The sequence below is a fragment of the Arachis hypogaea genome, chromosome 16 (assembly GCF_003086295.3).
Source record: "Arachis hypogaea cultivar Tifrunner chromosome 16, arahy.Tifrunner.gnm2.J5K5, whole genome shotgun sequence".
NCBI classification, from domain to species: Eukaryota; Viridiplantae; Streptophyta; class Magnoliopsida; order Fabales; family Fabaceae; genus Arachis; species Arachis hypogaea.
The window spans coordinates 20,749,649-20,821,737 of NC_092051.1; the positions used below are offsets into that span (position 1 = coordinate 20,749,649).

Here is a 72,089-nt window from a genome sequence, read left to right on the forward strand (position 1 = left end):
GCGGGTTGGGAGCTTCCCATGGTTCTACTCCCATGTGGCCTCAAATTCAGGTTGGTGGCTTGAAACTTTTGTTCATGAAGTTTGGCCAGCGCCACAGCTTCGACATACGTGCGAGGTTTAGCCAGCATGAGTTCACACTTCAATGCCTCAGGTAACCCAGCAACAAATAATGAGGTAAGCCATTCTTCACTCAACCCCGTTACTTGATTCGAGAGCTCTTCAAACTGGTGCTGGTAAACTACCACGGTTGTGACTTGTTTGAGCTCCTTCAAGGCTGCTTTGGGGTCATGAAAGATGCTGCGGCCAAACCGAACACAGAGCGCGTCCAAGAAACTCTCCCAAGTGTGATTAATGGAATTGTTCACGCATCAACGATACCATGTATAAGCGGGACCGGTCATGTGGAATGAGAGCATTCGTACCCTCCACGCCTCTGGCACGGCATATACTTCGAAATATTCTCGAGCCCGAAACGTCCAGTCTTCCACCCCCTCTCCGTCAAACATGGGTAGCTCTGTTTTCACCCCTTTTGGCCAGCGAGGTTGCTGCCAATCTCCCACAACAGCGGAAAAGTCGCTGGGTGTTCCATACTCCGGAATGGGTAGTTTCAGCTTCAGCGAATCACGCAACATCTTCTCGATGTTCTTGACAGAGGTCTCAACGGAACCGAGCCGCTCTTGGGTACCCCTATTTGAGCGATCGTCTCAATCTGGCCGCGTTGCAATGCAGCGATCTCGGAGCGATTTTGCTTGCAAACATCCTCGAGCCGTGAAATAGGAGTTCCTGATTCCATTGAATCCTCTCAACGAAAGCACCAAATTGTTATGATTGGAATTCACAACACAAAATTCAGATTTAGTGTAGCAAAGCTTAGAAAAATAAAAGAAGGTATGAGATAGAAAATTGATTATTATGAATGCAAATTACAGCAGTAGCACTCCCTTCCTTCGAGTCCAGGGAACAGACTCCACCTCTAACAAACTGATTCTCTCCTTCCTCTATTCCCCCCTTCTCCTATATCCTATTGTGTCGTAACTAACTCTTTTTCTCCATTCCTAATGTACCCCTAGTGTACTCTAGTGTACTCTCACCCTCATTTTCCCATATGGTAGTCTTTAGCCCAAACAGGGGTCTTCCTCTCCCTTCCACTTTTAATTGGGTCTTTTTCTATTACTCCTTCATTTGAGATTTCAGAATCTTCACTTAGACTGGGTTATTGAATTGGGTCTGGATCCGGATCAGTGCTTGCAACAAATTGAGCATGTTATGGGGGTTTATAGATTTAAGAGTTTACCTTGCATGGAAAAAGTAATACAGAACAAAATAAATCATTATTATAAAATATCATCTATGTGGCTATGTAATGATATCCTTAAATGAACTTTACAAGCTACATAATAATTCAAATAACATTGCTGATTAATTAAATATTTTAACCATATATATTGACATCTTCTAAAGTCAACCAACAAATTTTGTTTACTAATCTTAGGGAGTAAATGGAATATCATACTAACACTATAAAATATAAATTCCGATGATACGACTAAAAACTAAGAAAATATTATTCTCACTGTCAAAATAACAATTCATTGCGTTTGCAATTGAATAGTACATTTCAACATAAGTATCTGAACTTTATCTTATATATTAGCAATTTGAACTTTATTTATCATTTAATTTTTGTGATAAGATTCTACACAAGGCCTATGGCATCTCAACTTACTCAAAACCACTATCCAAATAACCAAACCCACCACAACTTATGTAGAATCTCTCACAAGACCTAAATTTTGTGTAAGATTTAGACAATAAAGTTATTTAATTTTTGCTAAAGCTGTTTGTTGCAGTCTCTAATAATTGAAAATAAAAAATAACAACTAAACTCTTTTTATCTGTCATCCTTGAGTAATTAAGTTTAGCATTGATAGGGTTTAAGGTTTTCCGCTTTTTAGTCTCTACACACTCAACAAATAAATAAAAAAAACGAATCAGAGATCTAACCAAAGCCAAAATTATAATAAAAAGTTTGTCTATAAGTATCCAAATCCATTATGTAATGGTTTCAATTTCTAGCTACACCACCCCCCTTCTTTAAAGGCAACAAGAATACAAAATTTGGGATTTTTTTTTTCTTTTCTACTTAATCCAACCGCGAGAGAAATTAAAATGTTTAAAAGAATATATAGACATAGAAAATCACATGAACTACAACCTGATACTTGTTACACATATATCATAAAATCGTCAACAATATTTGATTACTTGAAATTGATTGATGTTGCCATACTAACAAATTTGAAGAATAGACAAAAGATCTTCCATGTTTTTAACCACCAATCTGGCATCAATGTCTTAATATTCAACTTTTATATCCAAATACATCCTTGTCATTTAGATTGTTCAGAAATAAGAACAATAATCATCATACACTTTAGTTCATACTATGCATTGTATTTGTCTTTCTTAACTCAAACGATGCAAAATTATTTGTAATTAACCATTTCATCTTATGATGTATTCGCTATAGTTATTTCGTATTCCTTCTTTTTTCACAACAATGATATAATAATTAAAATCATAGAAATCATAGAAAGGGAGTTATAGGAAGGGAGAGGCTGGCGACGGTGATAAAGAATGAGAAAGACGATGACACTCTCTGAAACCAGGAAGACGGCGATGTTCTTTGGAACAAGGAAGACGGCAACGCTCTCTGACGCGTCGATGTTCTCCTCGGCTGGTCAGGCGCACGCGAATGCTGTGGTGACCTTGGCAGGGCTGTGAAGGAAGCTTCTTCGTCTTCTTTAGCGGAGATCAGAAGAGACAAGTGTGAAGAGGAGGGAAATACTAACGACAGCGACAGAAAAGAGATATGAAGGTTTGGTGAGAATCCAGCAAAACAAAAAATAACCTGATATTTTTTTTAGTATTTTTAGATTTGTTTATTTTTTTGTATATATGAATGATTGATTAGGGTTCATAGAGAATATCAATAAGATTGAAATAATTTCTTTTAGTATAGATAAATAATTAAATGTGTTTTTGTTTTTGTTTTTTAAATTATTTAATTTTTGAAATATAAAATTAAACAATTTGATTAATTTAAAAGAATAATTTTTGTCTAACAAAAAAAAAGATATTTCAGTCTTTTAAAAAATTAAATAAAAAAATATTTTTATTTTTATTAAATTATAAAGATATTTTAATAAAAATAGTGATATAATATATATTTTTTAAAAAAAAATTAAATGCTAATGTAAAAAATAAATTTCACACCTATCATGTTATTATTTATCCATATTTTTATGTATCAATGTATATAAATTTATTATGCTACCGAAACAATCACCTTTTGATTATTGTACCTTTGATTATTGTCTCGCATTTCATTTATGTTTGATGCTCTTATTTCTTTTCCTTTAAATATCCTCCTATAGAGTATTCCATCCAAAACCAATATTATCAAATCAGAAAAAAAAAAAGGTCTTCTAAAATTGAAGAATTTATAAAATAATAAAATAAAAAATAATCATCATTAAATTTATAACTTCTAATATATATAAATCTCACTTTCTTCTGCAGAAAAGGTTCACATAGGATTGTAACTCCAGGGAGCAAGCAGGATGCTTTGAACTATTCTCTATTTTTCTTTTTGGATATCTCAATACACTAATCAGTATTTTTGTGGGTAATTATATTAAGAAATGAGAAATGTTCAAAAATTAGTAAAAAATTTATTAGTTTTTGTTATTATTTTTGTTCATCAGTCTAATTTTTTTATTTTAATAATTTAATAACATACTTTTAATTTAAATAATTTTTAAATACTATTGACAAAAATAATAAAATTCTATTGATTCTCTAACATTTCTCATAAAAAATTATCTATTTATTTATTGTTTGTTTTTTTAAAATAAATATATATCAACTATTTAATATTCATTATGAAATAAAACGACTTAATTATTTTATATGATAACTTGTTTAATTTGGTTCTATTAAAAGTAATAACAAACTACATAATCGCAATTTCAATGTGTTTACATTTTTTTAAATATATTTAACGCATTCCTTTAGATTAGATTATTATTCATATTAATAAATAATAACAAAGTGATCTTTCAAATTAGTTCCTAATCTTTTAGAATATTAGACAAATAACTATCTAACAAAATAAATGAGAAATTAGTTCCAAACATTTTTTTAAAAAATGCAAAAAAAAAATAGTAACTTTTAATTTTTGCTAAAACAGGATTTAACTGTCTATAAAGTTTAAAGGAATAAGTGATTAATTTATCTATTTATTTTGTTGAAAACTAATTTATCTAATATTTTTAAACAATTAGAGGTTTATTTGACAACATTTTTTGTTAAGTTTATTTATCTGATATAAACCAATTTAGAATTTTACTCTATATTTAAGGATCGAATTTTTAAAACAACAATAACATCAAAGTCTTATACCATCATTAGCACTTTAGCAGGAATCGTTATACGGATAAAGTTTTGGACAAAAAATTAAATTAAATAAAAGACTAATTTTATTTAAATAAGACTTCTACCATAATTGAGAGTTCTAATTTATCATCTTATTATTTTCTTAATATTTAAATAAATAAAAATTTAAATATATATAAATTAGTTTTTGAAAACATAAAAAAATTAAAACTTTATTTATTTTAAAATTAAAAAATAATTAAAAAATAAGTTAGAATCCCTAATTAATTTTCAGGTCAAAATCCTTTTTTCATTGATGATGTTTAATTTTGTGGTGGGTTCATATGGAAAACAGGAAAAGTACAAATGTTGTTGACAAAAAAGTAAGATTTAATTTTGATATATCATAGTTTATATAATTATTAATTATATATATATATTTTAATAATAAATTTAAAAGTTAATTATTTTACTTAGCTAATAATACGACGAATCCGAACGTTTGGTTATGCATAATGCATGACGCCTTAACACCACAAGAAAATCATCATCCATGACGCTTGTATAAACAAAAAATAATAATTTGCATACTAAAAACTAATTATTATGTGTTTGTATATAAATATATATATTATACCGTTAATTAGTTTAATAATTATTAAAAATTCATCAAAAAATTATTTTTGATAATTGCTTATTTATTAATTCAATTTTTTTAATCTAATAGTCTAACAATATATTTTATCTCATATTTTTAAACATTAATAATTTATTAATAATAAAAAATAATAAATTCTGATTTTTTTAATATTTTTTTTATTTTTTATATACACCTAATACAATTTTTTCTCAAATATATATGATAACGTCGTGTGTTATAGGTAGGACTTAGGCGGCTTTCAACTGGTTCAATACATTTTACTTGAAAAGTAATAAACTAAAGAATAATATGATAGAAAATGTCTTATACCCTGACGAGTGACGACAATGCAGAATAGTTATACTAAGTTACTAACTACCAAGTAGTGTTATTCAAACTATAAAATTGATATAATGTATAAGCTCTCTATATAAATGCGACACTTATCCATATACGTACATTTGAGAAACACATAAAGAGAATTTAATCAAAAAAGCATAATATAAGCATACATAGTTGAGCATTCTAATCACAAAAACCATGGCCGCTGCATCAGCAATACCAACTCACATGAAAGCTTGGGCCTATTCTGACCATGGCAAATCAAACGTTGTTCTGAAATTTCACCCTAGTTTCCCTGTTCCTGAACTCAAAGCAGATCAGGTACTAATCAGGGTCGTTGCTGCAGCCATAAATCCCATAGATTATTATAAGATTGCAGGGAGTTACAACGATTCGGACGCCCTTTTTCCGGTAAGATCAAACTTCCCTCCTCCTCCTACCTGCTTTAATTTTACCTATAAAACACCGACATTTTGCTTTAATTCTACAACTTCTGCTAACTCTTGTTTATGATTGTATTTAATAGGAGTGTCTCTGTGGATATATCTAATAAAAATATTTTTTTTATGGTTTTATCTAATAGAAATGTCTTTATAAATGTATTTTTTGTATGTTTCTTTTTATACATGTGCTTAAAATATAATAATTAATTATTATTAACAGATAGTATATTGATATCCTATACTTTTTCTTAATAAAAATAAATTTTTTTTCCAAATTCATTTAGACACACCTAAATATTATAATGTGTCAACATATTTAATTTTATTCCTAAAATATATTTTTAAAATAAATTTAAAAATAATACATATTATTTTTTATTAAAAAATATTTTAAATATTTTATATAATTAAAATAAAATAATTAAAATAATTAAAAAATTAATTTATGTTTTAATATCAATAAAATATCATTATAATTTATCTAAAAAAATATTTTATATTTTATATATATGTATTACCGTATTTTATAAAATTTTTAAATTTATGTGTGTGCATGTCAATAAGAATTTTAAACTTTTGACATTCAATAAATGTTGGTTTTGGTGATGAGTGAAGATTGTTCCTGGCTATGATGTTGCGGGGTGGGTGATAAAAGTAGGAAGTGAAGCAAAGAAGTTTAAAGAAGGAGATGAAGTGTATGGTATCGTTGAGGCAAAAGATGTTGGGTCTTTGGCTGAATATACAACAGTACAAGAGAATGGTTTGGATCACAAGCCTCCTAATTTGACCTTTGCTGAAGCTGCTAGCCTTCCTTTGGCGATTGAAACTGCTTATGGTGCCCTTCAGAAACTTGACCTTTCTGCCGGTCAATCTATCCTTGTTCTCGGAGGCGGCGGTGGTGTCGGAACCCTTGCTGTTCAGGTATGTTGCCTTGGTGGAGAAAATGGATCAAAAAAAAGATGCACAAGCATTCCGCCTTAATATAGGATTCAGAAAAATGTCACATCCAAAAGAATAATTTACGTGACCTAACTTGATAATTACACTATTTCCGCAAGAGGAGTGCTAGGGGACAACAACTTTTATGTTTTGTAACTATCAATTGGCCATCAATAGTGTTTTTAATGATATGAGATTACATCTAATAGTGAGAGATCACTCACTTTTCTTTTGATGGTTAAGTGCTGGCCACAAAACACAAAAGTTGCTTGCCTCCTAGACTTTCTCTTTCCACAATTTAAATATGTGAATTCGAAATTGTACAGAAATAACTTAACCGTTTCTCTAAGACTCTCCTTCTTAATTATTTATTATTTTACAGAACAGAATCTTGACAATTTAGGATTTTTTGACTTAATATTGGAACTAATTAGTGTACAAATATTCCGGGCATGCAGATTGCCAAACATGTTTTTGGCGCTTCAAAGGTAGCAGCTACAGTCAGCACTGGAAAACTAGAATTGATGAGGAAGCTAGGAGTTGATTTGCCAATTGATTATACAAAGGAAAACTTTGAAGACTTGCCAGAAAAATTTGATGCTGTGTATGATGCAGTAGGTAAGATTTTGAACATAATTTTACCGAAAAGATGCTCTAGGTCTAACCACCTCTCTTTGGTTTTGTAATTTAGGAATGCAAATTGTAACTTCACCAATTCTTGAATACTTTGTAATATTTGATCAAAGATGCTGACATCTAAATTTTGTTTCCTTTTTCATTTGATAAAAGATTATTAAAATATTTTGGCCCGTTGAAAAATCCTTTATGAGGTATTGTTATAACTCATTAGACAATGTCTTCAATGAACTTCTTCAAGAAATATTTCATCTAATAAAGATGTTTTAAAAATTTAACATATTATCATTTTGCATCAGTATTAGTTATTATTTAAAATTTGAATATTGAAAGTTAAATATTTAACTCATGAACAATTGAAGTTAAAATTGATTAATTTAAGGTATTTCTTTTTGTTGAAAAAACAAATACAGGGGAGACTAACAAGGCATTTAAAGCCCTGAAAGAAGGTGGGAAAGTGGTGACAATAGTGCCTCCTGGGGTTTCATCAGCTATGTTGTTCATACTCAGCAGCCCTGATGGGTCTATGTTGCAGAAACTAAGGCCCTACTTGGAGAGTGGCAAGGTGGTGCCAGTACTCGACCCCAAAAGCCCATTTCCATTTTCACATACTATTGAAGCATTCTCCTACCTTCAAACACGTAGACCAGCTGGAAAGATAGTCATCTATCCCATATCCCAACATCTTTAAGTTGTTTAGTTTACATCAAAATCTATGCTATTTTTCCTCACCATGAATTAGGTTTGTTGAATTTCATGAATTTCATTCCACCACAAGCATGGTTGTAGTGATTTGTAGTAGAAGAGTAATAGTTCCATTTAGTGACGTTTTAGGAGTCGAGACAAAAATATCTATACTAAAATAAATGTCATTGAGCATGGTTAATTATACTAAAAATATAATGGAGATATAAAAATTAAAAAAATTAATGAATACTCTCATTCTTAAAATATTATTCATTATATATAATTTATAAGAAAATATTTTTTTTTAATTTTTATAATTCGAACTCAAAACATCTTAATTAAATTATAAATAACTTGTCATTCCAACTAATTTTACTTTTATTTATTTCTATACATATTTAATAAAAAAAAGAGTGAATTAGTTGGCACGTTAACGCTTATATACAGTAGTATTTATAATTTGAAACTAGAATTATATATAAATATCCAAAAAAAGCTAAACATGTATATAAAAAGTATTTTTATATAAAATAATAGAAACTTAATTTATACTTATTTTTATCTCTTTCTTTTTAAAATAATTAAAATTTTTAATATTTTTTAATTTAATTTTGATACACTATCGAATTAAAAATTTTATGCATCTATTTAATTATGTATTATAATTAAAATAACTTTTTACATTCATCAGGTAAATAGTTATCTAAAAGAATAAATGTAATTAAATGACTATGTAAAAAAAATATGCATATTTAAATATATCAAAATTAATTTCTATACCTTTAAACAATTATTTAACTACTCATTATAATTTTCAAATATTAATTATCACCTATTCAATTAGAAAATTTATTTGTTATAATATTTATGATATAAAATACTTTTTAATCTAAAATAGTTATTACAAGCAAGATTATTTAAGAAATAAAATTAAAAAATATTATATAATTTTAAAATAAAGAATATTAATTAATAAATAGATACTATTTTTTCTTATCTCAACTAATTTTTAAAAACAAAAAAGATATTAATAATTTTATTTATATTTAAAAAATTGAGATTTAATTTAATAATTAACTAATTAATTAATTTTAAAAAGTATATTAATACTATTCATTAATTTTTTATTGAGTTGATATATTTACTTAATTTTTAATTTTTATATTAAATCAGATTTAATAAAATAAATATTATTACATATTAAATTAAATAAAAAATTATTTTTAACATAAATTTTAAGATAATATTTTGTAAATTTTTGTGGGAACAAAAATATAATTATATTGAAGACAAATATATATATATATATATATATATATATATATTACTTTTTTTTTAATTTAGTGGGAGCAAGTGCCCCCTTTTTATGCCCTTGGCTCCGTATCTGGTTCTATTTAATACAAAAGTAATGTAAAATAATAAAAAAAATTTAAAAACAGCACTTTTATTAAAATTTAATTAATATTTAATTAATAAAAAAATTAAATAATTTCACACTACTAAATATAATCTCAATAATAATTAATTGATGGTTATAAATTATAAAATCTGCTTTACTCCTCAATAATAAATACCAGGCGGCCAAACACTGAAAACAAAAGTCCACACATGTCCCTCTCTCTCTCAATTTTTTATAAACGGTTTTTTCTTCGTTTCGTCATAAACGGCTTGTTCTTCTTTCTCCTTTGAATTTTTCGTTGTATTCTGTTCGTTACATTCTGTTCAGATTATTCTACTTACTACATCTTGTATCAGAATTTTTTAATCTACAATACTGTGTTTGTGAATTGGATTTGAGTTTTCGTGAAATAAGTAAGTCTTCGGATAATGGATCATTATAGTTCAAATCAAGTAAATTAGGGCGTACTGGTTCCTTCTTCTCAAAAAAATATTTTTGTGCTATACCTTCATAGATTTTTATACCTTTCTTCATGACTCTCAGTAATTATGATGTTAGTTTCCCTTGTTTGAGTTGTGTTATATTCCAATATTTCAATGCTATGTTTACGGATTTCTATGTTATGCGCAAAATTTTACGAGCTAATGTTTAAATATTTCTGTGCTATAATGTATCTTTCTCCATGATTTTAATTAATTAGGTGGTGTTTGGTTTGAGTGTTTTCATTTTTTTTAACTCAAAATGAAAACTAGAGATAAAAACATATTAGTTTGATTTTAATAAAAACTGTTTCTATGAAAATATTTCTAGAATACGGTGAAATAAGGGAATGCTGATTCTCTTTTTTCATCATTTTTATTTGAAAACTTTAAAAACACGGTCACACATGTAATTATGGAGTGTCTTTTTCGATTCTCATCACAGCCAACAATAAAAAGAACGTATTTTTTCTATCTAAACCTATTTCTCTTTATTCATTTTTTTGTGCCGCCTCCATACTCTCGTTGATATGATAATACTTATGCTCCTTATGTCCAATTATATTAAGTTAAAATATTGTCATTTTATTTATATTAATTTATTTTATTTCATAAAGTTTATTTGTTTTTTGTATTTATACTTGTCAGAAAGGAAGGAACTACATGAAGTTTAAGAAGAATGAATTTATGCATGACTATGATATATATTTTGGAAAAAATATTTAATTCTAGCTAAATTAAGTCATGCATCTACTCAAGAGCTTCCAAATTCTGATAAAGAGAAACAAATGGAGAATGACTTTCTTTTAAAAGATGTGCATGTTTCTGATATCATTGATGTTGATAAAGATAATGCCGATAATGTTAGCAACAAAAGAAAACAAAAAGGGTCTTCAAGTGAGAGTAGACGTAAAGAAGCAAAGAATTCAAGATTAGTAATACTTGAAAATGCATTGAGTCAACTGAGTGAATCAATGAGTGCAAAGACAGAGTCATCCAAAGCAAAAACAGATTTGTTAAAAGCTAAGGCTAGACTACTAGCCTACTATATGACCCTTACTCCATAGACGCATGCATGGAATTGTTAGACTATATGAAAGACATTTCAAATAAAGTCTACAATAAAACACTCAAAAAGTTTAAAGATGAGAATTGGAGACGCATCTTTATTAAGATGCCTTCGTTTAGGAGGAAGGATGGGCTAGCATCACTTGAATAGTTTTAAGATAATATTTGACTATTGTTATTTTTAACTCTTGTAACAGCTTGCTTAAATTTTAAGAATTAGATTGTTAATATGTGATATCTTGACTGTTTTTATTTTTAACTCTTGTAATGACTTGCTTAAATTTTTAAGTATTGGATTGTTAATGTATGCTATCTTTTATATGATAACTCATCATTGTGTAATATATTTGAATACCTTTTACTATGAGCCTAATTGACTTTATTAATATTTTGAGTAGGCTTATTATGTCAGAGTATGTATCTTCAATTAGTTCAAGTAGTGACAATAGCTGATTTAGACAAAGATATGAGTGATCTAATTATAGTTTCTTTGATTAAGGAATAATATGAACAAAGTTTTATAAGTAAGATACCATGTAAGACTTTAGCATTGACTAGAAAAATGTATACACTTGAGTTTTTGGCCGGTCATGAAGCTAGATGCTATCAAAGTTTTAGAATGGAAAAAAGATGTGTTTAAGAAATTTTGTGATACTTTAAAGGGAATTTGGATCCTCTAAATTTTGAATTCTCACTTTAGAGGGTAAAGTGTGATCTCTCACCATTTATTTTATAGGTGGGACCAAGAGTAAATATGAGAGAGAAACTATTTAAGGGTAAAAGATCATACTTTACCTTCTAAAGTGAAATTCAAAATTTAGAGAATCCAAATCCCTTTAAAGGACACTGAAATTTTGAAAAACGACAAGAAGGTAAGTGTAGAAGAAGGAGTTGCTATGTTTTTAATAATAATAGGTCATAATTTACGACAGTGAGTCGTTGTAGCACACTTTCGTCTTGAAAATTGTTTGTAAATTGGGTAGTAAAATTATTCGACCAACAAATCAGACAACAACTCATCTGAACATCATGGGAAATTCAAGATTCTTTTCTTATTTTAAGGTAAAATTATGTACAAGTATTTTTAAATATTTTGTAAATGTATAAGTATTTTTAAATATTTTGTAAATGTATAATTGTTTAATTTTTTTGTATTAAATTATTGGTCATATTTCATATGTAGAATTATATCGGTGCAATTGATGGCACACACGTTTCAACATGGGCTCCTGCATCAAAGCAAACTACCTTTCGTGGATGAAAATTTTTAATAACACAAAATGTCTTAGCAATATGTGATCTTGAGATGTTATTCACATTTGTTTATTCTGGATGGGAAGGGACAGCAAACGATTTAAGGGTGTTTTTAGATGCTTTAACTCTTGAAATAATTTTCCAAAGCCTCATGGAGGTATGTTTTCTTCTAATACAAATATGTGTATGTTTGTGGTTGATTTAATCGGAGTTTCAACTTTCAATTATTTTATAGATCGATTCTAATTTTAGATTTCCTAATATGCCGGGTAATCTTGCTCCATATCGTAAGGAAAGATATCATTTGAGTGACTTAGTGATGGGAGACGGGTTTGACGAAAACAAGAACTGTTTAATCATAGACATTATTCACCATTGAGGAATGTTATACAGAGATGTTTTCGAGTCTTGAAAGCAAGATTTTCAATCTTGAAGTTGATGCCAAATTATCCTGCTAGAAGATAAAGATTAATTCCAACTGTTTGTTGCACTATACATAATTTTATTAGATTGGAACATAATGCCGATAATCTTTTTTAAAATTGCTCTGTGGATGACATAATTACAGATGAACCTGGGCTTAAGGGTAGACCAATAAGGCATGAGCAATAATGGTGCTCAAGCAAACCAAATGGCTATTGTGCGATATACAATTGCAAATGAACTGTGGGCTAGTTACAACTATTGAGTATTATATAATAGAGTCTTATTACACATTCAAACAATTTTACATTTAAATTCATCCAAGTCATTTAATTAGTTTATGCGAGGCTTCGTCTTCTTCTTCTTTCTTCTTCTTTCATCCAAAGTCATTCAAATTTTGCTTCTTCTTCTTCTCCTTCTTCTCCTTCTTCTTTTTCTTCATCTTTTTTTTCATTATCGTCATCGTCATCACCACCATACCACTACATTCATCTCCTCCTCTTATTTATTTTTTATTTGAATTTCTTTGATCTTATCCTTCCTTTTTTTTCCTCATTCATCATCATTATCATCATCACCAACAACACTAATATTTTGCTAACATATTTATTGATTCTGATTCTCTGTGGTAATCAAATGAATCGAAAATATTATCAAAACAAAAATTATTGTATAATACCAAATAAACCGAAAATGGTCCATTATATAAATTCGAATTCAGAAACACCTGTGTAAATGAACAAAAAATGTCCATTATATAAATTCGAATTCAAAAACACTTGCGTCTCGAATGAATCGAAAATTAGCTCAAAATGAAACTATTGTATAATACTAAATGAGCCGAAAAGTGTCCATTATATAAATTCGAATTTGATGATAACGATAACGACGATATGTATTAGAAGAAGACAATGATGATAACGATGATAATGATAATGATGATGATGATGGAGGAGAATGATGAAAAGGAAGGAGGAGACGAAATTCCAATAGGAGGAGGAGGAGGAAGAGGAAGAGCTGTTGTTAGTGATAATGATAACGAAATTAAAAAATAATAAAAAGGGAGGAAAAGAAGAAGAAGATGTAGCATCCGGAGTGAAGAAGAAGAAGAATCAGCAGCACAAAGGAGGGAAGAAAACGAGAAAAAGAAAGGCATAACTCAAATCACTTGGATGAACTTGAATGTAAAATTGTTTGGATGTGGAGAATTACTCTATATAATAGATGTATTTAATATATGATAACAAGTATGTTGAACATAATGTGATTTTGGATGATTTGATAAGATTGTGTTTTAGCTATTTTATTAGTAACTATCTTAAAAAATTGCTTGTATTTTTTGTGTCAAAATTCTAGCTTATTTGTTAATTGTATTTATATTTGCAAAAGATCTACATGAAATTTAAAAATAATAAAATGGATTTATCCATGACTATAACATTTTAAGAAGAATGAATTTTTAATGACTATGACATTATGCATGACTATTTATTCATTTGTTCATATAATATTATTTTAAATATTTTTAATATATTAAAAACAATCAAACCAAACATGTTTTCAATGTTTTCATTTTTTTGAAAATTGAAAACAATTATCAAAACAACATATTTCCTAAAATCTAAAAATTTGAAAACAAAAACAATTTTTAAAAAATAAAAATAAAAAACAAAAACAAAAAATATTTCCTCAAACCAAACACCACCTTAGTATGTTAGTTTTCCTTAAGTGAGTTTTTGCTCTGCTCCAATATTTTAGTGCTATGTATGAGGATTTATGTGGTATACACAAAATTTATGTGATATGCTTAAACATTTCTATGCTATGTATTAGATGACTAGATGTTCTTATTTTTCATGTGCTTTCTATTCTGGCTATGTCATAAGTAAAGTTGTTAAAGCTGGTAGTCCGTCCCGCCACACTAAGGTTCGCCTTGCAAAGTAAAGCGAACTTAAAATGCTAATTCGTCCGAATTTATGACAAGTTGGTAGGCCGGCGGGCTAGCTCGACTAAATTTTAAAAAAAAATATTAATTAAAATGAATCTAATGATATAATTTAAAAATTAAATACAAATAAAAAAATTAAATTATAATACAATTTTTTTCTCTATACTCTAAATTTTCAACTTTAATAGAGTTGTTCTCAATAATATCCATCAATAGAATCGTCATTATTTTAAGAAACAAGTAACATAAGTTAAGCACATATATGGAAGTGTAAAAATAACTTAAATAAAGTTAATAACAAAAAGAAGAAAAAAGAAAAAAAATGTTTGAAAATTATATAATTGTTAATTTTTGTAATACTAATCAGTCTTTCATATAAAACAAAGCCTTGGTCCAACGGGATGGCCCGTCCCACCCTACCAAAATCCACAAGTTTGACTGTACTGGCTTGGCAAGTTTTTTTAAATTTGACTAGTCAGGAGCAATTTTTGTAAAATATTGGCACATGAATAGTATGTACCAAAGGTTGGGATGATTTTCAACACATTTGAAAAAGTTGGAAAATTCTATAAAGATTATGCTAAATTGCAAGTTTTTCTACCAAGATAAGGAACTCAAATAGCACGGCAAATGAAATAAAAGATCAACCAATTACATGTAATAAATTAGGGGATAGAAAATTTGATAAACCATCTGCTAAAAAACAAACCCCTCACTTGCTGCGAACTGTCCTGTAAGAATTTATGTCCATATAGTGAAGGATCAATATGAGAAAAATGCTGAATACTTCAGATTTATTGTCGGATATTAGCGGCAAATTTAACGGCGAATTTATTGGCAGATTTGGCAATAAATTTGTCGGATAAAGAAATTACCATCGAATTTAGTTTTTTGATGGTAAATTCACTAATAATAATTGGAGGGAAAAAATTGTTGCGATCATTATCATTGGATTTACCGACGGATAGATCTCCCGGTAATCCGAATTAGTGCAACGCTGCGTTTTGGTCATTCGCAAAGCGTTACTATCGGATTTATCCGCCGATAAATTCGACGGTAATCTTGCCTTAAATTCGAATCACGGACCCTCTCCCCCCTCATTTTGAACTACTCTCTCTCTCTCTCTCTCTCTCTCTCTCTCTCTCTCTCTCTCTCTCTCTCTCTCTCTCTCTCTCTCTCTCTCTCTCTCCCCTACAAACCACCTCTGACAGTTCCTCCACTAGCTTTGGCCACCACCAACAACGTTCAAAGACTACATGGACTCTTTGTGTCATGTCGGTTGCTCTATTGCCGCTATTTTTGTTGCTCCCGCCACTACTGCCGTCACTACTACCACCGCTGTCGCTGCTGTTCCCTGTATCGCCGGAGTTGCCTCCTTCCTCCCTCCAGGTATGTTGTCCTCCTCCTTCTTCTTATTATTTTTTCTAATTTATTTATTAAAAAAACCTCATACAGCTCTACCGATTGACCATTGCCGCCGTGACTTCGCCGCCCATTCTACCACCATGCCAGAAAAGTCCTCTACGTTACCATTGTCTCTAAGTAACTCACTAATTAGTTTTAGGTAGTTAAATCCTAAATCCTAATTTATCTAATTTTAATTTGTTATGTATTATAAAATTTGCAATTAAGATGTTTGTATTAGGGATTTAACTGTTTTTTAGATTTAGTTCATGTATTAGTTTAGATTTAGGGTTTATTAATTCTGTTTTTCAGTGATACCTTTCCCATTGGGTTTGTTCTCATTAGTCCGAATTAGTTGATTCTGTTTCCTATTTCCACCTGGGGCTCTCTCTTGTTTCCTTCTAAGAGACCTTTTGACCATCATCCATGGCCCAAAGTCAAGAGGGTTCTGATTTGGTCTTTGGCTATGCTGATCTTCATCACAATTTGCTTCCTTACTTGCACCGAGAATTTTGCCTCCTTCCTAAACCGCTACATTTCTGTCAAAGGCATCTCTGACCATCGTCACCTGTTGTTCATGGCTACCCACTAGTCCTTCACTGCATTGATGATCCGCCTTGTGGCCATATTTTCCACACGAGAAATAGATAAAGTGCAAACCTTCATACTCCACATTGAGGGTACATCCTAGAACCGAGATTCTGGGGACGATTTTTTTAAATAGATCAATTTCAACACATATGTGAGCAAACCTTTGCCTAGAGTAGATTGAAGTAGCTCGATCAATCTTTAACATGGTACCAATGGTAGAGCCAATCGCCACAAAAAGTGATGATTATAGATCTCGATAGGCAGGCTAGGGATACAAATCCACACCGCAATCTTCTTCATTTGGCCTTTCGAAGAGAGAAAGAAGGGTCTCCAACGTTGGACAATAAGATAATGTCTGGTTATCATCCATGGGCCTCCCATAAAGGCGTGAGCATAGTCTTCTTCATCTGAAAAATAAACAAGAAAATAATCATGATTCATGTCAATAGCATTAATCTTACCTTTCTTAACCCAATCTCTATTAAAGCGTTGTTCCATAAAGCCGAGGTAAACTCTTTTTCCAAGCACTTTAACAATGAGAACCGTTTTCCATGGCTTATACCATTCAACAAAATCTTCCTTCAACATGGGAATCACTGGACATAAATCAAAAGGTTTTTCTTCGATATCATTCACTTTTTAATGCATTGTTGATATGAATATAATTGTATCTAAAAGAACAATGGCGTTAAGTGTGATCTGATAGTAGGGGTGAACGCGGATCGAATCGGATTGGATATGGCCAAAATTTTGATTTGATCCGCACTAAAATCATCGAGTCGGATTGGATCCAATATCAGCACCAGTTTTTTTAATGTTGGATCCTATCCGATCCGATCCACACATTTACGGGTCGGATCGGATCGAATATCGGATATATCCGCAAAACACAAAAAATATTTTTAAAAGATTATTTTTATTAAAAATATATTAATAAAATTCAATTTTTCTATTCTTTTAAATATATTTACTCTTAAAATAATATTAAACATACTTTTCTTAAATAATAAATTAAAATAATATAACATATATGATAATTATTAGTTGAAATAAAATATAAAAAGAATATTTACTTATTTATTTCTTTATTTTTGCGGATACGCGGATATGCGGATCGGATATGTGGATACCAATACAAAATCCGCAATCCGATCCGATTAGTGTGCGGATCTGATCTGATCCGATCCGAAAACCTTGCGGATCGGATCCATATCCGTAATTTTCTGATCGGATTCGGATAAACGTCGCAGATATGCGGATCGGATCCGATCCATGAACACCCCTAGTTATCATAGGCAGTGCTAAATAACCAACACCCTTAATCTCTTTTGCCACTACACTCCATGTTATGGTTTCTGAAAAACCACCACCTTCTCCATTTTTTTTTCTCTTTTTGGCCCTTAATCTCTTCCATTGGAGAAGCCAAAAAAAGAAGAAAATGAAGAAGGTAGTGATTTTTTAGGGACCATAACATGGAGTGTGTTGGCAAAAGAGATTAACGGCGTTGGTTATATAGCACTGCCTATGATAACTGTCAACTTATCAACCTATTTTCTTCAGATAATTTCCATGATGATGGTTGATCATTTGGGAAAGCTTGCTCTCTCTAGCACAGCTATTTCTATCTCTCTTTGTGCTATCTATGGCTTCAAGTTTGGAATGTCATGTGCATTGGAAACTCTAGGTGGCCAAGCCTATGGAGCAAAGCAATATACAAGATTTGGTGTTCAAATCTACACTTGTATTGTAACTTTGAGTCTAGCTTGTGTTCCTATGAAATTCTCTACTCAGTGTGAAAAGACTCGTGCTCCAATCACGATGGAACTATTCCATGGGCTTGGAGAGTTCTTGTGCTATGCCGTTCTATCTGATGGGATGATTTGGTTAGTTTCTTCCTCTAGAATCTGATCTTATTATATACATGCGTGTGCACGCACGCTTATCAACCTTGATTTGTTTCTATTGTATTTGATGATCAATGCAGCCTTGAATGGTGATTATACATGTAATAACTCTAATAGAACTTTATGGTGATATTATACATGTTTAATAAGAAATGTTTAAGCCTGGTAGTCATCACTTTTGTTGTTTATTACATAACCGTCAAATTTGTAAATGATGCCACTAAGGTGTTCTATTTTGATATCTTCCTAAACCCTTTGCTTATCTTTAATGAACTCTATTTTTCAAATCATGGTAACCCTATTTTCAAGTTGTTACTATTTGTTAAGCTTATCTTTAATGAACTCTATTTTTCAAATCATGGTAACCCTATTTTCAAGTTGTTACTATTTGTTAAACTGTCTACTTATTTCAGTTAAATTCAAATAAAAGTTACTGCATGAAATGATTCTTTTATTTTCTTCATTTATCTAGGCACAAAGTTGTTATTGTAGAAGTTAAGGTAATTATTTGCTCTTAGAAGATGGGGTTTAGAAGGAGATATCATGTTTTTGTTAAAATTTTTAGTCCCTCCAAAAATTTCTTTTAAGCTCTGCCATTGGCCAGTATGTTCTTCTAGTATGACTTTCTTGGTGGCCAGCCTACCACTTGTAATTGTAATTGGTGGCCAGCATGTTCTCCAATAAAAGATGTTTTGCTATGATAGATTAAGACAAGAAAAAAGTGTAACTGAATGTTTTTGCTACATTCTTACAAACTCAAACAAATTTAGAGCATTGAATTATTGATACTTAGACATCTCATTGTTTTAATTTGTTTAAAATATTTATATTATATTACAAACCACAATGATACATAAATACATGATTAACTAGAAATAGTAACATATATATAATAATTCAACACCCTGAGAATCTAGTTAACTGGAAAGTGTTGGTCACCCCTAAGAAGTTTGGAGGTCTAGGAATTAGAGACCCTTTTTGTGCTAATATTTCTCTTCTTGGAAAGCTAGTTTGGCAACTTTTTCACCATCCGGACAAGCTATGGGTTCAACTGTTGACGGAGAAATACCATTCTTCTAAAGATGGTTGTTTCAGTCGGTCTCGAGGAAGGAGATCTTATGTTTGGAAGAGTATATGTCGAGCCTGGGATATCCTGAAGGAAGGTTTTATTTGATGCATTGGGAATTTGGAATATAACTTTTGGTTTTTTAAATGGAGAAGAGAGGGGCGACTGTGTCAGGAGATGGATTATGTTCACATTTCTGATTTGGATCTCAGGATCTTGGACCTTTGGTCATCTGGACAGTGGAACCTTGAGAATATCTATTCTCCTCTGAATCAGTCTCTGCAGAGCAACATTAACTCTTACAACCCGGATGTTCAAGCTGGTTCAGAGGTCGGTTGGTGTTGGACTGGTGCGGCTTCAAAGGTTTATGATGCTTGTAGTGGTTATTTATGGCTCAGTAAGAAAATATTTAGTTGGGAGGATAAGGGTAATTGGCTTTGGCTTTGGCGTCAACATGTTCCGAAAAATCACAAACTTTTGGCCTGACTATGTCTTCGGGAGGCTCTTCCTACTGCTGCATTTTGTTTTATGAGGGGCATTTCGTACACGGATAATTGTCCACGATGTTTCTCAGGTCAGGAATCAGTTTTACATTATATTCGGGATTGTCCAAAATCCCAACTAGTTTGTCAAGCTTTAGGGATCTCCCATCAACCAGTAGATTTGATGAGTTGGTTCTTACATAACAGCAAACAGTGCCCCTTTAGGTTCTTTTCTGTTCTCTGGTGGATTTGGCGTTCGAGGAATAACGAGATCTTTCATCCTCACGAGCATTGGACCACAAACAAGGTAATTAGTATGGCTTTGTCCTTGGAAAAGGAGCTCCAAAATATTTTTGAGTTGTAATGACTGTCTATCCCCTCCACCATTAGTGGCTCTTGGATTCTCCCTCAGTGGGTACCTTTAAGATTAATTGTGATGCTAGCTATCCTGACAATGGTGCTCGAGTTGGTTTTGCTAGTGTTAGCAGAGATTGGAAGGGAAGGTGGCAACGAGGCTGTTTGGGAACAATTGAGAGTCGTAGCATTTTGCAAGGAGAGTTGTTTGCTATTTGGAGAGGCTTTCTTTTAGCATGGGACTCGGGACAAAGAGACATTATATGTGAGACAGACTGTATGGAGGCTTTTACTATTGTTAATAATTTACAGGATTGCTCTGGGTTTATTGATCTTTTGGTGTTAAAAATCTGAGATATCATGTCTTGGAAATGGCGTGCTGATCTTCGGTTGATCTTGAGAGATGCAAATACAGTAGCAGACATCATGGCAAAGACTGCAATGAGGACCCTTTCTCCCCAAGTGGAGCTTCATTTGCCTTGGAAGGAGTTTGAGAGTAGTATTCAGAGGGACTGTCTTTCTTAAGCAGTTTTTTTTTCTTTCTTAGTTGTTGTTTATTTTTTTAAGTCACCAAAAAAAAAAATAATTCAACACCCTGCTATTTCATTCCTGATAAAGAATTAAACAGGTCATCATCAACTGGTGGTTGGTAACTACTATATATAGTCTAACATATATATAATAATCACTTTCTATACTAATAAAAAAAAATGTCATCAATATGTGGGGATATATAGTAGACACATGTCATCGTCATGGTTCAAGAAAGTTGACGGACATCATCTTTAGCCAAATTTCTTTTCCAAATTTTTTTTATTAATCAATATAACAATAAATTTAAGTTCCTATACTATTCCAATTTTAAAGATGATTGCGTTACGTTTCTTTTTTTGGTAGAAAGTTACTAGGGCATCCCAAAAAATATTTATCTGATAAATATGGTTTTTATATAACTCTCTAACCCTATTCCATGTGCGCCCTCTAGAGCACCCCACATTACTCTCTTAATCTTTTTTTTTCTTCATTTGTATTATATATGTATCTTAAATTTAATTATTAACATTATTACAATTTAGAAGGGGAGAGTAAAAAAAAATGAATGAATCAACCATGAAGAAGAATAAGTGATCACCGCACTGAGCAACTGTAATGTGTATCGTAAAGATTAAGTATAGAAAAGTTAATTTTTAATTAATTAATTAATTTTAATTAGATATTTTTATTTTAAAATTATTTTTTAAGTTTTATTTTTTGGAAGATTAAGGTTTAACATTTAAATTTAAGATTTAAAATTTAGAGTTTTAAATTTTGTTGATAGTAATAAAAAAAATAGTTGGTTATCTAGTTGAATTTATTATTAAATTATATTATACTAAATTAAAACATTAATTTCTAATGCAATTGCACATTTACTATGAATACAAATGTGCAAAAATAATAGACTTAGATATATGTCAAAAAAGAGAGCAATAATTTAATCTGTATCATCATAAAATCTATTGGGAGAAATTAAAGTCAAATAATGTTGTCATTAACTTATTGCCTTTATCTATAAATTAGATATAAAAGACAATTTACACATAAAAAAATAATCACTAAATTAATTACTATGTATTTACATTGCATATAAATATATGTATTATTTAATTTATTTTTAATATATATTTAATATTTTAACATATATTTTATATTAGTAATTGATTTTTAAATACATATAACATGGTTGGTTATACATGGATATATTTATTTTTCATCGCAAGCACGGCAAAGTTAAGATAATTGACTTATTTAATGTGAACGTCTAGCTTATAATTAATCATTAAATTTTATTTTCAGACAACTTCATCTTAAGCAGGATGATTAAACATTTGACAGATTACATAGTAATAATAGGGACATCTGAAGCAGAAAGGCATCAAGGCTTAGCTTTTTTATGATGTGATCAAACTCAGCACCCCTTTAACAAAAACATTTTTCCGCCACAATTACCATTTATGAAAATAAATCTAAGAACCATCAAAGAAAATATAGTGCCAATTAAGTGTTACTAATAAACACTTTTCTTCCTTTCTTGTCAACTTAATTATAAGAAGATAAATCATACTATCTTTTTATATATTATTATAATTATGTTAGGTATATATAAAATTTAATTATTAAATTAATTATTTGTATAAAATATTTTAAAATATAAAATATAAGTTAAAAATTAACTAAATAATTTATGTATCATATATAAATAAATAATAACTAATTTGATGATTGATTTTTTATAAAGAAATAGTATTTTTATTACACATTCTATTATTATTCTTTGGTTAATTTGTACAATTATAGTTGCTTCGATGTTAAAGCTAAGATATATGAAAAAAGGCGCATTGATAGAATATAATAGTGAGGAATTACATATTTGCATGTATAATAGAATTGGGCATGGAAGGAAGCAAGCAAGCAAGCAATAATTAGGGGCAATATTTTTTACTACAAAGAAATTAAAGTTTGGGCTTCTCGTTCCTTATGTTCTTTTAAAATCTAAAAGGCTCTAGTTCCATCACGCACGTGTCACTTGACTCACTAGGTCCACAATATTTCTTTCCTTCATTATTTGGTTAAGACTCAGGAGTAATGGTTATTACTTATTAGGAGGCGTAATTCATATTCTAATATTTAGAATTTAAATATATAGGTGAGTTTTTAATAAAAAGATAAAAAATGCAATTTTTTTATTTAAAATTAAAAAAGATTAAAAAATGAATTGAGATTCTTAATCATTTTTTTGTTAATGTCTATATCTATGTTTAGGTTTATAAAAACTATGAATATTATGACATATATTTATTATTTATTTTTCTTGATTAATTATCTTAAATTTGAGTTCACCAAGTTAAGAAATAATCAGTTTAGGAATAGATATCTCTTTACAAGTTAATTCGATACTCCAATTTGATTATTTTCGCCTTCTCTTTGTTGTTTTTTTTTTTTTTTTGAGTTTTGCTATAAATTCGGTTAGATTAAATTATGATGCTAATTTAAATATTGATATTAAATATGCTGACTTTGGATGTGTCTTCAATAATTTGGATGACTCTTAATTAAAAGGATACACAGAATTTTAATACTTTTTGCACAAAAAATACATGTAATTCTAAAAAAATAAAAACAAACAAACACATCATGAGTGTGTTTTATGAGATGACTTAATATTTTTCTTTTCACGTTCTCAATATTTATTGTGTATAAAGTTACGATACAATAACTCATACACAGGGACGGATTCAAGTGTAGTGTTGTGGGGCAAGCGCCCCCACTACAATTTGGAATTCTTTTGAGTAGTATATGATAAAAATATTTATTTACTTCCATTAGATTATTAAATTTGACCCCACAATAATTGTTTACTCAACTTTTGGTACTTAATCGTCAATTTAAAAATTTTATATTAGATATTCGTTAGAATGATCAATTCTCATATTTAAACGAAATTAGTGTTCTGTTTTAAAAATCAACTCAAAAGAATATTATTTATCTTCTTTTCAAATTAGCTTTAATTTTTGCGTAGCAACTATATTAATTGAAAGAACTTTTTTAACTATGAATATCAATAAGAGTCGATTTCTAATTGTGTTGGGAAGTAGATTTTTAAATAATTATTTAGTAATATATATGAAAAGAGAGAAATTTTGATGGTAGTGTTAAGAGAAAAATTACTTAATTTTTTAAAAATATAAAACCTAAAAGAATAGAATTTTAAATTATATATTATTATTTAAATTACTATTTTAGTGTTTTAATTTGTATATTAGATATTTTGAAGACTAATCATATTTTACAATAACAAAATATAATTATAACAATAATCATGTTATATGTACATAAAAAATAATTATCTGTATAAAATATATATTAAAATATAAAATACACATTAAAAATAAGTTAAACAATACATGTATTTATACATAGATATATAGTGGTTAATAGATAATTTAATATTTAATTTTTTATATACACATATTAATTTTATTATAAAAATTATTATTATGTTATATAAATTTTGCCCCCACTACCAAAATTTTCTGGATCCGTCACTGCTCATACATATCATTCATTCATAACTTCACAACTATAAAGTATATCATCAAAGTGGTTGACAAAATTAAAAATTAAATAAAGTTGGAGAGACACATAGTTATCTAATAATGTGCCTTTTATAATCTTTTTCTAATAATTAATTCTATTTTCATAATTCGATTCCCACTTGTATAGTGCCTTTTAGAATTATTGATGTTTCTGTTCATATAATTGATACTTAGGTATCTCACTTGTTTAAAATATTTATAGTATATTACAACCTATAGTGATACACAAATACATGATTAATAACTAAAAATAGTAACATGTATATAATAAATCAACAGCTTGCTATTTCATTTCCAATAAAGAATGGAGTAGGTCATCATGAACTGGTGGTTGGTAACTACTATATATAGGCTTGATTTGGTAAAACTTTTTGATGAGGTGCTTGTACTTTTTAAAAGTTCAAGTTTCTTATTTTGTGTTTGATAAATTAAAAAGACCATGTGCTTGTGCTTGTGTAAATTCCGTAAAATTAGCGAATAATTAGTCAATAAATTAAATCTTAATTAGGAAAATTAAAAATACAAAACTAATATTAAAATAGGATAGAGCTCTTTAAAACGAGAATTTTGACACTAATTTTAAAAAATTTGACCCAAAATTAGACCAAATAAGCCGAACCGATTAAACCGGACTCAAATTGGACCCGTGGGTCCAACCGGACCCATCACTTAAAAAGAACACAGCATTCTTTCCCTTCGTTTCTGCATCCCCGCTGCCATTGTTGGGAGGAAGAACACCAAAGCTTCCAAACCCTCATTGAAATTTCATTTCTCAATAACTTTTGATCCGGAGTTCTGATTGACGATCCGTTTGCGACTACGCGACCGCGACGTCGAGCTCTACAAAGCCCGATACATTGTAAGGTAAGGAAATCACGTTTTCTTCCACAATTTTCTCTGTTTCAATTTCGAAAATTCAAGAGCAATTATGTTGAAATTCGGTGTTTAGGATCAAATTAACTTGGTGGACTTGTCGGGTCTTGTCCCAATTTTCTGTTGGTAAGGTGAGAATCCTAGAACTCTAGTTGATTCATTAATTTGGTATTTTGGGTATTGAATTTTGGGAATATGTTGTGATAACTATGTTGGGTGCATGTAAATATGTGATATGAGGCAATTGGAGATGTTGGAAGCTTAATTGGAAACTCGGTGAGAGTTCTAGTTGCTGGATTTTTGGTGGTTGAGGCTTACAACTTTGCCGTGTGGGGTAACTTGGATAAATACGCGGAAATCGGCCAAGGTATGGTTTAGGTTTCGCGTATTTAATATATAATGTTCTGCGAAAATTTAGGCTAGAGACCAATGTCTGGATTAGCTACGAGATGTGTCGGGCTCTGGCAAAGTAACCGACATGTGAGCTCACGGCCAGTAGGATAGACATTCATCATAATGCATATGTGTGCTTTGTTTGCTATGCTTTAATTGGGAATGCTTAATTGACTATATTTATTATTAAGCCTTTAATCGTATTAGCGCGCGAATCGAATTTTCGAAAAAACTAAGATATTTCAGTAAGTACAATAAAATAACACAAACATCAGAGACAGAGATAACATACATCATACATACTATGTATATATATATATACATATATTGTCATACGGGTTTTAAGTTAGCATACAACCCTTCACATCTGGTTACTATATTCGTGTTCAACACTCCAAGCCCTGGTCCATATAGGAAGTCCCTAAGCTGGCGCCCGAAAACTAGCCTAATCAACTATATACATCCTACTATCTCAGTGAGTCTAACCAAAAGTGAGAGACTAAACACAAAAGTTAGGCTAACACAAAAACTCTCAAAAAGTCACATATTCAGCTCTCCAGTATCCACTGTCGTCAGAGGAGGAAATCTCGATCACATCTGATGGGGAAGGAAGGAAGGGGTTCTTAGTAGGGTCGGAGGTAGTTAGTTTAGTCAGGATTACCACAGTTCAAGTGATTCACAATAAAATATACAAGAATCAAAGAAAAGTATCTAATTACCACAATTCAGAGTAGCAGTAAGGAATGCATAAACACAGAAAGACAATCACAAACAATTTCACCGCATCAAGTAGAATGCAAATGCACAACAAGGATGATACATGTCTAGTCCTATCGCAGGTAATGGGCTCATTTGTTGGTTTCAACCCGCACCCGACGCAATCCGACTCGCAAGTCAGATAAGGCATTCCAGCGGCATAACCTCTGCAAGTTTCTACTTTTTGCAGGCACTGATTCTCCAGCTGAAGTATGCCGAACATAACCTCTGCAAGTACTTGCAGGCGCTGATTCTCCAGCTGAATCATGTGCCACTTTCTCCTGGAAGCCATTCCATATACACGGGCATTCCCGTACAATTACTCACACATCAAGCCCACGGCTTAACATTTTCACATCAACACTATAACTATTTACTCTCCGTCACCCTCTTGTGACCTTTTAATTATTTCATAATCACACGTGCTGGTTTGTCTTCTCTTTTCCTTTTAAAACCAAAACTAATCCCCCTTTTATTTTTAACACAAATTCTTTAATATTTTTCAAGATGTTGTCAAACGGAATCATTCAATAAAAACTCAATTACTTTTGAAGTTCACTAAAACTTCTTCAAATAAAATCCTTGAGTCAAATTCAAAACATCAGCCCCTTTTCATTTTCAAATCAAACTTAAACATAGTACTTTTCTTAAATAATTTAAAATTATAAAATAATTCTTTTCTAAATAAATCAAACTCAGAATATATACTTTAAATAAATTAAATCCGACGTATAATTATTTTCTGAATAAATCGAAAATCAAATAATACAATTTTTTAAATCCAATCTTTTTCTTATAAATAAAATTTCAAATAAAATTCTTAAGGTTTATAACAAAATTTTGGCGGCACCTCCTCTAAAATCCGGACTCTGCCACCCTTCTCGGGTTCCATCCAAACCATTTTCTACACTCTTTTCAAATCATTTCCAATAAATCAAACCGGCAACTTTTAACATTTTCAAATTATCCTACCGTAATCCAGAAATCACAATTATCAATATAAATTCAATCGACAAATAATCACGACATCAATTCACTTATCAAATACCAATTTAACCGGTGAAAATTTACCAAAACCCTACCTTCGTACGAAATCAAAATATGCGAAGTTTCGGAGGAGCCTTCTGATCGAGCTGCTGAAGGAAAAAACGTCCAAAATTCTCCGTACTTCCTAGAACTCCAGTTGGTCAAACTCAAGGGGTAGGGGAGCTACGTCACCGTCGACTTCCACCGGACAAAAGTAACGCCAACACGTAGAAGAGGAGGATACGAACACTTTTATCGAATTAGATTTTTTATTGAAGTTACAGATCGCAAAAAATCGAAACCGGAAATTCGATGGGTTACGGTTCTCTCTCTTTCTCTCTCGGTCACTCTTTCCCTTTGCATGCAATGAGTTTGAAATTGAATGATAAAGTTTTGTTGAGAAATGGATGCTTATGTGTCACCCATTTGATCTTCTGTCATATATATATATATGCATAAGCCTTTGCCTTTTTGTTTTTCTTTGATTCCTTAGTGAAACCACCGAAGGAACCTAGAAATTATAATAATGTAATAATGATGATAGTAATGAGAATAGCAATAATAATAATATAGATAATACCGGAATAATAATAATAATATATAAAATTAAATGTATATGAATTACTAATATAAATGACATTAGTAACTTAGGAACAAAAAATATTTGATGAAGTGTTAACAATTTTAAGTTCATCAAAAAATAACAATAATTAATTTTATCGGTAAAAATCGAACTTGATAATAATAATATTAATATTATTATCTAGGCTTCTTTATAATTAGAGCAAGTAAAATAAATAAATAACATAATAATAAAATTATATTACCATTTATTTTATTTCGGGATTCGAAGTCGACTAGTCAAAATAAAACTAATCGCTTTAAAATATTATTTAAAAAAAAACTCGCACTAGTGCAAAAATTAGAGTTGTTACAATGACCAACCTATCACTTGTGCTTTATGGACCGATAATATTTAAATTTTTTAATTACAAAAATTAATTAATTAATAGGTCTGAGTCATATATTAGTAAATAATTATTTTGCTTTATTTATTAAATTTGAGTAAAATTTTATCTGTTTAGATGCAGAAAAAAATGCTTTGGTATAATTGATTAGAACAAAAAAAAAGAGTGTAATTAAATAATTTTTATTACTCTCATAAAAATTCGAACAAACAAATTTAGAATATTAAATTATCGCTAGCTAGCTAGACATGTAGTAGAACACATTTTACGCACATAATTATACCTGTTTATTTTATAAGGTAAATGTTGGTAATTATTGAATATGTTCAAGTCAACTTTTCAGAGGCAAGGTGCTCTATCCATGCTCACTTTTACGAAGCTTCTATTCTTTTCACTTTTTCATGCACCGCTCTTTTGTTGAACTACCACGCACCATGTTTTCCGATACAATAAGATGACCAACCTATCACTTGTGCTCTATAAACAGGATAACATTTTAAGTTTCTTAATTACAAGAATTAATTAATTAATAGGTTAGAGTCATATATTAGTAAATAATTATTTTACTTTATTTATTAAATTTTGATTGGGTAAAATTTTACCTGCTTAAATGTAGAAAAAGATGTTTTGCTATAATTGATTAGGACAAGGAAAGAGAGTAATTGAACATTGTCGGTTACTTTCATAAAAATTCGAACAAATAATTTTAGAGTATTGAATTATTGCTAGCTAGTTAAGCATGTAGTAGAACACATTTTACGCACGTAATTATACCTGCTTATTTTATAAGGTAACTATTGGTAACTATTGAACATATTCGACTTTTTGGAGGTAAGGTGCTCCATCCATGCTCACTTTCACAAAGCTTTCATTCTTTTCACTTTTTTCTACAATGCTCTTTTGTTAAACTGTCACCATATTCTTCCGGTACAAATTTACTGATGGCCAATCTATCACTTCTGCTTTATGGGCGGGGTAATATTTTAAGTTTTTTAATTATAATAATTAATTAATTAATTCATAGGACGGAGTCATATATTAGCAAATAATTGTTTTGCTTTATTTATTAAATTTTTACTGGATAAAATTTTACCTGTTTAAATACAGAAAAAGATGCTTTGTTATAATTGATTAGGACAAGAAAGGAGTACTGTAATTGAATATTTTCTGTTATTCTCATAAAAATTTGAACAAATAAATTTAGAACATTAAATTATTGCTAGCTAACTAGGCATGTAGTAGAACACATTTTACGCAAGTAATTATATCGCTTATTTTATAAGGTAACTGTTGAACTTGTTCAAGTCTACTTTTTCGGAAGTAAGATGCTCCATCCATGCTTACTTTATTTCACGAAGCTTCCATTCTTTTCACTTTTTTTTGCATTACTCTTTTGTTGAACTGTCACTGTATTCTTCCGGTATGATCTCACTGATGGCCAATCTAGCTACCACTTGTGCTATATGGGTTGGAATAACATTTTAGGTTTCTTAATTACAAAAATTATTTAATTAATAAGTCATAGCCATATATTAACAAAAATCTGTTTTACTTTATTTATTAAATTACTATTTGGTAGAATTTTACCTGCTTAGATATAGAAGAAGATGCTTTGCTATAATTGATTAAGATAAGAAAAAAGTATAATTTAATTTTTGCTGCTTCTCTCATAAAAATTGGAACAAACAAATTTAGAGTATTAAATTATTGTTAACTAGTTAGGCATGTAGTAGAAAACATTTTACGCATGTAATTGTATTCGCTCATTCTATATATAAGGTAAAAATTCAGGTACAGTTAATTTAATGTGAAGTTGATAACTGAGAATTGATAATTAAAAATTATCAAATGACAATTTAATCAAACTCATTTAACAACTTTTAATTATTAATTTTATATAAATTTAATTGAATATGAGTTTTTACCATTATGTTGTACTATACACCTTTCTATTGTATAATTGTAGAAACAAACATATACTACTTTTTTTTTAGTTTCTACATCATTACTTTCCATATTGCATAATCTAATCTCTTTTATTAATTCGTTTTCGTTTATATACTTAAATTTTTACTATGTAATTCTATATATAAAATAAATCATATACATATAAGTTTTTTTTAGATCATCAAACAAATTAATCCAACTTCAAAATCAAGAGAAAAACTATATATATAAAATAAAACGTAGTGATCGAACATATATAAAAAATATAATTTAATAATAAAAAGTGAATCGATCCGATATCTAAGATTATAAATAATAGAAGTTGTATGGAAAAGCAGGTATCTAAAAACGAAAATGATTACTTACTTGCATTGGGTGGAGGTTTGGCAGGATTCTCGGGGAGAAGGGCTTTGGATTTATGAGTTGGATGTGGCTCCTTGGAAGACAGATTAAGCATCAAATCCACATTAGTCTGCTGAGTCTCAGTTTCAGAAAAAGGGTCTCTGAATTATGTGTGTATATATATCTCTAAGCATTAATACAAGGACGCATGCATGGAGGTCTGTTTTGTCTTTTTCATGTGTAGTGGGATTCGACAACCCCATGCATGTTGCCTGCTCTTAATTACTCTCCATTATTTTTTTTAACAAAGGAGCTCAACACAACACGGTGGAGCATAAAGAAATACAGAACGACAAAGCACAATACAGAACCAAAAACAAAAACAACAATAAAATGATCGAATCCGTTGTCATCTCCGGCATTGCCATCAACAACCAAATGGATCAACTCCACACCATTCCCTGTAGCTCAAGAAAGATCTAATCTTTACTCCTTCAACACTTGTCTGTACACTCTGGAACACTCTACTATTGCGCTCCAACCAAATGTTTCAAACAACCGCACAGAAACCTGTTAGACATTTCCTTTGCTCAGACTTGCCACCTGGTACTCTAGTCCAACTCTCAAAAAAATTTTTTCCGGTTTCCGGACTGGCCCAAGCTCTATTAGCACCCGTCAACCAAGCACACCATACCTGCCATGTTAACTCACAAGCAAAAAATAAATGATTCACTGATTCTATGTCCTTTTTGCACAACACACACACATTGTCATTATGATTAATAATGCCGAGTTTAGTCAGTCTCTCCTTCGTGTTGACCCTGCCTACTAAAACAAACCATGCAAATAGTTCAACTCTTGGAGGAACCAAACCTCTCCAGATGGAGCTAGTGAAGCTGTAACTCGTGATGTCTTCTGAGAGAGTCTCTTTCTGCAACACCTGCACAAACGATTTAGTAGAAAAAACACATTTTTTGTCAAATTTCCAGACAATTGAATTCTCTCTATCAACCGACAAACTTACAACCCGTAACCGGTCGTGGAGTTGATTGAGCAGCTCTAGCTCCCATTGGAAGAGTTCTCTCCTCCACTAGAAGTTCCACACCCACTCTAGCCCATCCTAAAACCCACAGTCCCCTATTACTGATCCTTGCTTATTTGAAACAGAGAAGAGCCTCGGAAAACATTCTTTCAAAGATCCACCTTGTAACCAAGTATCCTCCCAAAACCGGGTGCTTCGGCCGTTTTCCACCTCCATGGACAAGTCACTGATCATCATATTTCTTATATGCTGCTCCTTAATATTAAGCTGGCAGATATCTTTTCACGACCCCCCTTCCTGATGGCAACGGTTGGGTTGACAGCATCGCAGTTGGGTTCAGCTGATTACAGGAGCAAACCATCTTCTTCCAAAGTGGACAGTCCTCCTTTGAGAATCGCCACCACCACTTAAATAGGAGCGATGCATTTCTAATTAAAGCATCTCCCACCCCCGAACTTACTTCAACTGCCTCTTGCTTGCATTTACCAATATCAAGGGTCAATGGTCAATGATAACAATACATATACATACGTAATAATATGGACAACTATCTATTATATATACGTGGCTAGGAAGTAATAACTATCAGATCACACTTAACGCCACTGTTCTTTTAGATACAATTATATTCATATCAACAATGCATGAAAAAATGAATGATATTGTTTTGGAAAAGAGTGTGTGAGTTGAGTGACAAAAAGGGATAGATGACCACCAACAATAACTTCATCGGTGGAGTGTGTTCTGCGGGTGAAAAAGGATAATCTAATGAAAATGCTTTTATTAAGTGACAAGTTAGAATGCAAATCTCAACCATTAAATCAGAATAAACAATTGATGAGATTAAATTTTTTAAAATTCGTACCCTCTTAAACTAATTTGTCCTCAATTTCTATATTACTATCATATCTTCTTTCGTCTTTTTGTGTTAGTTTCTCTTTCTAATTTCATGAATGTCATTTTAAATTCTTATTAATCAAATTCTCTCGTGGGTGGTGTGAGTGGATTGCTATCTAGAGGAAAGAGGATATGAATGTTAAGTGAAAGAGACAGATACAAATAAAACACTTTAATTTTTAAAATATTAAATATATCTAAACCGTTTATTCTAATTCAATTTTGTTAGATAATTAATTAGGTATCAACATACAACCAACTATTAGTTGAATTATAAAAAAGTAGAGAAAACACCAAAAATATGTAATTTATTCTATCTCAAAAGATATATAGATTGGTGTATAATCATTCATACTTTAATTTTATTATTTGTCAATTTTATTTCTATCTCACTATCTACCATTTTGTTCTCACTATAATAATAATAATAATAATAATAATAATAATAATAATAATAATAATAATAATAATAACTTCATTAGCTTTTTGTACAAACCACTTTAATTAGAAATATATGTATGTTGTTTTTAGAAGTAGAAATATTTAAACAAATTAAAGTAAAATCAAATTAGGTATGTCTCACCAATCCACTGCCATCTTAAGTAGTTAGTATCTTTATCATTTTCATAATAATATACAACATATATATATGTCTCTATATAGCTAGTAGGTGTGTGTATTTAGGGAATAATAGAACACACATAGAGACCTAACAACTTAATTGGTTAACTTTACACAATGCTAGTTAATAGGTGTGTATTTAGGGAATAATGGAACACACATAGAGACCTAACAACTTAATTGGTTAACTTTACACAATGCTAATATAATAATCAAGTCCATTGATTTCTAAACAAAAGTGTATTATAATTTCCCATATCTGATAATTAAAGTGACTAAACCTAGCTATTTTTTTCTTTTTTCTTTTTTGTTTGAATAGTCTTACAACAATAATAATGCAATGTATATAAAAAAATTTAGTTATTGTGTATAAAAATATCATTTGATTATTTTAATTATTTTTCATTATACTACTATAAAATAATTAAATTATTTGTTTATTACATATTTAATTATTCTATTATATTAATTTTAATTATTTTAATAGTTAATTATTTAATTAAAAATATGTAAATTAATATGTATAAACAAAGACAAAATTTTGTGGAAGGGAAGAAGGGCAATGCCCTGGATTTTTTATTTATATAAATTAAATAAATATTTTATTTATTGAAATAAATAATTTTAAAAATTATTACGAAAATATGTCACCTACTCTTATCTTATTTACAGTAATAATTTTTAATGTATCTCGTTTATACTGTAAATAAAATATGTATATTTTTTCAATTTTATATATCTCGTTTACAGAAACGGGATATATGTATTTATAAATATAAAAATATATTTTTTTAAAAATAATAAAAAATATTAATAATTTAAATTGGAACAAATTATTAGAAATAAAACATTTCAAATAATAAGAAAGATAGACAGTTTTATATAATAAAAAAATAGGTAATTTTAAAAATATTATTACGGTAAACGAAATAAGAGTAGATGACGTATTTTCGTAATAATTTTTAAAATTACTTATTTCAGTACATAAAATATTTATTTAATTTATATAAATAAAAAATCCGCAATTCCCCACTTAATTTTTTTAACAAATTATGTATAAATTTTTATTTAATTCTTCTTTTATAAAATTAATTTTTAGTCTTCTCCAAAATATAACATAATTCAGCTGTTACGTATTACTTTAATACATAGTAATTATTTTAATATTTAATTTTTTTTGCATGTACATAATATTTTTAACTTACAAATATGTTTGTAATAAGCTTAAAAATTTATTTAAAAATTAATAGAAAATAATGGTAAACTCTTAATTTCGTTTGTAATCAAAATTATGTATGTTATATTTTGTAAAAACTAGTTATTTTAATAGGAATTTAAATATTAATAAAAAATAGAGTAAAGTGGATAGACTTTATAAAAAATAAAATACTTAAAATTAAGTGTAATAAGAGTTCTTTTTTTCATAATTAATGAGTTAGCCGATTTGAATTCTTCTTATCTATCTCATAGCAACTACCAATCACAGAAACGTTGTTATGCTTTTCAATTTTTTTATTTTCATGGACACCTGTGATCTATTATTTTCAACTAAACAATAATTAAGTTATTTACCAATAGCATGTGACAAAAATTAGTGTTATTTAAATGAAACAATGATCAAGTGAAACACTAACACCTTGCTACATGCTATAAATAGTTTAGTCTCTAAGTGTGTATATTCAAAATCTTTCCAACGAAAGCAGTCATATAAAAAAGTCAAAATCTGTGTTTTTGGTATTTCAGAACCTTCTTTAAGACATGGAAGCGGGTCTTTTTTGTTGCCAGAAGGTAGTGATTTTTCAGAAACTATAAGATAGAGTATGGTGACAAAAAAGATTAAAAAGTGTTGATTATTTAACACCCTCTATGATAATTGTTAATTTGTCAACTTATTTTCTCCAAATAATTTCTATCATGATGGTTGGTTATATGGAAAAACTTGCTCTTTCCAGCACAGCTATTGCTACTTTTTTTTGTGTTGTTTATGGCTTCAGTGTTATTATAAGTATTTTTTCTATTATCTCATATCATAATCTTCAAATTTTTGTTTCAAAATTAACTGTGTTTTATTATTTTGTTTTATCAAACAGTTTGGAATGTCATGTGCATTGAAAACTCTAGGTGGCCAAGCCTATGAAACAAGACAATATAAAAGATTTGGTGTTCTAGTCTACACTGCTATTGTAGCTTTGAGTCTAGCTTGTGTTCCTCTCTCTCTCTCTTTTATGGATATGCTTGGGAAAAATAATGATTTTGTGTGGTCAAGACCCTTTGATTTCACAAGAAGCTGAAAAATTTGCTGTGTGTCTTATTCCTACTTATTTGCTTATGCTACAGTTCTCACCCTCATTCGCTATTTTTTTATGCAAAGTTTGATCTTTCTTCTTGTTATGAGTTCTTACGTCACTTTATGTTCTCACATAGCTTTTTGTTGGATATTTTTTTTTCCAGTTCCAACTAGGTAATTTAGGATCAGCATTCTCTATTGGCATTTTATATTGGTTGAATGTGATTTTGCTTGGATTATATATGAAATTCTCTACTCAGTGTGAAATGACTTGTGCTCCAATCTCCATGGAACTATTCCATGACTTTGGAGAGTTCTTGTGCTACACCGTTCCATCTGCTGGAATGATTTAGTTAGTTTCTTCCTCTAGAATCTGATCTTACTATATACACACATGCGTGTGCACGTACACTTATCAATCTTTTGATTTGTTTCTATTGTGTTTGATGATCAATGCAGCCTTGAATGGTGGTCATTTGAGCTGCTCACTTTGCCTTCTGAGCTTCTACCAAATCCAGAGCTTGAAGTTTCATTTTTGTCCATATGGTAAGTAGAACTTGGTCATTGAGAATGAGAGATATTTTTATGTTCTATAATCTCAATTGAAATTGGAATAATTGTTGACAAAAATATTATTAAAAGATTTTTAAGTATTGACAAAAATATTATTAAATTAAAATAATAAAGACACATTTAAAATATTTAAAAACATGAAACAACGTTTGAAGATGTTTATTTTAATAAGTGAATAAAATATATAAATCTTTTTTCATACTTTATTATTTGATATATACCTGTATTGATAATTTCATAAATAAGTTGAATTAATTCTTTTTTTGATGTTATAAAATAAAACTTACACAACATAGATTACTAATTTTTCCTATGTATTTTTTTTATTTGCATAATTATTTTTAAACAATGAATTAAATTATATCATATGTATTTTGTGTTTTCTTTTTATTAGTTATTTTAGCTTTCTTTTTTTTTTTTTTTTGTTATAACATTCACTTTCACTTTGGGATTAGGCATAAAATACATAAAAATGTTGAGTTTTTTAAATTTTTTTACACTTTGAACCAATAAATTTTACATTTTTTTGGTTTTGTTTTTTTAAAAGATAAAAATAAAAAATAAATAATATGATCTTAGTTTTTAAGAATATACATAAAAATAAACTTTTAAAAATCACACTGGTTGCCAACGTTTATGGTAGATACATTAACACTCTTCTAGGTTCTAAGCATATGTACACAACACTAGTTTGTAATTTTTATGGGTCTATATATAACAATTTTCTACCTCTTTGATAGTTTTTAAATCAGTTACATTGAGTAACATTTATAAATTGGTTGATGTTTTTTTTTTTAATTTTTTTTATTGGAGTTGTCAATTATTTATTAAATTGTAATTAGATAATTAATTTTAACTTTGTAGATTTTACTTAGTAGATAATTAGTTTTAATTAGATAAATCGGTTGATGCTTTTTTTTAAAAATTTTTTTAACTGAAGTTAGCAATTATTACTTTTAATATAATTTTTTTAAATGTGAATTTTTACGTATTTTTGCTAATAATTTTATATAATATTTTTTTATTCTCTTATTTTAAATTTGTTATAGCATGTAATGCTTTCCATTACTGATTTTATAACTCATTCTTTTTAGCACCACTCTTTTCAGAGATTCTAACATTTTATAACATTTGTTATCATTATTATGACTTCAAATATTGCATAGTGTCTATATGCATATAAATTACATGTTTTAAAAAATATGAATAGTTAAGAAGACATTAATATTTTTAAGAGATTTTAATAATATACGACATCTTGCTAAGTATTATAAAAATCGTTACAAGATATATATTAATTACTTATATACAAAATATTCACATGCATTTATTATGTGAGAATTACAATATATTAATTTGTAAAACAACCATAAAAATAATAAACAAATATTTTTCAGCAATTATAAGATTATATACCATAATCAATTTGAAAAAATAAAAAATTATTTAAATAAGATTTTTGTGTAAATTTTGTAAGATTCATGCATTTAATTGATTGAAAAAAATAGCATACAAAATATCAGTAAAACAGTATTATTTTAAATAAGAATTTAGTTTTGTAAAATTTATTTAAGAGACTAAAAGACCTTTAAAAATTAATTTTAAAAAGATAAAAATACCCTTCAAGTTTTTATTTAAAATATTGAAATACTCTTTAAACATTAATTTTAAAATATTAAATTATGTTTATAAAATTAATTAAGATTGTTTAACTGTATTAGAAATAAAAAATTTAATTAAATAGTAGACAAACTAAACTACCCTTACTAAAAGACTTAAATAAATTTTTAGAATTAATCTTAAAATGATTAAAATATGCTTTTAGAATAAAAATTATCTAATTATATTAAAAATTATAAATTTTAATTTTTAAAAAGACTAAAATACTCCTATAATTAATTTATAAAAGAGTAAAATAATATTTGAAAATTAATTTAAAAAAGATTAAAAAGAATAAAATGTCATTTAACATTAATTTAAAAAGACAAAACTACCATTATAGTATTAATTAAGAATTTTCGACTCTATTATAAATTAGAAATTTGATTTTGATTCTAAAAATATTAAATTACCCTATTGATTAGTTTTTAAAACACTAATATGTTAGAATTAATTCACGGACCTTCGTATCCACAATGCATTACCCAGCTAATAATTTTTCATGCACTCACCTAACAGTCCACACATGACTAACAATTAAAAAGCCCACAAAATTATCAACCCGTTAGCTTAGCACAAAGCCGCAAACAAGCCTTCATCAAACACCTCTGCAACACATGTGCAGCGTCTGACAGCATTTCTTAGCATTTGCACGTGTCGCATTCACCTTTATTTAGAGAAAATATTGTACATATTACTTTGTACCGTAGTAATCTCCTTGAAATTATTACTCATAGTTCAATATTCATATTCATATCCATTCCAAACTAGGGCTAATTTTTTTGCATATGACACACACTTTGGTGTTACGCCCAGTTATGGATCGTAGGGGGGATTAACACTGTTGTGACGGCTGTTAACTGATGGAGGAAAATCGGACGGTTCGATTTCTTGTATGGGAGAGGGGACACAAATCGGACCGTCCGATTTGTGGTGCAAGGATAGCTGGGTACAAAGAAATTGGACCCAGCGATTTCATGCACGCATGATGAATTTGATTTGGGCCAAGCAAATTGGACCCATCGATTTTAAGGCCTCTGACCAAAAATCTGAAAGGATCTTAAATCAAACCCACCGATTTGTTGGAGTCCAATTTTTTTTTGGCGGGCTGTTCTCTAATCGAACAGTTCGATTTTAATGTTCAAAAAATTTCGAATGACCAAGAAAGCGGTCAGACCGTCCGATTTCTGATGTGTGTATATATATATATATATATTTCCAAATCCAGATTGAGCATCCACTTCATCTTCTTCCTCCTCTCTTGTTCTCCGAATTGCTGCAGACCGTCTTACTCTTTCTCTTCTTCTCTATTATCATGGATGATAGAGTATGATTAAAGGTGTATTATCATGGCCAAATTTTATTACAAATATCAGAAGGAGTAAAATTTGTGTGTAAAAATTCATTAGATATTATTCCATTCACACTGTCATTTGAAGAATTAAAAGGTGTCATTTGTGAGAAGATGGATTCTCAAATATCTAGGAGAGTGGCATGTATTCTGTACAGATATCCTATATTTGTGTTTGGTGGGTTCGTACAATTTCAGACGAACTACGTGACCGATGAAGCGAGCATGCAAGAAATATTTTCAGTATATCGTGAAAGTTGGTCTCGAATATCGTTCATCGAATTATATATTGAGTTCGAGCAATCTGCAGCCGACCGAGATATTGAGTTGGAAGATTACAACAGTGATAGTGAAAAAGAGTTTGAAAGTAACTACGAGGTCGTTCATTCGGGTGTAGACGAAGATCATGCTGACGATGCTATGGTGGTAGATGTGGCGGATGTGGCAAATGCACTAGCAAACCAGTAGCCATTTGAGGAGCCGACTTTCATGCGGTCGTTAGATTTGGAGGCCATGCATGCACCGGAATTTCCTGAATATGTAAATGCAGGTACGTCATCATTTTAAATTAAGATTTGTTAAAGCATGATTTGTGCATGGGTTTTGAGTTTAGGACAAATAATTAAGACAACGGTAAATAGGCAAAATATAACATATAATTAGTAATTGTTTAATGTTTAATTATCAAGTAAACATGTATGCTGAGATATTTAGTATTTTCCATCATTGTTACTAAAACTGGATCGGACCGGCCGGTTTGATCGAAAAACCAATGAACTGGTTTGGATCGGTCGGTTCGACCAAAAAACTGATGAACCGGATCTTAGACCGGTCCGGTCCGATGATGAGACTGCACAAGGAAATGAACCGGTACGAATCGATCTGATCTGGAGTGAACCGGTTAAAATCGGTCAAACTCGGTAAAATTAACAAAATACTTATTGTTCCTGTTTCATATTATTTTAAAATAGCTAGATATATTTAAAATGCTAGTGAAAATTTGACTATGGATTGTTTTTTATTTACATAGGACCGGGTCAATCGGTTCAAGTACTGATCCACCGGTTGAACCAGTTATCCACCAGTTGAACCAGTGATCCACCGATTGAACCAGTGATCTACTGGTTGAACTAATGATCCCTCGATTGAACTAGTGAGCTACCGGTTTGATCACCGGTTCGATTTTGATAACTATGTTTTCCATTTTTGTGTGATTATTAGTTTATTAGACTATTAGTTCTGACAACTATAAAATTTGTGATGTGATTGCAGGGGAGCTTCCCGTTATGCTAGATGGTGAATTTACCGTGGGCATGGAATTCAGTTCTAGGGAGGCAGTAATTAAGGCGATGAAAGATTATACTATTCACAGAGGTGTAGATTATCGGGTGCATGAGTCAGAACCGACGACATTCTATGCTAAATGCACCCAGTATGGCGCATGATGTGATTGGCTTATCAGGGTGAGCAAAATGTCCAGAAAGTACTGTTCAGGGATAAGCAGGTACAATGGTAGTCACACCTGTACTAGGGCCACCATTTCTCAATATCATTCGAAGCTAGATTCCAACACAATTGTAGAAGCAATAAAGCCGTTGGTAGAAGTTGACCCATCTTTAAAGGTGAAATCGGTAATTGCGGAAGTACAGTCAAAGTTTAACTACACCATAAGTTAAAGTTTCAAAGGTTGGGAAGCTTCGTATGAAGCCTTGCCGATATGGTTTGAGGCCATGTGTCACAAGGAGCCATCCGCAGTCGTTCATTTTGAAACAATGCCTGCGTATCAGGGAGATGACTTGGTTCCTAATATTCGTGTATTACACCGAGTCTTCTGGAGTTATTACCCTTGTATTAGAGCATTCAGACATTGCAAGCCAATAGTGCAGGTAGATGGAACTCATTTGTATGGAAAATACAATGGTTGTTTGTTGGTTGCAGTTTCGCAGGATGACAACAACAACATCGTGCCTATTGCATTTGCGATAGTTGAGTGAGAGACATCTGAGGCTTGGCACTTTTTTCTTAGTAACTTGCGACAGCATGTTGTGACACGTGATGGAGTGGGCCTTATCTCCGATCAGCACGATTCCATTGGGTCAGCTATTGCTCGCAGTAACGGAGCTTGGTCTCCTCCAAGAGCATTCCACATGTTTTGCATCAGACATATAGAGTCCAACCTTTTGAGGGAGTTCAAGGCTCCGTATCTGCAGAAGCTTATCGTCAGCATCGGTATGATAGTTACGATTACAGATACTATTGAACCCAGTTATTATGATGAACGTTATTTATAGTGGGTCTTTTTTTTATTGACAGGATACTCGCGAACAGTTCGCGAGTACGAGACACGTTATCAGTGTTTACGCGAGCGGGGTGAGGCTTATACCAACTGGTTAGATCGGATTCCACATGAGAAGTATGCTTTAGCATTTGATGGGGGATATCGATGGGGTCATACGACCACTAATCTAGTGGAATGAATCAACTCAGTACTGAAAGGGGCTCGAAATCTTCCAGTCACTGCACTTGTTAAGGCAACGTTTTATAGGCTTAATGAATTGTTCACCCGAAAAAAAGCCGAGGCTGAGGCTCAAATTAATGCAGGACATGTGTTCTCTGAGCTTATAACCACCAAACTGCATGCAAATCAGTGGGCAGTGGGTAACATCCAAGTTAGTTGCTTTGACCGACAAAATAAGGTATTTGAAGTGCGTGAGTGTCCAAGTGGTGTGGAGTATGCAGTGGACTTCCGTCGACAACGGTGTGACCGTGGTAAATTCCAGGTCAACCGGCTTCCGTGTCGACATGTGTTTGCTTATTGTGCGAACCAGCGGCTGGATTGGCAACTATATGTACATGATGTCTACAAAATGAACCAAGTTTGATGAGTTTACAGGGCTAGGTTTAGGGCTTTAGGCCATCGGAATACGACGTGAATGTCCACTCTGTATGATCCCCCTCGTGGCATCATCACTCCTACTCGAGTAAACAGAAAGTCTACCTCCGAAATTACCAGAGGAAGTGAGCTGTCGAGGTCTCGTATCCAATGACAATCTACCTGGAGCAATCCCACTCGGCTGGGCCCTCTGGTCGGTGGGAATGGCTCCGTAACCGGGATGTGAATAACCTGGCACAGGAGCCATGAATCCAAGCAGCTGGCTAAACGACCTATGCATCTGATTCTTGATGCGGGACACTCCAATACTGTTGATGTACTGGATATGGTGGTGTGAAATAATCTGCAGACTGTGTGTCAGGGATGTATGGTGTGAACTTCTCAGGCTCTTACTGTGCCTGTGTTTGTGTGGGGGGGGGGTGGCGGTTGCGGAGGCGATAGTGGTGGCGGTGGTTGTACTTGTTGATCATCCTGATTATGCATAGGATCACCGTCCTGATTCTCCGACGGTTCGAGATCTGACAGGCGCAAGTGGTCACCATATGTACCTCGGTACCAATGCAAGTAGATTTCTAGCTGATGTTGTGAGGGAACCATGTGCTCGACAAGAACATGACTATACCGATTCGTCCAATGCATAACTGATGCACCACTATTTTGTGGCACATCTTTGCTTAATTGAGTGGATTTTATCCACTATTCTCACACTTATTCATTGAATTCACATGTTTTACATTTTCCTTCCTAATTTTGTGCTATGATTGAAAACTTGCTTCTTTGGCCTTAAATTTGCTAATTTTAATTCTCTCTTATTACCATTCGATGTCGTGATATGTGTGTTAAGTGATTTCAGGGTTTATAGGGCAGGAATGGCTTAGAGGATGGAAAGGAAGCATGCAAAGGTGGAAGGAATACAAGAAATTGAAGGAATCGCTAAGCTGTCAACCCTGACCTCTTCGTACTAAATCAACCATAACTTGAGCTACAGAGGTCCAAATGAGGCGATTTTAGTGGCGTTGAAAAGCTAACATCTGGGGCTTCAAAATGATATGCAATTTGCCATAGTTGCCATGCAGTTAAGCGACACACACGCGTGCATCACGCGTACGCGTGACCCTGCGAAATTTCAGCGACGCGTACGCGTGGACAACGTGTACGCGTGACAGAGCCACTTGCTGGACGTATCAGAAATCGCTGAGGGCAATTTTTGGGTTATTTTTGGCCCAGTTTCAAGTCCGAAAAACACAGATTAGAGGCTGCAGAGTGGGGGAATCAGATTAATTCATTCACACAACTTTCATTCAAATAATTTGAGGTTTTAGATGTAGTTTCTAGAGAGAGAGAGGCTCTCTCCTCTCTCTAGGTTTTAGGATTCTTAGGTTTAGCTATTCTCAATTTCAGATTTCTATCCTAGTTTAATTAGTTTCTCTTCTACTCTTAATTGTTCTAGCTTTCAAGTTTATTTATTTCTCTTGTTGATTTGTTTATTTCCCCAATTTAGTTTATGAATTCTCATGTTAGATTTGATTTTCTATTTAATGCAATTTGAGGTATTTCATATTTATTGCTTCTTCCTTTATTTGTCATCATTGATGCTTGCAATTGGTTGTTTAGGTTTTATTATCTCTTATTAATTTCTATTTTTTATGTTATGCCTTCCAAGTATTTGACAAAATACTTGGTTGGATTTTAGTGTAGATTTCTCTCCTTTTGGCTTTGGTTGAGTAATTGAAAACTCTTGAGTTATCAAACTCCTTTGTGACTTTCCTTCATGGTTAGAGGTTAACTAAGTGGGAGTGATGGACAATTCTCATCACAATTGATAAGGATAACTAGGATAGGACTTCTAATTTTCATACCTTGCCAAGAGTTTTCTTAATTATTATTTTATTTCCTTGTTATTTACATTCCTTGTTCCACATTTCAAAAACACAAAAAGATACAATCCCATAACCAATAGTAACATACTTCCCTGCAATTTCTTGAGAGACGACTCGAGGTTTGAATACTTCAGTTATTATTTTTATAGGGGTTTGTTGCTTGTGACAAACAATTTTTTGCATGAAAGGATTCTTTGTTGGTTTAGAAACTATACTAGCAATGAGAATTCATTGAGGAATTCTAAATCGTCAAAAATCCGTTCATCAAAATGGCGCCATTGCCAAGAAATTGCAAATGTGTGCCTTATTATTGATCATTGTAAATATTGTGAATAATTTTGTTTTTTCGTTTCTTTGTTAGTTGTTTCTAGTTTTAGGAGTTTAGTCTCATTATTCTCTTATTAGTTTTTGTTTTTACTTGCTACTATGAATTCTCATCCCTTTGGCTATGAGTCTGGTTCAAATTATGTTGTAGGAAATGGAAGCTATAATGAGAACATGCATCAAGGATGGAACAATCAAAGGTAGGAGGAGCCTCAAGCATATGCCCAACCTTCTCGGCAACAACCTCCTCCAGTCTCATATAGGTATAACTCCAATCCTAATGCATATCAATCTAATGGATGTGGTAGTCCTTATTGTACTTGTCAACAACCACCACCATACGCCTATGAACCCCCGCCTCAACATAGTTTTGAACCACCATACTCACAAGTCTCTTACTACCAAACACCCTCATATGATCCTAACCCATATCCACCATATCAACCACCCTATGAGCCATATGAACCATACATAGAACCACCCCAATTCCAACCCAATTACTCCCAAGAACCACCACTTCCATATACACCATGTCCACGTCCATCAACCCAAGAGCCATATGATCCTAATCATGCAATCCGAGCGGAACAAGAATCAAAGGATCGTCTCAAGAAAACAATGGATCGATTTCAAGAAACCATTCATCAATTGGAGCGAGTGGTATGCCGAAGATCACACGAAGCTCTTATGGCTAAAGAATCTCAACTTAAGAACAAGGAACTGAAGTGTCTTGTGCAACAAGTGGAAAAGATGGAGAGTGATGAACCACCACATCCTTATTATGATGAACCACCCTCTTATCATGAACCTTTTCTCCTAAGTAATGAGCCCTCATATCCACCTCAATCTTCAATGCATGACACTCTTGGTGTTCTTTTTCAAGGGCAAAGAGAGATGAAAAGGGAAGTACTAGAATTCACGGCTGCATTGACCGAGGTAGTAAATCGATTAGCTTCCCAATATTTGGACACTCAAAGTACTCCCATGGCTACATGTCGAGAATCAATAGAAGAGCGTAGCATGAAGGAGACACTAAAAACTCTGGTAGACAATGAGGAATGTGATTTTGTATTAGAACAAGTGGAAGAAGCCGTAATAGTTGAAGAGGAAGAAGTGGTTGAAGACTTAGGAGATGCTGAACCTCCATGGGAATCAAGAGTTGTAGAGTATTCCTCCAAGAAGATTGAAATTGATGTCAAGGAGGCTAGTGCACACCCTCCGTGGCATGTTCCTTATGAAGAATTGGATGGGATAGATCAAGAAACAAGTTCCCTTGGAGATGAAATTGAAGAACCTTCCCCCGATGAAATTGAAAGCAACATTGAGGTAGATTTCTCTCAACCTCATGGTTATGATGTGAGTGACGGAGAAGAGTTTGATGAACTTGGTGAGGAAGAGCTTGAAGGTGAAAAATCTTCTCAAAGGGTGGAAGTCCTTTGGAAGGGTTGGACAGGAGTTGAACATGCTTTGTCAAGATCATTGGAAACTTCTCTACCTAGGTGGCCGTCTACTCCTTCACTTGAGTGGGTAAAACTTACCTCTATTTGCCTCCCTATCCCACTTGAGTATGGTATTCTTGAAACGGATGGCCAACTTAGGAGTCTTTGTGGCATTAAGCGTAAGAGAAGAATGTTTAGTGGTTGGAGTTGCAAATCAAGGCTCATCAAGGTCGATACTTCAAGAGCTAGATGCAAGGGTGGAACTAGTGAACATTTGGTTGGATCTAAGAGAAGAGTTTAGTATTGCATTGAGAATTCGGACTGCTTGCCACCCGGTTGGGACAATGGTGATCCACGTCAAGACGGGTGTAGAAACAAGATTTGGGATCCGGGCATACAAGAGGATCAATTTTGGGAGCTCAAAGCTTGTGAAGAACTCCATCAAAGCTTGGGGAATTTACTTGGAATAGATAGAGCTTATTGGAAGTCCAAGCGTTGGTGGTAGTTTCAAGATGAGTTCAAGCACAAGTCACCATGACAAGGAACCCACCAAATATCCAACTTAAGGAAAATAACTAAAAGTGCTAGGTGGGAGACAACCCACCATGGTATGATCGTCCCTTTCCATTCCTAGTTTTATTTTATTTTGTTTTTTCTAGTGTTCATTCATAATTTCTGCATAATCATCTGCATAAAAAAAAAGAAAGGAATCGACGCGCACGCGTCGTGTGTGACTGCGCAATAAAGAGAAAACGGATAGAGGGTTGTACTGGAACGACGCGGGAGGGGTGCCTGGCACACAAGCCAACCTACGCGTACGCGTGCTGCACGCGTACGCGTTCCTTGCATTTTTGCCAATCCACGCATAAGCATCCTTGATGCGTATGCGTGGGATTGCCAATCGGCGTGAAAGAGTGCTTGAACAGAAAGTTGTGATGCCATGGTGCTGGAGCTGCGCAGGTTCTCACGCGTACGCGTAACCGACGCTTGCACGTTGGTGTTCATTTTCGGCAACCCACGCGTACGCGTAGGTGATGCGTACGCGTCGCATGGCTAATGTAGTTCTCACGCGCACGCGTGACTTGCACGCGCACATCGCGTCCCGTTTCTCATTCCCTTCTCCTTTCTCCTTCTTTCTTCCCCCTTTCTTCCTTACTTCTTCTTCCTTTCTTTAACTTCTCATCTTTATTCTCTTTCATTCTCTTTTACTTCATTCATATCTTCATTTATTGCATTTTAACTTTGTGCATGTTTATATTTTCTCTTCTAAGTTCATTATGTTTTCGTTGGTGTTAAATGTTCTTATTCAACTGTTGTATCTTTTCTGGTATTATTTTGGTGCTCAGTGACTTGTTCTATTCTGATTGGGTAATATTATTTAAGTCAATGATAATCTTCTATGACACTTGTATTCCCTTTGCATTGATATGAATTTCTATTGTCTTTCATGACCCGCTCTCTCCCCCATTATTGCAATTTTTGCACTATTGATATGCCATTTGCTTCTACTGTTTTCCTCACTTGCATATTTTAGCTACCATGTAGCTGAGACCCTCCTTATTTTACATTAACCCACTCATATTTTATTTATTTTCTTATCTTTATTTTTGGGTTACTTTTCTTCCTTTTTCTCTTCTTTCAGGATGGCCACCGAAGAAGGGAAAGGAAAAGCTTCTCAATGGGGCAACCGACGAGTTAATCTGCACAATATTTGGAGAAAAGCGTCAGTTGTAGCAGCCCGTCCATTTGCACATCTTAGCATGCACCGAGGACGGTGCAATCTTTAAGTGTGGGGAGGTCGATACCGACTTCCGTGGGTTAGTTATTTCCTATTTCAACACCAATGTTTAATTTTCCTTGTTAAATTAGTTGTTTCATTTGCATGTTTGATTGCATGTTTGTTAATTTTGTGCATGTTCTTCTACCACTACTTGGTTGGAGTGATAAGTTCTTTTTCAAAGACCCTTTTTTATAGCATTTTACTAATTTAAATTAAAACTTTTTGTTAAGCTTGTTTGAAGATTTTAATTTAGAACATGGTTTATAGCTAAGAACACACAACCTGTGAGATTTTGAGCTTAATTATATGGTTACATTATTTAACCATAAATTTTATTCTTGTGTGTTTTCTTCTCTATGATTTCAATCTATGGTTTGTTCCATTCTATATGTCCATTGTTTAGTGTATATTCATGCATATATATGATTGAGGCCATCATTTGTTATTAGCTCACTTATCCCAAATAGCCTACCATTTCAATTACCTTTGTTTGCCACTTTGAGCCTTTTAATCCTCATTTGTTCTGTATTTTACCACATCACTAGCCTTAAGCAGAAAAATAATTAATTATCTCATTTGAATCTTTGGTTAGCTTAAGATAGAGATTATGTATCAACTAAGTGTGGGAGAATTGTGGGAACTTGGGTTGATGAGAATATGTTATGTTTTATTGACAAAAATATTAGGAATTTAGGTGCTTACTCATGTGAAAATTGAAAAACCATATGCATTGATATATTATGATTTCATTTATATATATAAATAAATAAATAAATAAATAAAATAAAAAAAATAAAAAATAAAAAATAAAAAAAAGCCAAAAATACTTATGAATAGGGGATAAAATTACCCCAATGTTAAGTCCAATAAAAAGATCAATGCATATGTGGTGGAATTAAAAATTGATACATAAGTATGTGATGAAAAAAGTGGGATTTTTGGTAGCTAGACATGATTTTAGAGTTATATAGAGTGTGTGTATGTTAGGTGAGAACTTAGGTTAGTCAAAGATTCAAAGTATAGCTCACTTGGCCATACATATATCCTCACCCTTACCTTAGCCCCATTATAACCTTGAAAAGACCTCATGATGTTTGCATTTGTACACTAAATATTTGTTGATTGGTTAGATGAAGAACAAAATTTTAGAAAGCATGACTAGAGAAGATAGAGTGGATTAACCCTACACACTTGAGCAATTAGAGTGCATATACACTTCCAATGAGGGTTCAATGCTTGATTCTGTGTTCCCGGTTTTCATGAGCTATCTTCTTGCAAGTTTACTTGTACTTTATTTTGTGATTTGAATTAGTGAGACCCAGTTCATATTTATTCTTGGAGAATTTATTTACTTTTAAACAAAGTAGGTAAAAACATTTTGCATGTAGTTGCATTCATATAGATAGGTTGCATTTCATACTTTCTACCATTCCTCTTCACTCTTATAGTTTCTCTTGAGCTTAGCATGAGGACATGCTAATGTTTAAGTGTGAGGAGATTTGATGTACCACTATTTCGTGGCACATCTTGTGCTTAATTGAGTGGATTTTATCCACTATTCTCACACTTATTCATTGAATTCGCATGTTTTACATTTTCCTTCCTAATTTTGTGCTATGATTGAAAACTTGCTTCTTTGGCCTTAAATTTGCTAATTTTAATTCTCTCTTATTACCATTCGATGCCATGATATGTGTGTTAAGTGATTTTAGGGTTTATAGGGCAGGAATGGCTTAGAGGATGGAAAGGAAACATGCAAAAGTGGAAGGAATACAAGAAATTAAAGGAATCGCTAAGCTGTCAACCCTGAACTCTTCGTACTAAATCGACCATAACTTGAGCTACAGAGGTCCAAATGAGGCGGTTTTAGTGGCGTTGGAAAGCTAACATCCGGGGCTTCAAAATAATATGCAATTTGCTATAGTTGCCATGCAGTTAAGCGATGCGCACACGTGCATCACGCGTACGCGTGACAGAGCCACTTGCTGGACGTATCAGAAATTGCTGGGGGCAATTTTTGGGCTATTTTTGGCCCAGTTTCAAGCCCAAAAAACACATATTAGAGGCTGCAGAGTGGGAGAATCAGATTAATTCATTCACACAACTTTCATTCAAATAATTTGAGGTTTTAGATGTAGTTTCTAGAGAGAGAGAGGCTCTCTCCTCTCTCTATATTTTAGGATTATTAGGTTTAGCTATTCTCAATTTCATATTTCTATCCTAGTTTAATTAGTTTCTCTTCTACTCTTAATTGTTCTAGCTTTCTAGTTTATTTATTTCTCTTGTTGATTTGTTTATTTCTCCAATTTAGTTTATGAATTCTCATGTTAGATTTGATTTTTTATTTAATGCAATTTGAGGTATTTCATGTTTATTGCTTCTTCCTTTATTTGTCATCATTGATGCTTGCAATTGGTTGTTTAGGTTTTATTATCTCTTATTAATTTCTATGTTTTTATGTTATGCCTTCTAAGTGTTTGACAAAATGCTTGGTTGGATTTTAGTGTAGATTTCTCTCCTTTTGGCTTTGGTTGAGTAATTGGAGACTCTTGAGTTATCAAACTCCTTTGTTGTTTGATAATTAAAATTTGCTAGTTGATTTGAATCCCTCTAAAGCTAGTCTTTCCTTAGGAGTTAACTAGGACTTGAGGAATCAAATTAATTTATCTACTTGACTTTCCTTCATGGTTAGAGGTTAACTAAGTAGGAGCGATGGACAATTCTCATCACAATTGATAAGGATAACTAGGATAGGACTTCTAATTTTCATACCTTGCCAAGAGTTTTCTTAATTATTATTTTATTTCCTTGTTATTTACATTCCTTGTTCCACATTTCAAAAACCCAAAAAGATACAATCCCATAACTAATAGTAACATACTTCCCTGCAATTCCTTGAGAGACGACCCCAAATTTGAATACTTCGGTTATTATTTTTATAGGGGTTTGTTGCTTGTGACAAACAATTTTTTGCATGAAAGGATTATTTGATGGTTTAGAAACTATACTAGCAACGAGAATTCATTGAGAAATTTTAAACCGTCAAAAATCCTTTTATCAATAACCCAGAATGAGTGGTTTCCAAACCAATCTTGATTCTTAGGACCTGTCAGAACTTTGCCGTGTGCTTCACCTAGATCCCGCTCTTGATGAGGAACGCCCTGAGTCAAGCCAAATTGCCTCCTCAGTCTATCAGATGCATGCCACTCAATGCATTCAAAAGATATAAGCAGAACTGTGGCACTCCAAATAGCCGAATGCTGACGGATGTCAGGAGGAATCACGTCTGGATCGATCCGACCAATTGCATAAGCCTCCCAAACAAACTGCACACATTATTCAAGTAAAAGAGGATTACACACTGAATAATAATACGGCTAAACTAAAACAACTACTTGTTTGTTACAACAAACCTGTCCTTCTTGCAGACCATTTAGTGCTCTCCTAAAGTCTGCAAGGGTAGGAAATCTGTAAGGCCAATTCTCACGCTCCCAGTTACGCCACCTGACATCAGACAATTCGTTAAGTAACATTTATCAATCAATTTTAGAATACACTATTTCAAAGCATTTAGTAATCAAATTTACCTATTTGTAATTGGAAAGATTCGAGGATTGCCAGGAATCGGCGCAATGAATGGTAGACGGATCCAAGCCCAGGTAAGCAACAATGTCAGTGGACCATCATTCTCCTTACAGTCGACACGAGTTGCCCTACACAACGCTCTATACAGGTGTGCCAGGCATGCTGATCCCCAACTGAACTGTATGATCCCGCCAAAGTTACGGAGTAAAGGCAGAAACTTCCAATGCACCCCTGTCCCAGACTTATCTCCAAACACGATGGTTCCAAACAATAACATTATGTGGCACTTCACGTACCTCTGAATCTGAATATCATTAACCAAGACTAAACGATCTTTCAATCCTCGAAACCACGTCAACTTGATGAAACTTCCCCTACAGTCTGCCTTCCTAGGTGCAACACCAAAATGATCCAAGCATTCACCATCTAATGCCTCAAAACTACTGAGTGTCGGTCCTGTAACTGGCAGACCATTCATCGGAAGACCAAGAATTAACGCCACGTCCTCCAACATCACGACACACTCACCAACTGGAAAATGGAATGTGTGAGTCTCAGGGCGCCATCTCTCTATCAGAGCATTAACCAATGCCGACTGACATTGGACAACTCCAATCTGTGAAACATTATAAAAGCCGATGTCCCGTAAATGCCCCTCCACTATTGGATTGTACCGATCCGGCGGCATATAGTGGTCACATTGCAACATCTGTAAACCCTACAAAATGTAGCAATAGACCACATTAAACAAATGTAACATTTTTTAATTAACAAATTAAATTTGTATAGCAACAACAACAACAACAACAACAACAACAACAACAACAACAATAATAATAATAATAATAACCTCAAATTACTATTCTATTCTACTCTAACAACACACAATAATAAATCCTTAATAAATAATTAATCCTTTATTGAATATTTATATGACGCTCATAACAAAGTCGCAAACAAGCCTTCACCAAACACCTCTGCAACACCTGTGCAGCATCTGACAACATTTCTCAGCATTTGCACGTGTCTCATTCACCTTTATTTAGAGGAAATATCTATACATATTGCTCTGTACCGTAGTAATCTCCCCTCCCCTTGAAATTATTATTCATAGTTCAATATTCATATTCATATCCATTCCATATTAGTTGTGCTAATTTTGTTTAAATGTTGAAATTTTTCTGGCTAGTTACTCAATCACCACAACAATCTATACAATACCAGAAGCAATTGGCTCAGTAGCAAGGTTTTATTTTTATTATCATATACATATTATTTTATATTAATTACATATTTTTTTGTCATTAAATTTTGTTATTTTTTGTGATTTTTTTAGCACTAGAATTTCAGATGCATTGGGAACTGGAAATTCAAGAGAAGTACGAATGGTGGTCATAGCTGCCATAACTCTTGCAGACTTACAGGCTCTTCTAGTGAGCTCAACCATTTTTAGATGCCAAAAAATTTTAAGCTATTTTTTTAGCTATGAACAAGATGTGTTAGATTATGTCACAAATATGATTTCCATAATATGTGTCTCTATTATATTAGACACTTTACATGGTACCTTTTCAGGTTGATAATTTTTTTTTCTCTTAGCATTATTATTTAATGCACAATTTATGTCTTTCTATGAATTGTAACACTTAGTCATGTTAATATATAGGTATTGCTATAGGATGTGGTTGGTAAAAGTTAAGAACATATGTGAACCTTGGAGCTTATTATATTTTGGGAATTCCAGTTGCTATTATATTGAGTTTTTGTGTACAGTTGAGAGTTAAAAATTTGTGGATTGGAATAATAAGTGGTACTTTTTGCAAAGTAATTTTGCTTTCTCTACTCATTATAATAAGTACAAATTGAAAAAAAACAGGTTTGTCCTTATTTTTCTAGTTTTTAGAGTCTGTTTAGTTGATTGGCTTCTTTTCTACTATTTAGAATGTTAGAAAAAACATATTTTACTTGTTACTTCATGCTATATTTTTTTTTGAATTGCAGGCAATAAAGGCAAAAGAAAAGATATTTGAAGAAAGATCTTCTATAAAACATGCATTAGTGTGAGAGATTAGATTTAAATATTTAAGATGATATTTATTATGAATATGTATTAGTATGAGAGAATTGTTATGTGTGTATATTCAAAGTTATAATTAAGAAAATTCTTTAATTATCTTGTTGTTGTCAATATGAATGACCATTGTGCTTACCATTTTTCTTGTGTTTGCTATTGGTTGTTGTGAATATAAATTTTCATTCATAGTTCATTTCGTCTCTTCACATCATCCATAATACTGTTCTTGAAATTATTAGTTTGAAAATAGTCAAATATGTGCTTGAAAGTCGAAAGTGCTTGATAGAGTAAAGGAGAAGAGTGGAGTTAGTTAGTCTTCATTCAACTATTTAGTTTGTTAGTTTGTTACAGAGTTAGTTTAAGTTTGCTGAGCTGGCACAAATAGTTTCACATACTCCAGAAGCTTCTATGTATGTCTATAAATAGTGTAGTACAATTGTGAGCCTGCGATTTTTTACTTCGAAGATACAATAACACGCACCCCTTCTTTCTCTGAGTTCTCTCTGTCTTTCTCAACTTCTTCACTCTCATTCACTAGTTTCTGATACCTTTCATGGTATCAAAGCTACGTTCCAATGGAAAACGAGATCAACGCCATGGCAGCTTCAGGGAACACTCATAGCTCAGCACAAACGGCGAGCACACCTGGATTTGTTGCAACTCCCATCTACATGAAGCTGGACAGTGAAAATTTTCAGCAATGGAAGGATCAAGTAGAGGCAATGATTGAAGGTAATGATCTATTGAATCACATCACTGGAATTGGAATTCCACTGCAGTTTCTTAAAAATGGAGGTGTTAATCCAGAATTTCAACGATGGAAAAGGCAAGATGCTTTATTCAAGTCTTGGCTTCTTGCTTCAATGACAAAACCCTACACTACTCAAATGGTTGGCTGCATGTTTACCTATCAGATATGGAACAGGTTAGAGACTCATTTCGCTTTACAAATCAAAGCTAGAATCATGCAATTAAGGAACAAATTGAGCACTACTCGCATAGGTCCGTCAGTAAATGAGTATGTGTTGTCGATAAAAGGCACAATTGATGCATTAGTGTCAGTAGAAGAGACAGTGAGTGAAAGTGATCATGTCAATGCTCTGCTCCATGGCCTAACTAAAGAATATGCACCTTTGCTCACCTCACTGCTAATAAGACCACAGGGAATCACAGTTGGAGAATTAGAGGCAGTGCTTTTTGCTAATGAAAGCATGTTGGAGAGGTTCAGAAAAACTGAGCTGAATCAGGCAGCATATGCAAACATAGCACAGTCCAACTATGCGAATCAAGAAGGTTTGCAAGAAAGCCCTCAATATTAAGCAAATTGGACTCAAACAAGAAATTTTCGAGGAGGCTTTAGAGGAAGAGGAAGATTTGACAAAGGAGGATGGCATGCCTCTGGATTTAGAAATCAACAATAATATGGTGAAAGGCAACAACAGTTTGATGACAGGTCAAGGAATCAACACTATGGAAGAACACAAAATTATGAGAGATCACACTATGATAGGCCTCAGTGTCAGCTGTGCAACAAGGTTGGCCACACAGCCTAAACCTGTTGGTACAGGTATGAAGAAGATTCACAATCTCAAGTTTCAGATCAATTCCATGGAAGGACCAGTAACAGGCCTCAAAAAATTGAGCAACCAGGGGCCAATTACAGCCATGTGTTAGCAAATCCAGCAACTCTCAATGACTCTGTGTGGTACCCAAACTCAGGTGCAACACATCATATGACATCTGTCCCTTAGAATGTGGCTGAAAAGGAGAATTATGATGGTCCAGAACAAGTAGTTGTTGGCAACGGAACAGGTTTGAGCATTAATTGTGTTGGAAAAGCATATTTTAAAACTGAATTGAGCTCTAAAACTCTTATTATGCAGAAATTACTACTAGTGCTTGATATAACCAAGAACTTACTAAGTATCTATCAATTTTGTCGTGACAATAATGTCTTTTTCGAATTTCACTCTCAAGGTTGTTGTGTCAAATCTCAGGATTCTAAGGAACTGCTCTTGAATGGAACTGTTGAAAAAGGCATGTATAAGTTGCTGAATTTTCATCCTGTACACCCACCTGTTGCACTTCTTGGCTCGGTGGAGTCAATTTTAGATCAAATCCATGTTGTGGCATGCTCGTCTTGGACATGCCTCACATAATGTAGTCTCAAAAGTTTTACAGCAATGTAATCTCCCCTTTTCTCCAAATAAGTCGCTTTGTCCCTCTTGTTGCATAGACAAATCTCATTCTTTACCGTTTACTGATTCTCAAACAGTGTATCATGCTCCTCTAGAGCTTGTGTATTCTGACATTTGGGGACCAGCCCCAATTTCTAATTGCAATGGAAATAATTACTTTGTCAATTTTATTGATGCATATTCCAGATTCACTTTGTTGTATTTGATTAGAAGTAGAGCTCAATTGAAAACAGTGTTTTTATATTTCCAACATATGGCTGAACTTCAGCTTAATGCCAAACTAAAAGCTTTTTGTTCATGTCCTGGATCGAGCTGTACGACCCGGCCTGATTAAAGACAAGTTGACCGACCTCTTCAGGTCTGAAATTTCCGACCTCTTCTCAAAGAGCTTGGCTAAATCGCTACAGGGAGCCCAAGCAGACCCAAATAAAGGGGCATAGCCCAAATCTAAAGGCAACTAAAGCCTAGAAAGATAAGGACGGTTCCCCTTGAAGATAAGATGACTTCACTCATAAGATAAGATAAGATAACTCACTTATCTTATCTGGAAAGGTCAACCTATACTACTATAAATATACTGGAGCACTCAGGTATAACTCATACTCTGATTCTACAAAATACCTGCTTAAAGCCCATGCTAACTTAGGCATCGGAGTCTCTTGCAGGTACCACCACCCTCCGGTGACGAAGGATCAGCAGCATCCCAAGTCCAACAAGTCGGACACATCAGCTCCGGCCACCACCGCAGATCTCGACCGAGATCGATCTACAGTTTCAGGTAATCCTCGGAACACTTTTCAAAGTGATAATGCTGCAAAATATGTCAGTTTGTCCAAAATGTTGCAGGAACAAGGCATTATTCACAGGTTTTCATGTCCACATGTCCATCAGCAAAATGGTACAGCTGAGAGGAAGCATAGAGGTGGAAATGTGGCTCACAACGCTTGCAGCAGCTTCTATGGCGATCAAGTTTCGGGGTGAGGCTTTCATTACAGTGGCACAGTTGATCAATATTCTTCCAACTCTAGTGCTGAATGGGGTGTCCCCAGCTGAGAAATTGTTCAACAAGCAGCCCCCTTATGAGAACCTCAAGGTCTTTGGCTGTCTATGTTTTCCACATTTAAGGCCCTACAACAAAAACAAGCTTGATTTTAGGTCTTCATCTAGTGTGTTTCTTGGTTATGGCACCTCTCACAAAGGCTACAAATGCCTCACAAATTCCGGAAAAGTGATCATCACAAGGCATGTGGTGTTTGATGAAACTACCTTCCCTTTCAAAGACCCAGCCTCAGAATTTCATGAATTTTATGAATTTAATTCAGAACCTACAACTAATGCCCATCAGCCACCACCATGCATTCCTATCATTCCACGTCCACAGCCAGCCCCTTCTATTTCTGTATTCCCAACACCACCCTCAGTTACCATTCCATCTCACATCCCTCCATCGACCTCTCTTAATTTTGGTGCACCTGTTTCTCACTGTCCCACTTTACCTCTACCAACGAGTTCTCCCATTATATCCAATGACCTGCAGCCTTCTTCCTTCACATTACCGTCCCTAAATTCCTCCCATAGAACACCATCAGACATACCGGTCCCAATCCCAATTTCTGATTTAAAAATAGTCCCTCCACCAGTTAGCTCTGTTAATACTCACCCCATGGTGACTAGAGACAAAGCTGGCATTGTTAAGCCTAAAGTCTTTTGTGCGAGTGTAGAACCAAAATCTGTCAAGCAGGCATTAGAGGATCCAATGTGGAAAAGGGCCATGGATGCTGAATTTGCAACTCTTCAAAAGAATAATACATGGAGGTTTGTTCCACTCCCAATCGACAGAGAAGCCATAGGGAGTAAGTGGGTATTTTGGCTCAAATACAATGCTGATGGCAGCTTGCAAAAACACAAAGCCAGGCTTGTTGCTCAAGGATTCTCCCAAAGGCCTGGGTTTGATTTTATAGAGACATACAGTCCGGTTGTAAAACCGACATCTATCCGAGTTATACTCACAATTGCATTGGCAGAGTCATGGTCTATACGACAACTGGATGTAAACAATGCATTTCTCTATGGGGAGTTAAGTGAGGATGTCTATATGAGGCAACCACAGGGATACATTGTTGGTGATGTCACATTCGTGTGCAAACTTACAAAGGCCCTCTATGGATTAAAGACAAGCACCAAGGGCTTGGTACTTCAAGCTCTCCGCTGCCCTTTGCAGTTTGGGCTTCTCAGCCACCAAATCTGATGTTTCAGTGTTTGTCAAGCACTCTCCAGCCTCACTTACCTATGTTCTCATCTATGTTGATGATATAATCATCACTGGCAACTTGGACAAGGAGATTTCTGAAGTGACTCAATGACTAAACTCTACCTTTGCTCTAAAAGACATGGGGACTCTACATTACTTTTTAGGAATTCAAGTAACTCAAACTAGTGATGGTGGAATGCTTATGTCACAAGGTAAATATGTACAGGATTTGCTGGTTAAAGCAGGAATGATAGGGTGCAAACTGTGCCATACACCCTTACCCTCTACTTTGAAGATTCAAGCCACAGGAGGAGCAAAATGTGACAACCCTCAATTGTATCGCTCAGTGGTAGGGAGCCTGCAATACCTCACTATCACAAGACTCGAGCTGTCGTTTAGTATGAATAAAGTAGCTCAGTTTATGCAAAATTCACTAGAGACACATTGGAAATTAATTAAACAAATCCTGAGATATGTTAGTGGGACTGCAACTTATGGCTTCAAGCTCAACAAAGCCCCACCCACTTCATTTCTAACACTGGCAACCTACTATGATTCAGACTAGGCAGGTGATCCCAATGATCGAAAATTCATTGGGGTGTTCTGTGTCTACTTAGGCATGAACTTAGTATCATGGCATTCAAAGAAGCAAGGAGCAATAGCAAGATCCAGTACTGAAGCTGAGTACAGGGCGTTAACGGATTTGGTAGCTGAGTTAATATGGATAAAAGGCTTAGTAGGTGAGCTAAAGTGGAGGATATCTAAAGCTCCTGTTGCTTACTGCGATAATCAAAGTGCAGTGCTATTGGCTGCCAATCCAATCCTCCATTCAAAGACAAAGCACTTTGAAATTGACCTACATTTTGTAAGGGATTATGTGACTAAGAATGAAATTCGTGTTAGCCATGTGTCGAGCTCAATCCAAATTGTTGACACCTTCACCAAGGCTCTCCCATCAACAGCTTTCCTCAATCTCAGAGACAAACTCAAAGTGCAGAATTCTGAAGATTCAGCCTCTGTGAGTTTGAGGGGGCATGATAGAGTAAAGGAGGATAATGGAGTTAGTTAGTCTTCATTTAGCTGTTTAGTTTATTAGTTTGTTACAGAGTTAGTTTAAGCTTGCTGAGCTGGCACAGATAGTTTAGTATGTCTATAAATAGTTTAGTACAATTGTAAACCTGTGATTTTTCACTTCAAAAATGCAATAACATGCACCCCCTCTTTCTCTGAGTTCTCTATGTCTTCTCAACTTCTTCACTCTCATTCACTAGTTTCTGATACCTTTCAATGCTGATGTGCATATTGCAATATCTAATAGATTGTCTACAAAGATTGCAAAATAAACACAACTTTTTTATTTGTTAATTTCTTGGAGGTAGAACCAAAGTCAATATTAATTACATTCCAACCAAAGGGAGATTACATTATGTTACCTAAATTATTTTTTTATCAATAGTAGATGTAGACTTATTTGTTATAATTTTTTTTTAGAAAAATAAGTTATTCTCATTGTTGAAGAGAATGAAAAATCTCCTTAAAATATCGGTTGAGTTATTACATTTTATATACTATGTACTCCTTATGTACTCTCACAAAAAAATTATAACAAAGAAACTTACATCTACCATTGATAAAAAAATAATCTAAATAACATGTTGGAAGAGAATGAAAAATTTTCTTAAAATATTTGTTGAGTTATTACACTTTATATATTATGTACTCCTTATGTACTTCCATTAAAAAATTTAAAACAAATAAGCCTACATCTACCATTGATAAAAAAATCTAAGTAACACATTACATAAACAAAAGTATCACATTTACCAAATATCTTTGTGAGTATCTTACATCAAGATGGTCCCAATGATAAGCATTTTATATAGTTTTGACATGAGATATGATTCTAGACAAGGCTAAATGATGAATAATTTAAAGTTTACGCATTAAAAAAGAGAAATGATCATCATAGATGAGATCAGAAAATAAAATTTAATGAATTATCTCCACCCTTAGAAAAATGACCCAATATTTAAATCCAGGTGAACTCCATTGTTTTAAAATCCGGTAATCTTAATTAAGTCCAGACGATTATATTGATAAACCTAAATGTTCATGAATTTTCTGTTGCATACATGTAATAATTCTAATAGAACTTTATGATAATGTTATACATGTTTAATAAGGACTATTTAAGTCTCTGATAGTCATAATTTTGTTATTTATTACATAACTAAAATTTGTAAATGATACAATTGAGGTGTTCTATTTTAATATCTTTTTAAACCATTTGTTTATTTTTAATGAATTTTATTTTTCAAATGAGGATAACCTATTTTCAAGTTGTGCTATTTGTTAAACTGTCTACTTATTTTAGTTAAATTCAAACAAAATTTACTACATGAAATGATTCTTTTATTTTCTTTCTTTATCTAGGCACAAAATTGTTATTATAAAAGGTAACTATTTGTTCTTGGAATATATTTTTGTTGACTATTTGCTCTTGAAAAATGGGATTTAGAAGGAAATATCATGTTTTTGTTAAAAATTTTTAGCTTCTCCAAAAATTTCTTTCAAGCTCTGCCACTCTGGCCAGTATGTTCCTTCTGTACGACTTTATTAGTGACCAACCTATCACTTGTATTGTAATTGGTGGCAGTATGTTCTCCAATAAAAGATGCTTTGCTATAATAGATTAGAACAAGAAAAAAATGTAATTGAATTTTTTTGCTATATTCATATAAATTTCGACAAACAAATTTAGAACATTAAATTATTGATACTTAGATATCTCACTGTTTTAATTTGTTTAAAATATTTATATTATATTACAAAACACAATGATACACAAATACAGGATTAATTACTAAAAATAGTAACATGTATACACATATAATAATTCAATAGCCTGCTATTTCATTCCTAACAAAGAATGTAATAGATCATCATGAACTGGTGGTTGATAACTACTATATATAATCTATCTTCAGTTCTTGCAAAATAAGTTATTCTTATTATTGAAGAGAATGAAAAATTCTCTTAAAATTATTACATTTTATACATTATGTACTTCTTATGTACTTCTACTAAAAAAATTATAATAAATAAACCTACATCTATTATTGATAAAAAATTAATCTAGATAACAAAGAACTTAAATTTATTGCTATATTGACTAATAAAAAAATTGGAAAAGGAATTTAGTTAAAGATAACATTTGTCTATTATATATCTCCACATATTGATGACATTTTTCTTTTATTAGTACAGAGAGTGATAGGTTTTTTTCATAATTAACATAAAATAGTGTTCTCATTGTATATATAGAAAAAAGTGATGTGCATATAACATCATTTTAGTTTTCTTTATCTCAATTAACTTTACCACCACGATGTTTGTGAAATCATGCAAGCCTAAGAGGCTATTGGTCTTGGTTAATATATATCTTAATCTTTTTATATATATATATATATATATATATATATATATATTATTTACATGTGCTATACTAATTAATTAATATGTATTGATTTAATTTTTTTCAAGTGTAATTAGTGTTATCTAAATTATTTTTTTTATTAACAATAGATGTAAATTTATTTGTTATATTTTTTTCAGTAAGAGTACATAAGGAGTACATAGTATATAAAGTGTAATAATTCTAATAGATATTTTTAAGGAGATTTTTCATTCTCTTCAACAATGAGAATAACTTATTTTTCTCCCTCTCTTAATCCCTTCTGATTCATTAAACCAAACATGATAGCTTGAACAACTTAGGGCATGAGAATTTTTTCATAATACGGTGAGCATGGAGAGCAACAAAACGGTGAATCAAATTGAAAGAGTTATAAATTGAGATCTAATTGTTTCCAATTTTACCATTTTCTTGCTTTCTCTAATTTTTCTTTCCACATTTTCTTTCCCCCTTTCTTACATCTTCCTTCAAAATCATTCAATAGAGTTTGATGAGAAGTTATTTTGCAAGATTTTTTTTTGGTGAACATAGTTATTCCGATCATATTACTATATTAATTATTATTGTTTCATACTATACACGTAATTAATATATTACTAAATTTTGACTCGCCTAAGAATTCGCGGAGAATTTGAATTATAATTTTTACATAATGTTTTTTATTAGGTTTTATAAATTTTTATAAATAAAATAATATATATTTATATGAAAAATTTAATTGAGTAATTACAATAAATAATATTGTATTAAATTATTTATTTAATCATGTATGAATATATTTGAAATCATTAAAAGTTGTAATGTGTTAAGTAGTAAATTTTAAAAAATTGCTCAATATAGTTATTTATTTATTTATTTATTTTTTTACTTTTGGTATTTTTTTTTTTGGTTGAGTTGCTACTTGTTGGTGATACTTATTTTGTTTTTCTCCGCTTAAATGTTTGGAGTAATATGTGCTTGTCATTTAATTTTTTGTATCGTTGATTGTATTCTTATTTTCCCTTGTTATTGTGATTTGTTGATCCATTTATTCTATTATTGGTTGTTGAATGTGTTTTGGTTTTTGTTTATTGGTAGTAGATTTTTATCGGATGATATTAGCGTTGATGAGTCTGGTTTTTTTTTTCTTAAAAGGTATAATTTTGTTAGTAAGTGTCAAAAAATATATAAATATTAAATAAGAGTATTTATTTGTAACATAGAGATTAATATTATAATTTAATATTAATACATGTTTGATTTGTTTTAAAGATATTTCTGATTGGACATCACTTTGTGGAACAAATGTATTTGTCACAATAAACTTTTGAGAACTTTTCTTTAAGTTGTAAACTTGTAATCATTTAATAAATCTTTTACACTATTACATTTGTATAAGATTAATTTATAGTTAAAGAATCCATCTAAAAATAAATTCATAGAAACAACTAAGTAGAAATTTACAATAATAATAATAATAATAATAATAATAATAATAATAATAATAATAATAATAATAATAATAAAATTTAGGGTTAAGTATTTTTTTCGTCCTTAAGGTCTGGGGCGAAAATTAAATTCATCATCGACCTTTTTTTGTTATTAAAATCATCATCAACGTTACAAAATATTATAAAATCGTCCTTTATTACTTCAATTTTATTATCTTAACCAAATTACCCTTAATAATTAATATAAATAATATTAAAATGAAAACCAAAACAACCCCCCCAACCCCGTAACTTTCAGTTTCTTCCCTCCATCTCCTTCTTCCTATCCTTCCTCCTACCCCTCTCTTCGGAACCCCCCCAACCACAACCCCAATTCTTCTACTCTCTCTTTTCACCATTATACCATCTCCGCCCCCGCCTCCTTCATGACATTGACTAAAGCATCCATTTTTTAAATCCATCTTCATGTTATGATTCAAGCATAAAGTGAGTGACTTTAAGTGACAATACTGAGTAATGCATTTAAGGCGATTGTAACAACATTAATTCATATTAGTTCATAGCAATCAAACCATTGAATTACATGACATTGTAGTAGATGTGCCATAGAAAAGATGCATTAACATGCCATTGTATAATTAGCTTTAATATATACCATGTACTACTAATAAGGATGCTTAGACCATGTGATTAATCACTAACGACATAAACTAAAGACTAATATGAGACATGCACGATACTTAGGCCTAAAACTAAGGTCATTACAAACAATAGAGGTAACTTAGAGGTATTCTAACATCTGGCTTCTTATAACCTTGCTGAAACTGAATGCAATCTATGAGATCGGCTTCACACTAGGTATATTATCTCATAGTACATATGCATTGACCTAAGTCTTACTTGATCTTCATGTTCTACCCAATGAAAAATTCTCCTTGTGTCGTTCATGGGAATATATCGGCAGATATAAAAGTGTGAAAAGTGTGATTCATCTGCACCCTTGGTTTCAAAATGTCTTTCCTTGATTTATATTATATCTTTATCAACAAACATAGTAAGAGTAAAGAGAGAACCAATGTCATTATACATGAACAACCTAGTCCATGTTGGGTCTTCCTCGGTAACATAAACATGCCAAACAGAAATGTGGAACACTTCCTCGTCATGATCAGATGCAGCAAGGCAAAGCTTTTGATTGAGAATCATGAGCATGTAGCAATGAGCCAGAGCTTGTTCAAGAACAAAAATCTGTTGAAAAGTGTTAGATAATATTGAGAAGCATACAATATAAGGGTTTGTTCTTTCAACATCCTCATCCGAGTATGTTACTCAATAAATACATCCATCAAGTGTAACGTAAGTTGTATCTATAGTTTGTACATATGGTGGATTCACTAATAATAATTGGAGGGAAAAAAGAAAAATTGTTGCGATCATTATCGTTGGATTTACCGACGGATAGATCTCCCAGTAATCCGAATTAGTGCAACGCTGCGTTTTGGTCATTCGAAAAGCGTTACTATTGGATTTATCCGCCGATAAATTCGACGGTTATCTTGTCTTAAATTCGAATCACGGACCCTTTCCCCCCTCATTTTGAACTTCTCTCTCTCTCTCTCTCTCTCTCTCTCTCTCTCTCTCTCTCTCTCTCTCTCTCCAAACCACCTCTGACAGCTCCTCCACTAGCTTTGGCCACCACCAACAACGTTCAAAGACTACATGGACTCTTTGTGTCATGTCGGTTGCTCTATCGCCGCTGTTTTTGTTGCTTCCGCCACTACTGCCGTCGCTACTACTGCCACCGCTGTCGCTACTGTTCCCTATATCGTCGGAGTTGCCTCCTTCCTCCCTCCAGGTATGTTGTCCTCCTCCTTCTTCTTATTATTTTTTTCCAATTTATTTATTAAAAAAACCTCATACAGCTCTGCCGATTGACCATTGCCGTCGTGACTTCACCGCCCATTCTACCACCATGCTAGAAAAGTCCTCTACGTTGCCATTGTCTCCAAGTAACTCACTAATTAGTTTTAGGTAGTTAAATTCTAAATCCTAATTTATCTAATTTTAATTTGTTATGTATTATAAAATTTGCAATTAAGATGTTTGTATTAGGGATTTAACTGTTTTTCAGATTTAGTTCATGTATTAGTTTAGATTTAGGGTTTATTAATTCTATTTTTCAGTGATACCTTTCCCATTGGGTTTGTTCTCATTAGTCTGAATTAGTTGATTCTGTTTCCTATTTCCACCTGGGGCTCTCTCTTGTTTCCTTCTAAGAGACCTTTTGACCATCATCCATGGCCCAAAGTCAGGAGGGTTCTGATTTAGTCTTTGGCTATGCTGATCTTCATCACAATTTGCTTCCTTACTTGCACCGAGAATTTTGCCTCCTTCCTAAACCGCTACATTTCTGTCAAAGGCATCTCTGACCATCGTCACCTGTTGTTCATGACTATCCACTAGTCCTTTACTGCATTGATCCGCCTTGTGGCCATATTTTCCACACGAAAAACAGATAAAGTGCAAACCTTCATACTCCACATTGAGGGTACATCCTAGAACCGAGATTCTGGGGTCGAGTTTTTTAGATAGATCAATTTCAACACATATGTGAGCAAACCTTTCCCTAGAGTGGATTGAAGTAGCTCGATCAATCTTTAACATGGTACCAATGGTAGAGCCAATCGCCACAAAAAGTGATGATCATAGATATCGATAGGCAGGCTAGGGATACGAATTCACACCGCAATCTTCTTCATTTGGCCTTTCGAAGAGAGAAAGAAGGGTCTCCAACGTTGGACAATAAGATAATGTCTGGTTATCATCCATGGGCCTCCCATAAGTGCGTGAGCATAGTCTTCTTCGTCTGAAAAATAAACAAGAAAATAATCATGATTCATGTCAATAACATTAATCTTACCTTTCTTAACCCAATCTCTGTTAAGGCGTTGTTCCATAAAGCTGAAGTAAACTCTTTTTCCAAGCACTTTAATAATGAGAACCGCTTTCCATGGCTTATACCATTCATCAAAATCTTCCTTCGACATGGGAATCAATGGACACAAATCAAAAGGTTTTTCTTCATTCATAGGGTCCTTCTACCTTCACTGTACCATTTGTCCTCTAGGTTTGGGGCATCCTCCACTATATCATCTAGGTGACTCGCCTCTCCCTCCAACAAAATTCCTAGAGTAGATAGCAGCGACTCCTTATAAGAAACTTTCATTGACACTTTAGGATTTGGCTAGTCCTCCATTGTCTCCTCTGATGAATCTGCTTGTTGGTTTAGATCAAGATCAGTCCTATCTTTGACTTTTTTGGTGCTCTATTGAACAAGGTCATATTCTTGCGGTAAAATCCTAGCAGAGCTATCAAGGTCCATGATAATATACTTCATTATTATTTAGCAAGATTCTTTTTTTCTCATTGCCCATATCTAATATGCATTTAATCTTATTAGTGCGATAATTCACTTGCTTTTTACCTATCATCATATCATTATATGTGGTCAAATCATGAAATAACATGTATCACTAATGATCCACATTATCAAGCCACGTCAGCACGCTGTTAATGGAGAATAGGTCAAGGAGTAACATGGGGTACTTTTGTCAATCTCAAGAACGATTTTGGTGCACGACACCAATATCAAAGACTACTTTGAGTTCTTCAGGTATCTATAAAGCACGGATACTTTGTTGGGTTGCCGTGTCCACGTGTCGGACACATTTTAGACACAACACTCATCGACATGCATGTCTGCCGTGTGTAACCGTGTGTTAATAAAAAATAAAAAATTCTTCTTCGGACATGCTTGGACACACCTAAATACCATCACGTGTCAACATGTCCAGCCTTATTCTTAAGATATATTCTTAAATAAAGTTAGAAATAGTATATATTATTGGATTCTGATCCTCTAAAGTTGTATTGTCACTTTAGAGAAAAAAATACACCATTAATTACCATTAAATTAAGATAATGGGGCTTATAGATAATAAATGTTACAAATTTAAAGGTGATTGATTAAAGCATCACTTTACCACTTTACTAACATTGTCACTTTAGAGGATCTTTTTCCTATATTATTATTTATTAAAATAAAAAAATATTTTAAATATTTTATATAATTAAAATAAGATAATAAAAATAATTAAAAAATTAATTTGTTTTAATATCAATAAAATATTAAAATATCGTTACGATTTTTTTTAAAAATACTTTATATTAATATATGTTTATAAAATTTTAAAATTCGTATGTCGGCGTGTTCCGTGTCGTGTTGTATCCGTGTCTGTGCATCATAGTCGGGTATGGATTTCAGCATTGATTTCATCATTAGCATTTTTCAGCGGCTTTAAAACTATTTCTTATTGTTAATAATTGTAGAGAAAACGTTTTAATATTAGGAAAACTATTAGAAACATTTAATTATCAAAAAGGATTTTTTATATTAAAATTATTAAAAAAAATTAAAGAAAATGCTACTTGTACAACAAAATTCAGCTTTTGATCAGCTTTAATATTATTTAATTAATTTTTAATTAAAACATATTCCTATTTTTTAGGATACACATTTATAATTAAGGTTAATTTAAATTTTAAAAACTAAAATTTCTCTAACTTTCTACCCACTTCATAGTTAGTTATTATTTTCTTCTTTTACATTTCTTCTCTCTCTATATAACACGGTTTTCTTCTTTAATATTCCAATTTGTATCTGCAGAAAAAAAAAATTCAAAATCAGTGCATTTAGAAAAAAATTAATCCCTTACATATTACCTTTGATAAAATGCAGGATCTATTTTATGACTTTTTAGTGATGAATGGTCGAATATAATTATATACACAAACTAAAATATTTTCAATTATAGTTTTTTTTTTCAATTGTAACACATCTAAAATTATTAAGTTATACAAAAAAAAAATATTTTTAAAACACATCCAAAATCCAAAATCCAAAATCATAATTCTAATTTAAATTTAAACATTAAAAAACAATTGTAAGACATCTAAAAATATTTTTGAAACACATCCAAAATCATAAATATAAAATCTAAATTTAAACATTAAAAAATAATTGTAACTCATACGTCACCCTTATCCTCGGTCGCCCGGAGTGCTCGGCACGTGGGCAAATAAACTCAGTTCCACGTCAGCCGCCCGAAAAGCTCGGCACAGAAGCAGGCAGCAACGGCCTCACCCAGCCGAAAACAAGAGACGTGCTCAGCAAACCTAATCACCAAAATAGAATATATCATAACCAACCTACAAACTAGGACTTATCCACCAACGGGTAAAAACAACTCCTATAAAACCGAGCTAGTATCCTCGGTTAGCTCTCAGGTTCTATCACTCTCAATCTTCTACTATTTACTTTAAACTCATTCACTGAGAATCATTACTGACTTGAGCGTCGGAGTATCTTGTGCAGGTATTCCGCCGCGGTGTTTGACCTCGGCCGACGTAAAGCTCTTCCTCTTTGGTGGCGACTTACTCGGAAGCGCTTAAGCTCGGCCTCCCTCGTGTTCGGATGAACCACTTGGCGCCCACCATGGGACCGGAGTACATCAAACCCCACTTTTTCCTTCATTTAATCTTCTACTCTATTTTGCAGGATTCCCGATCCTCGAACATGACTGACAAGGAAAGCCCACAACTCTCACAAGACGACCTCCTGGCTCGAATCGCCGAGCTTCAAGCAGAAGTACGAAGAATAGCCGAGCTGTCTACATAGAACAACGGAGAAAGCTCCAAAGGCATCAATGATGTTCTTCAACGGCCCTAACAATGAGCCCGTTCTTTGCCGAGCATATCCCACCTACCTCGATGGTGCTACGTTACTCTGGTTTTCTAAACTTTCTGCAGGTTTAATTTCCTCCTTTGAGGATCTCGCCAGATCATTCATTGATTATTTTGCTGCATCAAGAATCTACGTACATGGATCGGACTATCTCGGCACCATCAAACAGGGTCAGCACGAGAGCCTGAAGGACTACATGACCAGATTCGCTGACGCCACTATAGAGATCCAGGACCTGGACCCGACCGTTCACCTGCACGCTCTCAAGGCCGGCCTCAGGCCCGGCAAATTCCGGGAGACCATTGCCATAACAAAGCCAAAGACGCTAGAGGAATTCCGAGAAAGGGCGGCAGGCCAAATAAAGATCGAAGAACTCCGAGAAGCCCAAAATCGGACAAACAACCACATCAGAGAGACAAAGAAAGAACTTTCAGATCGCCAGGCAGCAGAGACACTAAGAAACTTTCCAAGCCCACGTCGAAATACAACATATACACCCGATTTAATACAAGAAGAGAAAACATCATCAGAGAAATCCTCAACGCCAAAATCATAAAGCCACCAACTCGAGCAGGGAACTACCAGGATCAAAGGTTCGTGGATAGGACAAAGCATTGTGCACCGAAAGTTCGGTCACACCACGGACAACTGCATCGTCGCGAAGGACCTCCTGGAAAGGCTGGCACGCCAAGGGCTCTTGGACAAATATATCGAGAGCCGGAAGGGCAGAAGAGGAAACTCGGACAGGGTTGAGAACAAGCAAGCAGTGGCCGATGACAACAAAAAAGAGAGGACGACTCCTGATCCACCAAGAGGAGTCATTAGCCACATATCAGGGGGATTCGCAGGTGGAGGTGAAACAAGCTCGGCCAGGAAGCGAAGCTACAGGACGATGCTAGCAATCGAAGGAACCATACAGCCAAAGAAGGACAAAGATCCAGATGTCACAATATCCTTCAACCAAGCAGACTTCAGATCGGCAAGCCCTAACCTCGACGAACCCGTGGTAATCTCCATCCAGGTCGGAGAACTGTTGGTAAGAAAAACGTTGCTGGACCCAAGTAGTAGCGCTGATGTTTTATTTTATTCTATCTTTATAAACATAAAATTATCAGAAAAACTGATACAGCCCTCCTCGGGAGAGCTAATTGGGTTCTCCAGAGAGAGAGTCCCCATCATGGGACACATATGGCTAAAGACCACAATGGGAGAAATCTCTATGTCAAAATCAATTGATATTCAATACCTAATAGTAAACTGTTACAGCCCTTACAATATTATAATTGGGAGACCCACCCTGAATATATTCAGAGAGTGGTGTCCACATTACACCTGTGTGTCAAGTTTCCAGTACAGAAAAACAAGATAGCTACGGTGTACGCCGATCATCAAGAAGCTCGGCAGTGCTACAACGCTAGTCTAAAACTAGTCCAAACAAAACAAGAAGCTCGACCTCAGGTTCAAGCAATCCACACTTCTGCCGAGACAGCGACACTAGCTGACCTAGACCCAAGGGAAGATCTCGGTGAAAGACCTCGGCCAATGGACAACCTTCAACAAATAACACTAACAGCAGATGACAAACAATACACATACATCGAAGAAGCATTAGAAGGGGAAGACCGAGCAAGACTCATACACATACTGCGTAAGAACGCCGACCTTTTCGCGTGGACACCAGATGACATGCCCGGAATAAACCCAGAAGTCATCTACCACAAGTTAGCAATTGATAAAACAGTCCGACCCGTTGCACAGAAGAAAAGGAACCTCGGAGAGGAGAAAAAATGAGCAGCACTCGAAGAAACCCAGAAGCTCCTCAACGCAGGTTTCATCAGAGAAATTCGCTTCACCACATGGTTGTCCAACGTGGTAATGGTAAGGAAGAACTCAGATAAATGGTGCATGTGCGTCGACTTTACAAACTTAAACAAAGCTTGCCCTAAAGATGCATATCCATTGCCTTGCATTGACAAATTAGTTGATAACGCCTCTGGTTTTAAAGCTTTGAGTTTTATGGATGCATACTCTGGTTATAACCAGATTCTAATGCACCCAGAAGACCAAAGCAAAACCGCTTTTATAACAGAACATGGAAACTTTTGTTATAAGGTAATGCCCTTTGGCTTAAAGAATGCAGGTGCGACATATCAAAGGCTAATGGACAAAGTATTCCAATAGCAGATACGCCGCAATATGGAGGTCTATGTAGACGATATGGTAGCAAAAACACCTATGCAAGGGTCACACTGTGACGACTTAGCAGAGATCTTCAAACAACTCCGAGTATATAACATGAGACTCAATCCGGACAAATGTGCTTTTGGAGTACAAGGAGGGAAGTTCCTTGGGTTCATGTTAACATCGCAAGGCATCAAAGCCAACTCAGAAAAATGCAAAGCCGTGCTGAACATGACAAGCCCAAAGACAGTAAAAGAAGTCCAGCAACTAGCAGGGCGAATAGCTGCCTTATCACGTTTCCTACCTGCAGTGGCAAACCGATCTTATCATTTTTTCCAGACATTCTCTAAAGGCAAGAAGTTCACATAGACAAACGAATGTGAGAACTCTTTTACCGAACTCAAACAGCACCTAACATCACCACCAATCATCCAAAGACCAGAGACAGGTAAACCATTGTGTTTATACCTATCAGTATCTAACCATGCTATAAGCTCGGTATTAGTAACAGAAACAGGAAGAAAGCAAAACCCAGTATACTTCATCAGTAGGGTGCTACAACCAACAGAAACAAGGTACCCGAAGATAGAACAATTGGCACTAGCACTAATCACCATGGCAACAAGACTGCGGCACTACTTCCAGAGCCACACAATCATAGTACGAACAGACCAACCGCTAAGACAGATATTAACTAGACCCGAGCTCACCGGCAGATTAATAAAATGGTCGATCGAGCTCTCCGAGTTCGATATTCAGTACGAATCAAGGAAAACACTGAAGTCACAAGTGCTAGCCGACTTTATATCAGAGATGACTAATGACACACAAAATACAGAGGTCAGTTGGAGCATGCATGTGGATGGAGCGTCAAACAAAGAAGGCAGTGGAGCAGGGATACTACTGATGGAAGGAAACAAAGTGGTGGCCGAGCAGTCACTGCGTTTCCGCTTCAATGCAAGCAACAATCAGGCAGAATATGAGGCATTACTCGCTGGACTGAAGCTCGCCCTACAACTACAAATACCCCGAAAAACAGTTTACTGCGACTCTTCATTAGTGGTACATCAAATAAAGGGCGAATTCCAGGTAAAAGATCCTTTGTTAGAGAAATATTGGCTCATAACAAAAGATCTTATTTCAAAATTTAACAAATTTGACATTATTCATGTAAACCGAGAACAAAACACCAGGGCCGATGTGTTATCTAAGTTAGCCACAACTCGGCAAGCCGAAAACACATCGGCACTATCCCAGCTAACACTTGACAAACCGAGTTTTGAGCAGGATACAATTCTGAGTATTACACAGGTCCCAGATTGGCGAACACCTTTTCTCGACTACATCAACACATGCACCATGCCAAATGATGAGCCGAACTTGCCACTCTTCCGAAGAAGAGCAAGCTT

At 32.9% G+C, this 72,089-nt stretch overlaps 4 protein-coding genes across 22 annotated transcripts in view; all 4 read left to right on the top strand.

The window, feature by feature from the left end:
* The first annotated feature begins 5,433 nt into the window (after nt 1–5,433).
* On the top strand, nt 5,434–8,367 carry LOC112759165 (2-methylene-furan-3-one reductase). The gene is made up of 4 exons (XM_025807985.2): nt 5,434–5,830; nt 6,478–6,783; nt 7,260–7,419; nt 7,851–8,367. The coding sequence occupies exons 1-4, from the start codon at nt 5,618–5,620 to the stop codon at nt 8,126–8,128; spliced, it is 957 nt and encodes a 318-aa protein (XP_025663770.1). The 5' UTR covers nt 5,434–5,617; the 3' UTR covers nt 8,129–8,367.
* A 16,963-nt stretch (nt 8,368–25,330) lies between these two features.
* Nucleotides 25,331–53,035, top strand: LOC112758367 (protein DETOXIFICATION 12). Of its 19 annotated transcripts, none has more exons than XR_011874005.1 (8): nt 25,331–25,496; nt 25,582–25,636; nt 25,746–25,872; nt 36,244–36,330; nt 44,616–44,727; nt 47,546–47,720; nt 52,458–52,514; nt 52,605–53,035. XR_011874005.1 is itself a non-coding variant. In XM_072220006.1 (8 exons), exons 4-6 carry the CDS (start codon nt 36,027–36,029, stop codon nt 47,688–47,690), a joined length of 342 nt encoding a protein of 113 aa, XP_072076107.1. In that variant the 5' UTR covers nt 25,331–25,496; nt 25,582–25,636; nt 25,746–25,872; nt 35,949–36,026; the 3' UTR covers nt 47,691–47,720; nt 52,458–52,514; nt 52,605–53,035. The 19 variants fall into 19 exon arrangements, 6 of the variants coding, with proteins under 6 accessions (XP_072076107.1, XP_072076109.1, XP_072076110.1 ...); XR_011874001.1 differs by lacking the exons at nt 44,616–44,727; nt 47,546–47,720; nt 52,458–52,514; nt 52,605–53,035 and adding exons at nt 38,833–39,917; nt 40,398–40,543; nt 40,640–41,596; nt 41,681–43,824; XR_011874002.1 differs by lacking the exons at nt 44,616–44,727; nt 47,546–47,720; nt 52,458–52,514; nt 52,605–53,035 and adding exons at nt 38,833–39,917; nt 40,398–40,520; nt 40,640–41,596; nt 41,681–43,824.
* A 15,426-nt stretch (nt 53,036–68,461) lies between these two features.
* Nucleotides 68,462–69,055, top strand: LOC140180038 (uncharacterized). Its single transcript, XM_072220421.1, has one exon. The coding sequence runs from the start codon at nt 68,462–68,464 to the stop codon at nt 69,053–69,055; it is 594 nt and encodes a 197-aa protein (XP_072076522.1).
* A 2,240-nt stretch (nt 69,056–71,295) lies between these two features.
* LOC112756820 (uncharacterized) overlaps nt 71,296–72,089 on the top strand; it is a 1,929-nt gene continuing 1,135 nt past the window's right edge. The window contains exons 1-2 of the mRNA XM_025805436.1: nt 71,296–71,769; nt 71,968–72,089. The exon at nt 71,968–72,089 is cut by the window's right edge and continues 280 nt beyond it. Coding sequence (XP_025661221.1) covers nt 71,296–71,769; nt 71,968–72,089 — 596 coding nt within the window. The remainder of the gene's footprint in view (nt 71,770–71,967) is intronic.

Coding starts and splice junctions, on each gene's coding strand:
- LOC112758367 (XM_072220006.1), top strand. CDS start 36,027: ATGAAATTCTCTACTCAGTGTGAAATGACTTGTGCTCCAATCTCCATG. Junction 36,137..36,243: donor CCATCTGCTGGAATGATTTA/GTTAGTTTCTTC, acceptor TGATCAATGCAG/CCTTGAATGGTGGTCATTTG. Junction 36,331..47,545: donor GTTTCATTTTTGTCCATATG/GTAAGTAGAACT, acceptor CTCTTCTTTCAG/GATGGCCACCGAAGAAGGGA.
- LOC112759165 (XM_025807985.2), top strand. CDS start 5,618: ATGGCCGCTGCATCAGCAATACCAACTCACATGAAAGCTTGGGCCTAT. Junction 5,831..6,477: donor ATTCGGACGCCCTTTTTCCG/GTAAGATCAAAC, acceptor TGATGAGTGAAG/ATTGTTCCTGGCTATGATGT. Junction 6,784..7,259: donor TCGGAACCCTTGCTGTTCAG/GTATGTTGCCTT, acceptor CCGGGCATGCAG/ATTGCCAAACATGTTTTTGG.
- LOC140180038 (XM_072220421.1), top strand. CDS start 68,462: ATGATGTTCTTCAACGGCCCTAACAATGAGCCCGTTCTTTGCCGAGCA.